The sequence below is a fragment of the Salmo salar genome, chromosome 06, assembly GCF_965601325.2.
Source record: "Salmo salar chromosome 06, fSalSal1, whole genome shotgun sequence".
Classification (NCBI taxonomy): Eukaryota; Metazoa; Chordata; class Actinopteri; order Salmoniformes; family Salmonidae; genus Salmo; species Salmo salar.
This window is the reverse complement of record NC_138296.1, coordinates 45,860,849-45,932,590: the sequence shown is the minus strand read 5'-3', so window position 1 is coordinate 45,932,590 and position 71,742 is coordinate 45,860,849. Positions and strand designations below refer to the sequence as shown.

The following is a 71,742-nucleotide window of genomic DNA, read 5'->3' as shown; positions in this document are numbered from 1 at the left end:
ATATTTAAATTCACACAGGACACCGGATAAGACAAGAGAAATACTCCAGATGTAACAGACTGACCCTAGCCCCCCGACACATAAACTACTGCAGCATAAATACTGGAGCCTGAGACAGGAGGGATCAGAAGACACTGTGGCCCCATCCGATGATACCCCCGGACAGGGCCAAAAAGGCAGGATATAACCCGACCCACTTTGCCAAAGCACAGCCCCCACACCACTAGAGGGATGTCTCCAACCACCAACTTACCGTCCTAAGACAAGACCGAGTATAGCCCACAAAGATCTCCGCCATGGCACAACCCAAGGGGGGGGGGGAGGGGGGGCGCCAACCCAGACAGGAAGACCACGTCAGTGACTCAACCCACTCAAGTGACGCACCCCTCCCATGGACGGCATGGAAGAACACCAGTAAGCCAGTGACTCAGCCCCTGTAATAGGGTTAGAGGCAGAGAATCCCAGTGGAGAGAGGGGAACCGGCAAGGCAGAGACAGCAAGGGCGGTTCGTTGCTCCAGCCTTTCCGTTCACCTTCACACTCCTGGGCAGACTATACTTAATCATAGGACCTACTGAAGAGATAAGTCTTCAGTAAAGACTTAAAGGTTGAGACTGAGTCTGCGTCTCTCACGTGGGTAGGCAGACCATTCCATAAAAATGGAGCTCTATAGGAGAAAGCCCTACCTCCAGCCATTTGCTTAGAAATTCTAGGGACAATTAGGAGGCCTGCGTCTTGTGACCGTAGCGTACGTGTAGGTATGTACGGCAGGACCAAATCGGAAAGATAGGTAGGAGCAAGCCCATGTAATGCTTTGTAGGTGTAGCAGTAAAACCTTGAAATCAGCCCTTGCCTTAACAGGAAGCCAGTGTAGGGAGGCTAGCACTGGAGTAATATGATCAAATTTTTTGGTTCTAGTCAGGATTCTAGCAGCCGTATTTAGCACTAACTGAAGTTTGTTTAGTGCTTTATCCGGGTAGCCGGAAAGTAGAGCATTGCAGTAGTCCAGCCTAGAAGTAACAAAAGCATGGATTAATTTTTCTGCATCATTTTTGGACAGAAAGTTTCTGATTTTTGCAATGTTACGTAGATGGAAAAAAGCTGTCCTTGAAACAGTCTTGATATGTTCTTCAAAAGAGAGATCAGGGTCCAGAGTAACGCCGAGGTCCTTCACAGTTTTATTTGAGACGACTGTACAACCATCCAGATTAATTGTCAGATTCAACAGAAGATCTCTTTGTTTCTTGGGACCTAGAACAAGCATCTCTGTTTTGTCCGAGTTTAAAAGTAGAAATTTTGCAGCCATCCACTTCTTTATGTCTGAAACACAGGCTTCTAGCGAGGGCAATTTTGGGGCTTCACCATGTTTCATTGAAATGTACAGCTGTGTGTCGTCCGCATAGCAGTGAAATTTAACATTATGTTTTCGAATGACATCCCCAAGAGGTAAAATATATAGTGAAAACAATAGTGGTCCTAAAACGGAACCTTGAGGAACACCGAAATTTACAATTGATTTGTCAGAGGACAAACCATTCACAGAGACAAACTGATATCTTTCCGACAGATAAGATCTAAACCAGGCCAGAACTTGTCCATGTAGACCAATTTGGGTTTCCAATCTCTCCAAAAGAATGTGGTGATCGATGGTATCAAAAGCGGCACTAAGATCTAGGAGCACGAGGACAGATGCAGAGCCTCGGTCTGACGTCATTAAAAGGTCATTTACCACCTTCACAAGTGCAGTCTCAGTGCTATGATGGGGTCTAAAACCAGACTGAAGCGTTTCGTATGTCTTCTTTGTGTTTTACTCTGTATTTATTTTGTACATACTCTCTGCCAAGAAGCTGATTCTCAACAGTCCTGTATTTACAGAGTAGCGAGACAAAGCTCTGACTAAAAGCTGAATTGGTCTGATTTTCAAGGATGCTACTGTTATGTATGGTACGACGTGCTGTACGTCATACTGTACGTTGTTATGGTTTACGACAGTGTGCTGCTTTATGGATGAATGGGTTGTCAGGATGAGTGGCACATGTCATTAAACGACAGAGTGATGTACAATGTGAAACCGTGCAGACGTGCGTTCTTCTACAGCTAGGCTAGATATAACATTGGCGACGAAGATGGCTGAATTCAGTTTACCACCGCCGGCACCATTCCTCGCCGTGCCTGGCGAACCTCCAGTCCCGTGGAATAACTGGCTTGATAGCTTTAACACTTATATCGAAGCTATGGACTTTTCTACAATTTCCGACAAGCGGAGGACAGCACTGCTCCGTCACTGCCTCGGTACAGAGGGACAAAGGATTTTCAGAGCGCTTGGATCGGCTCCTACATTCACTGCTGCAGTCAGCCTCCTATGGAACCACTTCGCCGGGAAAGAGCGAGTGCTCCTCCGACGCTACCGGCTACGGAAGAGACACCAACGGCCGGGTGAGTCCATTCAAAGCTACGTGGCTAATCTGAGGGATTTGGCTAGCTCTTGTAACTATGGGACACTTCAGGACGAGATCATCAGGGATCAGTTGATAGAGGGGACGTTATGTGAAAAGACAAGGGAGAAACTGCTTTTGGAATCGGATAATTTACAACTAGATGGAGCTATTAAAATAGCACTCCAGGTTGAAGCGGCGTTGGAATGCTCTACTATGCTAACAGACAGATCTGCAGCATACACTCGGCCCCCAGCCATTCTCACACAGCAGCTTCAGCCCGAGCAGGCGCACTACAACGATCACACGCTGTGCATGGCCTCCCACGTTGATAGCTGCATGGACACAGACACCGGCATGCCCGTGCAGCAGGCACACAGACAAACGAACAGAAGTAGCTGTGGCAACTGCGGGGCTAGCTCTCACAATTCAAGGGCTTCAAACTGCCCAGCCCGTGGGAAAATATGCAAGAACTGTTCAAAATACAATCACTTTGCAAAAGTGTGTCGTTCTGCCCCAGCTACTAGCTCCACCCAGCACAGGCCCTTAGTTTCATCTCACTCTCAACATGAACGCACGGAAATTCGAACTGTCTCCACCAACCATGTGTCATTCAGGACATGCACTGTGCAGCTGGGTGAGGTGGGTTTGCCTTTGCTGCTGGATACTGGCGCTGCGGTGTCATTGCTCAACCTTGCCACTTACTACAAGTTTTTCAGTCACCTACCACTCCAACAGCCCTCCACTGCCCTGTGTGGGTATGGTAGATCCAAGATAGACATTGTAGGCACCCTCCAGGTCCCAGTACACTACGGCACCAAGCATCTGCCATCATTCACATTTCATGTTGCAAAGCGGGGTGCCAACCTCTTGGGCCTCGACCTCTTCACAGGCTTGGGATTCACGCTGAGAGATGACAGTGGGTCAGCTATCCACCAGGTTACCTGCACATGGCAACAGAACTGGCCAACTCTTTTTGATGGACTGGGCTGCCTCACAGCCTTTACTCACAGGCCCCTAGTGAATCCGGAAGTGACCCCAGTCATGCAGCCCCTGCGGCGCATTCCCTTTGCACTGCGTGATGACGTCACAAAAGATCTCCAGGCACAGTTGGATGCAGGCATCATTGAGCCAGTCAACGCTGCCCCCTGGATTTCAAACTTAGTCATTGCAACCAAAAAGTCAGGTGGAATCCGGACCTGCGTGGATCTTCGTGCTGTGAACAAGGCCGTTGTCCCGGATAAGTACCCGTTGCCTACAGCTGAGGAGCTGACCGCACAATTCCATGGCTCCAAGATCTTCACGAAGCTTGACCTTCGTCAGGGTTATCTTCAGGTACCCCTCCATGCAGCTAGCAGAGATCTCACTACCTTTGTCACACATGCTGGCGTGTTCAGATATACACGCATGCCTTTTGGACTTAACTCCGCCCCCAGCTGCTTCCAGAAGGTGATGAGCACCATCCTCGCTGGAATACCTGGGGTGGCGGTCTATCTGGATGACATCGTGGTCCACGGTCCTGACCTCCACATCCATGATTATCGACTCCACAGAGTATTCAGCGCTCTACTGCAGAACAACCTGACCCTTAACGGTGGAAAGTGCACCTTTGCAGCTCCAGCCGTCGAGTTTGTGGGGTTCCGCCTGTCGGCCAAAGGCATTGCCCCACTCATGTCGAACATTGAAGCCGTCCACAGGATCCCGGAACCGACCTCAGCCTCTCAGGTGGCATCATTCTTGGGCATGACAGCCTACTACCTCCGGTTTCTGCCCCACTACTCCCAGACCACAGCGCCCCTTCGCCAGCTCCTCAAGAAGGATGAGCCATGGGCCTGGACGGCAGCCTGCTCAGACGCGGTCCGCTCACTGAAGAGCCAGCTCACCACAGCCCCAGTCTTGGCTCACTTTGACCCCGTCTGCCCCACCATTGTCACATGTGACGCCTCAGCTGGAGCACTAGGAGCTGTCCTCTCACAGCTGCAGAATGGCATTGAGAGGCCCGTCGCCTTCGCCTCAAGGGCCCTGAGCCCCACAGAACAACGGTACTCTGTGGGCGAACGAGAAGCACTGGCCTGTGTCTGGGCGTGTGAAAGGTGGCACCTCTACCTCTATGGCCGTCTGTTCACGCTCCGAACCGACCACCAGTCCCTCACAACGCTACTGTCGGCATCAGGAACTGGCCACAAGCCACTTCGGCTGCACAGATGGGACGACCGCCTCAGACAGTACGACTATCAGCTGAAGTTCACTCCAGGGAGGGATAACGTGGTGGCAGACCTCCTCTCACGCTCCTTTGACGCTCCTACTCCGACCGTCTTGCCAGACGACAACGAAACAGAGCTCGTACAAATGCTTTACGCTCCTCTTCAGTCAGTCGTCTCACTGGAGGAGCTGAAGCAAGCATCGGAACAGGATCCCACACTGTCTACCCTGCGCGCCTACATACGCACTGGATGGCCAGCACACGTGCCGGAAGAGCTGGCGACTTTCGCCAGGGTGAAGCACGAACTGTCGTGCTGGGAAGAAGTCTGTGTCGGAGCTGCTCGGAGCTGCTCTTCCTCCCGGGGAAGGACTGCCCGTTCCATGATCTCGCCATCACGGTTGACAACTCCATTGTGTCCTCCTCCCAGAGTGCTAAGAGCCTTGGCGTGACCCTGGACAACACCCTGTCGTTCTCCACCAACATCAAGGCGGTGACCCGATCCTGTAGGTTCATGCTCTACAACATTCGCAGAGTACGACCCTGCCTCACACAGGAAGCGGCGCAGGTCCTAATCCAGGCACTTGTCATCTCCCGTCTGGATTATTGCAACTCGCTGTTGGCTGGGCTCCCTGCCTGTGCCATTAAACCCCTACAACTCACCCAGAACGCCGCAGCCCGTCTGGTGTTCAACCTTCCCAAGTTCTCTCACGTCACCCCGCTCCTCCGCTCTCTCCACTGGCTTCCAGTCGAAGCTCGCATCCGCTACAAGACCATGGTGCTTGCCTACGGAGCTGTGAGGGGAACGGCACCTCCGTACCTTCAGGCTCTGATCAGGCCCTACACCCAAACGAGGGCACTCCGTTCATCCACCTCTGGCCTGCTCGCCTCCCTACCTCTGAGGAAGCACAGTTCCCGCTCAGCCCAGTCAAAACTGTTCGCTGCTCTGGCACCCCAATGGTGGAACAAGCTCCCTCACGACGCCAGGACAGCGGAGTCAATCACCACCTTCCGGAGACACCTGAAACCCCACCTCTTCAAGGAATACCTGGGATAGGATAAAGTAATCCTTCTAACCCCCCCCCCCCTTAAAAGATTTAGATGCACTATTGTAAAGTGGTTGTTCCACTGGATATTATAAGGTGAATGCACCAATTTGTAAGTCGCTCTGGATAAGAGCGTCTGCTAAATGACTAAAAATGTAAAATGTAAAAAATGTCTCTCGAGGGTTTTGCACTGTGGTCCCAAGTGGTCTGTGTGCGCGTGTTCTATCCATGGCGCACGAGGGGCACTTGGGCATAGTGAAGGTCAAACAGCGATGTCGAGACCTTGTGTGGTGGCCAGGCATCGACCACGACATTGAAGCCCTGGTCAGGGATTGTGCTGCATGCCTCCTCAGTGGGAAAACAGGACAGTCCGCCCCACCCCCGCTGCAGCCTCTCGCATGGCCGTCCCGCCCCTGGGAGCACATCCAACTGGACATCTGTGGCGAGATCCATGGTCACGCAGTCCCTCACCATCAGCGCTTCCTGGTGGTGGTGTATGACCTCCACTCTAAGTGGCCAGAAGTGGTTCCTGTCGGAACTGTCACAGCACAGGACATCGTGGACATCCTAGACAGCCTGTTCACAAGGTGGGGCCTGCCCCTCACCCTTACCACGGACAATGGGCCCCAGCTAATCTCTGCCGAGTTCTCCTCATATCTCAGCAACAAGGGAATCAAACACATCCGCACGGCCTACTACAACCCACAAGCTAACGGAAGGGTGGAACGCTTCAACCAAACGCTGAAGAACGGCATCAGAGCGCACCTGGTCCAGGGGTGCACGTTCCAAACTGCTTTGAATCAAACGCTAATGCACTACAGAGCAAGCAAACACACAACAACACAGGCCTCCCCGGCATCCCTCATGCTAGGTCGTGAGATGGAACTGCCACCGGACAGACTCAGAACACAGAGAGTTGCAGAACCGGCGACTAGGTGCACCCAAGAACAGCAGGCAGTGACCAGGCACCAAAGAGCAATGAAACAGCGTTTTGACAAGGCACACAGGGTGAAGAAGTCGATCATCCAAGTGTCTGACTGGGTCCGAGCCCGACGGCCTCAGCGGTGCAACAAAATGGCCTCATTCTGGTCGGAACCCCTGCAGGTCAGTCGACAACTGGGGCCCGCCACATTCATGTTGAGCAATGGATCACGCTGGCACGCCAGCCGCCTCAGGAAAGTCCCTGCTCCTCAAGGAATACGAATGCACACAGAACAGACATGAAGGCCAGAGACGCCACCGGATGGACCTCCCCCACCACTACCACCCGAGCCCCAGCCTCTACGGGCTCCCCAAGGGCCAGAGCCACAAGCGGTGGCGGTTGAAGAAAGGCCTATGCGGGCACGAACTCGCCCTGCTCATCTGGGGGACTACTTAACCTCTTTTCATTCTTAGGCTGCGGTAGGTGTCTTAGTCAACCTCCAGGTTAATGGACTGAACTGGTTAGTTTGGAGAGTCCTTCTGTTTAACCTGTTAGGGCTAGGGGGCAGTATTGACACGGCTGGATAAAAAAACATACCCGATTTAATCTGGTTACCACTCCTACCCAGTAACTAGAATATGCATATACTTATTACATATGGATAGAAAACACCCTAAATTTTCTAAAACTGTTTGAATGGTGTCTGTGAGTATAACAGAACTCATTTGGCAGGCAAAACCCTGAGACATTTTCTGACAGGAAGTGGATACCTGATGTGTTGTATTACCTTTAAACCTATCCCATTGAAAAACACAGGGGCTGAGGAATATTTTGGCACTTCCTATTGCTTCCACTAGATGTCACCAGCCTTTACAAAGTGTTTTGAGTCTTCTGGAGGGAGATCTGACCGAACAAGAGCCATGGAACGATGATGGCCCATTAGACACCTGGCGCGCGAGTTCATGTTGGGTACCCTCGTTCCAATACGTTATAAAAGAGTATGCATTCGTCCACCTTGAATATTATTCATGTTCTGGTTAAAAAAGGCCCTAATGATTTATGCTATACAACGTTTGACATGTTTGAACGAACGTAAATATATTTTTTCCCCTCGTTCATGACGAGAAGTCCGGCTGGCTTAGATCATGTGCTAACAAGACGGAGATTTTTGGACATAAATGATGAGCTTTTTTGAACAAAACTACATTCGTTATGGACCTGTGATACCTGGAAGTGACATCTGATGAAGAGAATCAAAGGTAATGGATTATTTACATAGTATTTTCGATTTTAGATCTCCCCAACATGACGTCTAGTCTGTATCGCAACGCGTATTTTTCTGGGCGCAGTGCTCAGATTATTGCAAAGTGTGATTTCCCAGTAAGGTTATTTTTAAATCTGGCAAGTTGATTGCGTTCAAGAGATGTAAATCTATAATTCTTTAAATGACAATATAATATTTTACCAATGTTTTCTAATTTTAATTATTTAATTTGTGACGCTGACTTGACTGCCGGTTATTGGAGGGAAACGATTTCCTCAACATCAATGCCATAGTAAAACGCTGTTTTTGGATATAAATATGAACTTGATAGAACTAAAAATGCATGCATTGTCTAACATAATGTCCTAGGAGTGTCATCTGATGGAGATTGTAAAAGGTTAGTGCATCATTTTAGCTGGTTTTATGGTTTTGGTGACCCTGTCTTTGAATTGACAAAACATTAGACACAACTCTTGTAAATGTACTGTCCTAACATACTCTAAATTTATGCTTTCGCCGTAAAACCTTTTTGAAATCGTAAAACGTGGTTAGATTAAGGAGATGTTTATCTTTCAAAGGGTGTAAAATAGTTGTATGTTTGAAAAATTTGAATTTTGACATTTATTTGGATTCAAATTTGCCGCTCTTGAAATGCACCTGCTGTTGATGGAGTGCACCACGGGTGGCACGCTAGCGTCCCACCTAAACCATAGAGGTTAAAGGTTAATGTTTTATTTCTTACAGGTATCACTCTAGGTTCTTGCCCTATGGAAATTTTATATATGGTACCAGTCCCTGGTTTTGGAAAGGGGGGGGAAATGTTATGTATGGTACGACGTGCTGTACGTCATACTGTACGTTGTTATGGTTTACGACAGTGTGCTGCTTTATGGATGAATGGGTTGTCAGGATGAGTGGCACATGTCATTAAACGACAGAGTGATGTACAATGTGAAACCGTGCAGACGTGCGTTCTTCTACAGCTAGGCTAGATATAACAGCTACGTGTGTCCTCTACTCTACTCATCCCCATCGGCTCTGTCTCAGTGTCGGGGAAAACTTGCCCTGCGATTCCCAGTCAGCCGCTTATGGAACGTAAAGCCATGTAAGCCGGGAGGAGCTGTAGGGATTGAAAAAGCCAGAGGGCACAGCTAGAGAAGTTCACACTAAATTCTCTTTTTCTCTTTTAATTCTAGCAGAACGGAGAAAGCGCTGGTCTGAGAGCCAAAGTCAAGTGACTTTGAGGGTCATTTTTCACAGAAAATGGGTTTTCTATAGATTTGACAAGCCAGAGAGACACATAAATGGTGCAAACACAACTGGAAGCACATACACTGACCAGACCATCATCAAAGGAAAAATGATGCTCTGTTGTTCTTTTTCCATCCCTTTCTTTTTCCTCTCTCTCTCAAACACACATTTGAATTCTGATGCGTCTCCATAAAGCTAGGTCCAGAACCTCATTAGCTCTTGACCCCTGGGAGTAGCAGAGTAACAACGAAAGGAGAGTAGGCCTTATTCTTCTCATCAACTCGGTAATCATCATCATCATCTGCTCTTCACAAGTCCTTTCACTCACAGCACCGCACAGTCATAGTACCTTACATCAAGACAAGACTCCCTCTTCTGTCCATTGTCATGTCAATGGACCAACAGATTCCAATGGGCAGCATTCTCATGGACCATTAGGTGCTTGTTATGGGCAGGGGACTCAGATGGCGTTGTCATGGTATCTCAGTGTTTCCCACCATTTGTGGGTGTTGCCCACCATTTGTGATTATGGCTACTGTTCTGACTTGGTGGTGCACATGTAGCCTATCGCCTGTTTTAGAGAAATGTCATCATCAAATATTGTAAGAGCTTTCATTTTCTGCTTATATGCTCCCTTTATTTATCCTACGGTTCTGACTTGCTGTACAGAGAGAATACTGTAAGAGCGGCCGATGTTATGAATTCTGTCACTGTACATTTCAAAAGTGCTGAACAAATAGTTATATTGATGATGTCCGTCCCAGCTTGCTCATTTATGACTTAATCAAAATTACAGATTGCCTCTTATCCGCTCGTCGTTCCCTTATGCCATAGTTTGTACATCTCAATTTTAAGTAGAAACCACATTTGTTTAAGCAAGTCAGCCATATCAGCTATGTTTCTTAAAAAGGCAGTAAATGAGACTGAATGAACTGTTTCGCTGCCAGGTGTACCAGTGGTAAGGATTCACTCCATGTTGCTGAAAAGAAAGCTCTGCTGTTGGGACAGCTTTATGTAGGCCCTACAGTTTGTGGGCACCGTTTGTCACCATTAGTGCAATTAATGTATTGTTTAATGTTGTGTTGTGTAGTGTAATGGCTTTGCTGGCATGCATAAACATTGATTGATTTATCAAGACGAGTCCCCAGGCTTGTCTCAAAGCAGCGCAAAACTGTGTGAAACTAGTTGACCACTAGCAGGTAGGCTATTGCCTCAAATGTATTATTGCTTCAAATGTATTATAACCATTGGATGATTTTGGGAGTTTCTGTAAGCAACAATTTGATGCCTTCAATTGCATTAGCCTACTTTATTCCACTATTTTCGTCATTCAGTGATATTTATTCCCACAGTAATTCTTTATGGATCCATCCTGTAGATAAGAAAACAGCGCATATGGTGGGCTATGCAAAGAGATGAGTGAAGTGGCATGCCTCGCTGCTGAGCACTTAAGAGCGTAGTGCGCATAGATATAAAGCAGTGTTCCATGTATATGGTAGTGCGTTCCAATGCCGCCTCAGCATTACGGTTACATTTCAAACTAAGCCGTATGCAGAACTTCACCGCAATCATGACTAGGTCGATTGGCGGGAAATAAAAGTAGAGGCTTTGTCGCCGGCAATACCTTTCACATATAAAGAAAAGTCTGCAAAAACATGACGGGTTGCTAAAGTTGGCGGAAAAACATATTGGTTTTAAAGGTGTATTGGAAGGCAGAAGCCATCAGAAGCTCCTGCAGATGGAAAGGAAGAGGAGGGAGGGATCCCTGACACATGAGGACCCAGATGGAGAGGGAGAGCAATCATCTGTCAAACATCTCAGGTCTCACAGATGCTGTTCATTGGCTTACTGAAATCGCAGCGTCATCTCATCTAATAAGTGATTAGAGACAGAGAAAACATCAAATTGCACGAGGGAAGCAATTATATTGTGGCATTTGACTTCTACAGAAATGAGAGAGAGAAAATGAGGGGGCACCCGGATTTGAACCAGGGACCTATTGATCTGCAGTCAATTGCTCTACCACTGAGCTATACCCCCTGTTGCACAAGAGTGGTTTTATGATTGCCTTTATGGTTTTAGGCCAGGGCCATGTGATTACTGCTACCAGACTGGGGAACCGCCCATTTTTCTCTCATTGAGTATTGGTTATTGTGTGTGTGTGTGTGTGTGTGTGTGTGTGTGTGTGTGTGTGTGTGTGTGTGTGTGTGTGTGTGTGTGCGTGTGTGTGTGCGCAGAGAGGTCAGAGAGCCACGCAACATCACACTGTAGTATGGGCCATGCACTGCTCTACTGAGCAAACAATAGAAAACAAAGGAAGCGGGGTGGTGGTCACATACAAACTGGCACTCTGATACAGTCACACAAAACACATCTTTCCATCAGGCATTCTGAATACGAACCGTTGAATCCTAACAATAACAGACACACACACAGAGACCCTGCATTGTGCCCACTGAAAACTCAATGATAAGAGTCAGCGTCAGGGCACTGTTTGGGTTCCCAGGCTCCCAGTTTATAGTGTCTCGAGACTTTTCCCGGTTAGTCTCCAATGTTGATTTTTAATCTAGAAGATATCTTGTCAATTGGTGTTATATTGTGGAGTGCCACTTCAATAAACTTTTCTAAACACTATGTTTCTGTTTTTTTTATAAAGTCAACTGAGCAGTATCCGATGTCTTCTTTGTGTTTTACTCTGTATTTATTTTGTACATACTCTCTGCCAAGAAGCTGATTCTCAACAGTCCTGTATTTACAGAGTAGCGAGACAAAGCTCTGACTAAAAGCTGAATTGGTCTGATTTTCAAGGATGCTACGTGTGTCCTCTACTCTACTCATCCCCATCAGCTCTGTCTCAGTGTCGGGGAAAACTTGCCCTGCGATTCCCACTCAGCCGCTTATGGAACGTAAAGCCATGTAAGCCGGGTGGAGCTGTAGGGATTGAAAAAGCCAGAGGGCACAGCTAGAGAAGTTCACACTAAATTCTCTTTTTCTCTTTTAATTCTAGCAGAACGGAGAAAGCGCTGGTCTGAGAGCCAAAGTCAAGTGACTTTGAGGGTCATTTTTCACAGAAAATGGGTTTTCTATAGATTTGACAAGCCAGAGAGACACATAAATGGTGCAAACACAACTGGAAGCACATACACTGACCAGACCATCATCAAAGGAAAAATGATGCTCTGTTGTTCTTTTTCCATCCCTTTCTTTTTCCTCTCTCTCTCAAACACACATTTGAATTCTGATGTGTCTCCATAAAGCTAGGTCCAGAACCTCATTAGCTCTTGACCCCTGGGAGTAGCAGAGTAACAACGAAAGGAGAGTAGGCCTTATTCTTCTCATCAACTCGGTAATCATCATCATCATCTGCTCTTCACAAGTCCTTTCACTCACAGCACCGCACAGTCATAGTACCTTACATCAAGACAAGACTCCCTCTTCTGTCCATTGTCATGTCAATGGACCAACAGATTCCAATGGGCAGCATTCTCATGGACCATTAGGTGCTTGTTATGGGCAGGGGACTCAGATGGCGTTGTCATGGTATCTCGGTGTTGCCCACCATTTGTGGGTGTTGCCCACCATTTGTGATTATGTTTGAAAACTGCAATTGATTAATTATCAGAGTGCTTTTGTGGTACCACAGCTACCCCCCTCTTCAACCTCAGCCATCTGTTGAACCCCCCACCCATACACAGGTTTTGTGTCCCAATGCAGGCAGACGCCGAGGACTACATATGCCGGGAAAAGGACAATGGAGATATTCTCAGCAGCAATTAGAGCCTGACCGATATTTCAGTTCACCAGTATTATCGGCCGACGTTGGCCTTTGAACGCCATATCGGTATCGGCCGATAACTCCACCGATAACCGATATTCAATAAATAGAATAAAAAAAGGCAATCTCATGCTGATCTGAACACTTGAGGGCATTCTCATGATATGTCATTATTGTCACAATGTACGGAATCAACATTTGAAGCATAGTTATTGGACAATTGCTCTTTTGGATGACAATTTATGAAAATTCAGTGTGGTAAAATGACACCTTAATTTCCCTGCTGTAAAACAGTACATTAGCAGATATATCGGTATTGGTAAGTTTTGCCCCCCAAAAATATTGTAATCGGTATCGGACCCCAAAAAACATATCTGTCAGGCTTTAGCAGCAATGGCTGCTTTTCTAAGAACTGAAGAAAGTCTAACTCAACGAGACTTAGCATAACTGTGACTAATCAATATCAAAATGTCTAAATAGTGTGTGATGTAGGCAAACCACGCTGAGGCAATCTAACAAACAGCGCCCAGCATCCATTTCACACTGAGCCTAGTCCTGTCCCCTGATGTGGGTCTGGCTTGTGTGACGCAGAGAGAGAGGAGATCCTGGTCAAAAGTAGTGCACTAGAGCCTCCCGAGTGGTGCAGTGGTCCAAGGCACTGCATCGCAGTGCTTGAGGCATCACTACAGACCCAGGTTCGATCCCAGGCTGAGTCACAGCTGGCCATGACTGGGAGACCCATGAGGTGGCACACAATTTGGCCAGCGTCGTCTGGGTTAGGGGAGGGGTTGCAGGCCGGGATTTCCTTGTCCCATTGCGCGCTAGTAAGCGCAAAGCCTGTAGGGTGACCTAGGTCGCCAGCTGGATGGTGTTTCCTCTGACACATTGGTGTGGCTGGCTTCTGGGTTAAGCAAGCAGTGTGGCTTGGCAAGGTCATGTTTCGGAGGACGCATGGCTCTTGACCGTCTCCTCTCCTGAGTCCATAGGGGAGACTGTAACTACCAATTGGGGAGAAAAAGGGGTAAAAGTACAACAAACAAAAAAACATTACAGTGCTACCAGTAAAAAGCAATGGCCTGTTCTGCAGCTGCTGTAAAGGGTTGGCATATCGAAAGACCATACCTGGCCATTTCTACTGCATCCTCTAGTCTCCAACAGAGCTAGCTACCAGAGAGAGATAAGTTGCACTACTCTCAACTTCCTCCATGGTCACACTCTCCTTCACCCTCAGCCTGATATTAGCTAGATATGCAGCTCTAAGTCACACTATGCAGAAAAGCTAGCCAGGCAGTGTCATTGACAGCAAAAATATAAATTACACAACAGTCAGAGCCAGGCTCTCTCTCAACTAAATTCAAGGGGCTTTATTGGCATGGGAAACATACAGTTGAAGTTGGAAGTTTACATACACTTTAGCCAAATACATTTAAACTTTTCACAATTCCTGACATTTATTCCTAGTAAAAAATTCCCTGTCTTAGGTCAGTTAGGATCACCACTTCATTTTAAGGATGTGAAATGTCAGAATAATAGTAGAGAGAATGATTTATTTCAGCTGTTATTTCTTTCATCACATTCCCAGTGGGTAGAAGTTTATATACACTCAATTAGTATTTGGTAGCATTGCCTTTAAATTGTTTAACTTGGGTCAAACGTTTCCGGTAGTCTTCCACAAGCTTCCCACAATAAGTTGGGTGAATTTTGGCCCATTCCTCCTGACAGAGCTGGTGTAACTGAGTCAGGTTTATAGGCCTTCTTGCTCGCACACACATTTTTATTTCTGCGCACATATTTTCTATAGGATTGAGGTCAGGGCTTTGTGATGGCCACTCCAATACCTTGACTTTGTTGTCCTTAAGCCATTTTGCTACAACTTTGGAAGTATGCTTGGGGTCATTGTCCATTTGGAAGACCCATTTGCGACCAAGCTTTAACTTCCTGACTGGTGTCTTGAGATGTTGCTTCAATATATCCACATAATTTTCCATCCACATGATGCCATCTATTTTGTGAAGTGCACCAGTCCCTCCTGCAACAAAGCACCCCCAAAACATGATGCTGCCACCCCCGTGCTTCACGGTTGGGATGGTGTTCTTCGGCTTGCAAGCCTCCCCCTTTTTCCTCCAAACATAACGATGGTCATTATGGCCAAACAGTTCTATTTTTGTTTCATCAGACCAGAGGACATTTCTCCAAAAAGTACGATCTTTGTCCCCATGTGCAATTGCAAACCGTAGTCTGGCTTTTTTATGGCGGTTTTGGAGCAGTGGCTTCTTCCTTGCTGAGCGGCCTTTCAGGTTATGTCGATATAGGACTCATTTTACTGTGGATATAAATACTTTTGTACCTGTTTCCTCCAGCATCTTCACAAGGTCCTTTACTGTTGTTCTGGGATTGATTTGCACTTTTCGCACCAAAGTACGTACATCTCTAGGAGAGAGAATGTGTCTCCTTCCTGAGCAGTATGACGGCTGCGTGGTCCCATGGTGTTTATACTTGCGTACTATTGTTTGTACAGATGAACACGGTACCTTCAGGCGTTTGGAAATTGCTCCCAAGGATGAACTAGACTTTTTTCTTTAGGTCTTGGCCGATTTCTTTTGATTTTCCCATGATGTCAAGCAAAGAGGCACTGAGTTTGAAGGTACACCTTCAATTGACTCAAATGAGGTCAATTAGCCTATCAGAAGCTTCTAAAGCCATGACTTCATTTTCTGGAATTTTCCAAGCTGTTTAAAGGCACAGTCAACTTAGTGTATGTAAACTTCTGACCCATTGGAATTGTGATACAGTGAATTATAAGTGAAATAATCTGTCTGTAAACAACTGTTGGAAAGATTACTTGTGTCATGCACACAGTAGATGTACTAACCGACTTACCAAAACTATTGTTTGTTAACAAGAACTTTGTGGAGTGGTTGAAAAACAACTTTTAATGACTCCAACCTAAGTGTATGTAAACTTCCGACTTCAACTGTATGTTTACATTTCCAAAGCAAGTGAAATGGATAAGAAACAAAAGTGAAATAAACAATAACAAATTAACAGTAAACACTACACTCACAAAAGTTCCAAAAGAATAGACATTTCAAATGTCATATTATGTCTATATACAGTGTTGTAACGATCTTTCTCTCTCTCTCTCTCTCAATTTCAATTAAATCCTCTCCTGCTCTCTCTCCCTCTCTCTTCTTCTCCCCCCTCTCTTTTTCTTTCTCTCCCCTCTGACTGTTATCAGGAGATTGGATCTGCTGTTATGTTCACACAGCAGCTGCTGACTGACTACTTCCTGCTATAATCACGACTACTGCTGCACAGCTCTCTGGCTGGGGATGCTATTAACACTACAGACTCTGAGGTGAGAGGTGGTCAATCTCAAAGCCTGCCCAGAGTAATACTGAACATGGGGTGATAAAGGGGAAACTTACTCTCTGGTTAGCAGAACTGTACAGGGAGGGTACACCTGTATGTAGTCTCTCATGACTCTCATTTTGAAATGTTGAAATCGAGTAGCTGGCCAACAGCACAGGAGTTCTGGGTGCCGAGATGAACCTGTATGTTACTGTTTTGAGAGTACAGTGCAGATATGCGGAGATGACTGAATGTATATGGTGAGGTTATGGGCTGTGTCCTGAGATGGATGTGTGTATTGTGGAGTGAATCATAAGATTTATATTCCCTACTAGCAACTACACCCGGCCATCATTCTGCTGGGCGTTTCCACACCAGCGGAAAATATTCTGGGTATCTCAGATTGCTGTCACGTCCTGACCATAGAGAGCTCGTATTTTTCTATGGTAGAGTAGGTCAGGGCGTGACTGGGGGGTTTTGTCTAGTTTATTTATTTCTATGTTTGGTTTTAGTTTCTTTTTTCTATGTTGGGGTTTTTGGCTAGTTTAAATGTTCTATGTTGTGTTCTAGGTTATTTTTCTATGTTGGTGTTTTTGTCTAGTTTACATTTTGTATGTTGTGTTGTATGTTCTTTTTTATAGGTTGGGGTTTTCGTCTATTTAAAATGTTCTATGTTGTGTTCTAGGTTCTTTTTTCTATGTTGGGTTTTTGTCTAGTTTACATTTTCTATGTTGTGTTCTAGGTTATTTTTCTAGGTTGGGGTTTTCGTATGATTCCCAATTAGAGGCAGCTGGTCATCGTTGTCTCTAATTGGGGATCATATTTAAGTTGTTGTTTTTCCCACTAGTGTTTGTGGGAGATTATTTTGAGTTTATTACGGTTTGTTGTTTTTGTTTATAGTTTATTGTCCGTCATGCATAGTTTCACATAGAAATAAAGATGTGGAACGATACACACGCTGCGCCTTGGTCGCTTTCATATGACAGCCGTGACAATTGTTTTGGTAATTCTCAAATAGGAACTTCATTTTTTCACAAACCATGTTTTAGAAAATCATGATGAAAGTGGCCATTTTAGGCCCTTTTAAGACCTACACATGCCTCCTGTAAGACCCTATGATCAGTGAACTGTACATAATACAGACAACTTGGTGTCATTATACTCCTTATAGTGTGCTGTAAAATATGGAGTACGTCTAGATTCTAAAATATGTAATAATAATATTAATGTTCACATTAATTTATTCAACATGAAAAATATATCTAAAACAATGCTTTTTTTATTACATATTGTTTGGAACAATAATACTCTTCAAACACATCATCTTTCAAGTGTGAGCTCTCTGGTACTTTTAATGATATGACCCATTACATAGATTTTATACAAAAATATACATTTTATATAAATGTACATTATAAGTCATTAACCAATTACAGCCCTCCTTTAGGATTGCACATTCAGCAAACACAAGCAGAGAGAATTCCCTTTAAATCCATTTTCCCATTCCCTGTGTTAGTGGTGTTCATAAAATGTATCATAACTTCAGAATTAACAGAGAGCCCACTCTGGAAATGTGATGTACTGTCTTAAAATGAACAAAATCAAAAAGGATAGTTATTAGATATTTATTTATATTAATATGTTAATGTTGAATAATTCAATGTGAACATTTGTATTTCCGAATCTAGACGTACTCCATATGTTAGAGCACACTATAAGGAGTATAACGACACCAAGATGATGTCTGTATCATGTACAGTTCACTGATCATAGGATTTTACAAGAGGCATGTATAGGTCTATAAAGAGCATAAAATGGCCACTTTCATCATGATTTTCTGAAAAATTTTGATACGAATGTAAAAAGCATTTCAAACATAATTTCTCCCAATTAAGTTTTTATGTGATAATTGCCAGAACATTCTGAGATACCCAAAATATATTACGCTCCTGCTGGCATGGAATCACCCTGTTCTTGTTACAGATATGAATCCTAACACACAACTATGTTACATTCCTGCTGAAAATACAAGGTTCTTCTATTGAACTAGTGTACCAAAACATCCTTTTGTGCCAGGGTTATTCAAACTCAAACTACATGATATGCTGGAATTGTAGTGTTCGCTTGCCTGCACACTCCTGCACTAGCTGCCACTCCACCAGAACACATTATTCTGATGGGAACAGTGGAGTAAACACTCTAACCAACCATAGTGTCTCTGCAAAGAGCACCTTACTTTATTGCAGGACACAGTCATAACAGTGTTACCTATTATTATTTTCATCACTGCTATCTGGTGTACTGGATACTGTCATTACACACTCGAGTAGGAGTAGCACAGCAGCATTAGCAGAGACAACAAACAAAAGCAACCCATAGAGATCTATCACAAGGGGCTATGTGTCTCCAATCCTGTGCCTATTCTGTGGGGTCGTAGCAAGGTTAAAATATATAAATATATGCCAGACGGTTTTATCCAAAGCAAGTTACAGTCATGTGTGCATACTGTACATTTCACGTAAGGGTGGTCCCGGGAATCGAATCTACTATCCTGGCATTGCAAGAACCATGCTCTAACACAGGGTTCCCCAACTGGCGGCCCACAGGCAAGTGATTTTATGTGGCCTGTCCAAGTTTTATGAAGAAAAAAAAAGAAACGTCTTATTTGTATTGTTTTATTGTTGTACATAAATGACTATAAAAACACCAGCAAATCAGATCCAAGTATTCCCACGCATTATAGAGAGATATATGTGATCATATACAAACGTAAGCAAGGTTTGAAATGATGCCACTCCACCATATTTTAGTCAAATATTATATCTGTTTGGGCTTCTTGCGGTCAATTTGCAGTCTACAAATTATTTGTAATTATGTTCCGGCCCACTGACCATCCACTCAAGAAAAAATCAGCCCGTGGGTGAATCTAGTTGATGATCCCTATTCATTACACTATCTTTCTTGTCTCAATGGACTTTGGGTGTAGCCACAGGAAGTAATGGGCCTGGGTGTGCTGTACATTTTTCCTCCATCGAGGCGGGGATTCATCTTTTTGCCCTAGTTGGTGCTGCAGACGATATATCATCCACTAATACAGGACTATTAAAGGCCCAGTGCACTACTAAATAAAACATTTAAAAAAAAATGTATTACCATTTTTCAGGAGGTGATGCAGCACCCTCAGCACCCCTACTTCCTGCAGCTATGCCAACTTGATACCTGAAGGCAAGGGTTTGAAGGAGTCTTCAACCATTGAGCCTATGGCTTGTATGTATTTGATTTCATAATTGATTCAGGGAGTGTGTAACCCTAGCCATAATGTTATGACTACATTGACTGACATGCTCCCCTCCATTTAGCTTCTTTTTTTATTTTACAAAAAGCTTACCTTCATGCAAAAGATGTAGGCCTCCGAGATCTGATGGACGGGCACGCCATCTAGCGGGGTTTTGAAGATCTGCTAAATGTTGAATTTTAAATCAATAGCCTATATCGGAAATGGTAAAAAAAAAAACGTATGCATTCTAGAGTTAACAAAAATGTAACCAAATATAGGAATGATATGATAATAATAGTAGATCTATCTGCTGCTAATAGGCTGCATAGCGTATTAATTGGTGTTACAAGTGAGGCCTAGTCCTGAAGGCCTTATGGTCAGAGCTACGTCAATAACGTCAAAAAGGTAGTAGGCTAACAATAAACTATAACCCTAATTATTTATCACCTCTGAAGGGCCCGTGGGTTCGATGGGAGTCTGGTTACAATGAAGTTCCATTCTATAGTTTAATCAGAATCCAAGTGAAGTTAGCCTGGCTGACGCAACTCACGTGAGTCTCCACTAAATACATCTGGGAAGGGTAGACTGTTGTCAGAATAAAAGTCCCTAATATCAAGTATCAAGTAGATGACTTGCCGCCTAAAGGTTAATAAATAAATAAAATAAAAGATGTCACATAATAAAGTCTCAGATATAAACTACATACATCTCTGATTATAAACTTTTTTTTTCTTAATACAAAACCGTGGCTACAGGATGATTTACAGGTGAAATATTGTGTATGTCTATAAACCCTGTATAAATAAACTAGGTCTATTTCATAGCCGGTTACAAACAAAGTATTTCAGCAAGCAGACCATACATTCTTGTGCGCGCGTACCCGTAATTCTTTGCTCATGCACGGCACTGTTCATTTGAGTTCACTCTTGCAAAGTTTAGGCGAACTTCCATCACTGCTCACTCACTGGCCGCCTGCTCAGTGCTGAGCCGTTCACGTATGGCCTGTGCGCGTTCCCGGTTTGGAGAGGTCCGTGCCATCTCCACCCGCATAGGGGAAAAGGTGCTTTGTTTCTCAAAGCTATAATTCAAGAAAACGGACTAAATGTATCGGTAAGTATATTATTCTCCATCACATGTATGATAGGTGTGTTTCGTTTTCTTTCCGTATTCAGAATAAGATGATTCAAGTGTGAATTATATTAGGTTGGGGGGAATTCATTGAATTCATTGTATCACTCTATGGAATGTGTACTGTTCCTCGAGGAACAATAATGATTTGGGGGGTTATTTGGAGTTCGCTGACCTAACAATTCTGCAAATATTGAAAATGCAGTTCTGATACCACAACACAACTGACAAACTAACTTTGACTAGTGAACAGAAATATATATTTATTTATCATTATTTATTTACTAATTTCAAACGTATTATTTCAAAGATTGGAGGTGAGATGAGGCACTGTTGCTTTTTTTGCAGAACATTGTTCCATGAATGATCTGTAGTTGGAAATTCAACTTGATTCAGTTAAATCCTTGTTTTTAAAGAGCTTGGTCTCTCATTGCTGGTATTCCTCAAATGACTGGATGCACCTCTGTATCACTATTCCATCATAAACATTGTTGCTGTAGTGAATTTGGGGGTGTGGGAACTGCATTCTGGGACAGAATGTGGCCCTTTGTGAGGGGGAACAGAGATGTTTACATTAAGCCTACAAAATGTCTCCAGGCTCTAGTATACTGTGTCTCACCACAAAATAATCAAAGATGGTGACCACGATACAGATGGAGTTGCATCAGGATCAAGTTGAGAAATGCCAGAGCACGCCCCCTGTGACCTAACTAAAGGGGTAAATTGACTAAATCAGTTTGATGATCAGTTTGAGGTTCTAGTGCAGGGATCATCAACTAGATTCACCCACGGGCTGATTCTTTCTTGAGTGGATGGTCAGGGGACCGGAACATAATTACAAATAATTTGAAGCCTGCAAATTGACCGCAAGAAGCCCAAACAGATATAATATTTGACTAAAATATAAAAATCTCAAACCTTGCTTACATTTGTATACAATCACATATATTCCTCTATTATGCGTGGGAATACTTTGGAACAAATTTCCAAAATAAAAATCACTTGGAGCTGATTTGATGTTTTTTTACAATCTTTTATGTCCAACAACAAAAAAATCAAAAAAGATAAAGTACCAGTTAAAAGTGTGGGCATACCTACTAATTCAAGGGTTTTTCTTTATTTGTACTATTTCTACATTGTAGAATAATAGTGATGACATCAAACTATATGGAATCATGTAGTAAACAAAAAAGTGTTAAACAAATCAAAATATATGTTATATTTAAGATTCTTCAAAGTAGCCATCCTTTGCCTTCATAACAGCTTTGCACACTCTTGGCATTCTCTCAACTAGCTTCATGAGGTAGTCACCTGGAATGCATTTCAATTAACAGGTGTGCCTTGTTAAAAGTGAATTTGTGGAATTTCTTTCCTTCTTAATGCGTTTGAGCCAATCAGCTGTGCTGTGACAAGGTAGGGGTGGTATAGAGAAGATAGCCCTATTTGGTAAAATACCAAGTCCATATTATGTCAAGAACAGCTCAAATAAGCAAAGACATGAAGCTCAGCCAATCAGGCAAATTTCAAGATCTCTGAAAAATTCTTCAAGTGCAGTTGCAAAAACCGTCAAGCGCTATGATGAAACTGGCTCTCATGAGGACCGCCACAGGAATGGAAGACCCAGAGTTACCTCTGCTGCAGAGGATAAGTTCATTAGAGTTAACTGCACCTCAGATTGCAGGCCATATAAATGCTTCACGGAGTTCAAGTAACAGACACATCTCAACATCAACTGTTCAGAGGAGACTGCGTGAATCAGGCCTTCATGGCCGAATTGCTGCAAAGAAACCACTACTAAAGGACACCAATAAGAAGAAGAGACTTGCTTGGGCCAAGAAACACGAGCAATGGACATTATACCAGTGGAAATCTGTCCTTCGGTCTGATGAGTCCAAATTTGAGATTTTTGGTTCCAACCGCTGCCTTTGTAAGACGCAGAGTGGGTGAACGAATGATCTCCGCATGTGTGGTTCCCACCGTGAAGCATGGAGGAGGAGGTGTGATGGTGTTGGGATGCTTTGCTGGTGACATTGTCTGTGATTTATTTAGAATTCAAGGCACACTTAACCAGCATGGTCACCACAGCATTCTGTAGTGATACGCCATCCCATCTGGTTTGTGGGACTTTTGTTCATTTGTTTTTCAACAGGAAAATGACCCAACACACCTCCAGGCTGTTTAAGTGTTATTTGACCAAGAAGGAGAGTGATGGAGTGCTGCATCAGATGACCTGGCCTCCACAATCACCTGACCTCAACCCAATTGAGATGGTTTGGGATGAGTTGGACCGCAGAGTGAAGGAAAAGCAGCCTACAAGTGCTCAGCATATGTGGGAACACCTTCAAGACTGTTGGAAAAGCATTCCAGGTGAAGCTGGTTGAGAGAATGCCAAGTGTGTGTAAAGCTGTCATCAAGGCAAAGGTTGGCTACTTTGAAGAATCTAAAATCTAAAATATGTTTTGTTTAACACTTTTTTGGTTACTACATGATTCCATATGTGTTATTTCATCATTTTGATATCTTCACTATTATTTTACAATGTAGAAAATAGTAAAAATACAGACAAACCTTGAAGAGTAGGTGTATCCAAACTTTTGACTGGTACTGTATATATATTTTTTGGTTCAGAAAACTTGGGGGGCCAAATAAAATCACTGGGCCACCAGTTGGGGAACCCTGTTCTAGTGGTTGTGGTTCCTTTATTTTTGTAATCTTAGGAATTATTCCAGAATATTCTTTGGTCAGATGAGTGAAGGATGTATTAAACCATTTGAAGATTGAAGTACTACAATGTTACGCATTACACACTATAGGCTGGTAGGGCTGGCCAGGTTAATGAATAGTGTTTGTGTAATGAACACGAGGGGAGACAGAGAGCTGGTTTCAAGCGCAGGGCGCAGCAGATGTTTATTGCAAAGGACCACAGGAGGAGGCAGGTAGCTGGGTCCAGGGGCAGGCAGAAGGTCATACACAGGGGGTCCAAAAGGGCAACAGTACAGGCAGGGAAAAGGCTAGTAACGTAGTCTGGGAGATCAGGCAATAGGTAGATAACAGGAAATCCGATAGGCTAGGGAACAGTACAGGCAGGGAACAGGCAAAAAGGTGTCATTAGTGAGGCAGGTAAATCACGGGAAAAACCAGAGCTCTGAAAGACGTGTCACAAAACGAACAATACCTTACAGTGATGGGGTGCAAAGAACTGAACTCAATGGTGTGTGACAATGACATACAGGTGTGTGAACAGGTGATTAGAATTCAGGTGATTGGGATCTGGAGAGTGAGCTGCGTTCAGGGGATGTAAGTGTTTGAGAGTGTGAGCTGGAAAGTGGGCTGGAAAGTGAGCTGCGTTCATGTCACGCTGGTATAAAGGATTTGGAGACAGGCGCAGGAATACACAATAGGGGTTTTTAATATACCCAAAACAAACACGTTTCCAAAACACTTGGCTGTACCCAAACAAAAGAGCAAGGGTAAACCTCGTTGAACAACACGGGACGATACCCGTAATACACAATATATGAAGCATGCAGTATAACAGCTGCACCAACGCATAGGTACTCACACGACCAACGGACATGGGAACAATAACCGACAAAGACAGAGGGCACATATATAACATACTAATCGGGGGAAATGGGAACCAGGTGTGTGTAATCAGACAAGACAGTCCGGGGTTGATGATAATGAATCCCGCTCAGTGAAGCCTAGAAAGCCGGTGACGTAGACCTCCGGAACTGGTGAACAGAGTGAGCATCAGTACTGGGGGGATCCGTGACAGTTCAGGGGATCTACTTGTTTGAGGGTGTGAGTTGGAAGCAGACGTTACAGTTTGGCCCAATGGATCTGCCCACAATTACAGAATAAAACAGTCATCTGTCTATCAAATCATCTTTTTGTAATGGAAACGTGTGGCGAAACCAGTCAAAACTCCACCCTGAGCGAGTGCCTCTGAAACCAACAGGCTTTAAAGAGACCATTGGCCTTTGAAGAGAAAAGGAGTCAGAAATGCTTGATTGAAAGAGAGGGGTGAAAGAACTGTATGATACGGCCAGTGCGCTGCAAATTAATCTGCTTAAAGAATTACAACATTCCAAATCAGAATCTCATATAATCATCTGGATCAAAATGTTGGTTGGGAATGTTGTAATTCGGTAATTCCGTTGCCCATAGTGACTGCATAAAAGCTTTCCATGGTGTCTCCACTGTATGAGTACCAACTCATTCCAAAGCTATTATGCTATACCAGAAGGAATTTTGTCTTTCTGCGCATGGCCTCTTATAGTAGTAGTGAGACTCACACACACACACACACACACACACACACACACACACACACACACACACACACACACACACACACACACACACACACACACACACACACACACACACACACACACACACACACACACACACACACACACACACACACACACACACATTGGGCTTCCAGGTAGGGCAAGGCTAGGTTAATGAGTGACTACACTCGGCAGAAGACAGGTACTGTATGTTGTGTAGTCTTGTTTTACACATCCTGTGTGAAAACTACTCACTGTGGTAAGACCATCAGATGTACATTACTGATTCACACAACTAGGACCTGAGAACCCCAAAAGGGTAAGAGGGTAGACAGCGGATATTGTTTATTTTGAAAGGATATTGTTTATTTTGCCGTGTGTATATGTGGATCCTGAACAGCTGGTCATAAAGTATGTCAGATACCAAAATCACAACACTCACATAACTCTGATTAAAAGCTCTTGAGAAACTCTGTTTTGGATCTGAAATAGGTTATAAAGCATTCACATCATTTATCATGGGTTTCATGAGTCAAAGAAGTGTGAAACAGGCAATAACATGTTAATATCTTCCTATAATGTATGATTATCTTATTTTATGTTGAGATTCAGATGTTATGATCAACTAACTGTGTTATATTAATGGACAGTATGTACTCTGCTACAGTAAACGAAACAAACACAAAGGGCTTGTCCAGCTTTCTATGAGTTCAGATAAAGATCTGAGTTTTGTGTGCCTTGGAGGTGTTTCATACTTAGTAGCCAAGTCACAGGGCGTGTTCTCTGTGGTTTGTGACGTAGGCTATGTCTAACTACGTAGTTGCACATGGTTGAAATGGAAGTTGAAGTATGTAGTCTTCAGATAGCTTCTCAGCTAAAACGTATTTTAAGATGTAACCACATGTCTATAAATCAACTGTCTGTAACCACAAAACTACAAACCACTAATGACCAACTCCTCCACAGATGAGCGATCAGCCATAAACGCCAAGCCCAGACAACAAGAACCCTGCTCTGATCAGAACCCCTTTCACTCCCCCTGTTGCCGACTGCTGACGCCCTGGGACCCATCGTCACCATGGAGACGGTGGTGATTGTGGCCATTGGGGTGCTGGCCACCATCTTCCTGGCCTCCTTCATTGCCCTGGTGGTGGTGTGTCGACACCGCTACTGCCACCCCCACCACCTGCTGCACCACTTCAACTCCAAGTCAGTGCCTAGTATACCTACTAGCTACATACAATACATCTGGGAGGGGAGGGAGGGAACAGTGGCATCTTGGGTCGCCTAGTATACCTAGCTAGCTTCATCTGGGATGGGGAGGGAGGGGGCAGTGGCATTTTGGATGGTTATGGGTAGGGCCCTGAGTTTGTCCAGAACAGGAAAACTCTTGGCCCTAGTGATGGGGTATGTGGCCTAGGCTCTATAGTGCATTAGGTGGTGGTAAGGGATCCTGGATATAGCTGATTCAACTGTATCCCACTCTTACCCAGGTCCAATGGACTGACCTGCTGGTTTGAAGCTATAAGTCTATGGATTGAACAGAGCGACTTCACAGCACTAAGGTCAAAACGATACATGAGATTAATACTAAGTCAACATACAGGGGCAAAGTTCTAGAGACCGTAATATCTCTCTGTCTCACTCTCTTGTTCTCTCGCTCTCCTTCGTGTTCCCCCTCTCTCTCATACACACACGCTTCTATTCAGAATACATTCCCTCCCTCTCACACACTTATTCAATACACATTCCCTCCTTTTCACTCTCACACACTCTCTCTCTTCCCTTCATCAGAACTTCTCTGCTTCCCCACAGACCCAATGTTGACCTGATCGGTGCCATGGAAACCCAGAGTGAGCCGTCTGAGCTGGAGCTGGACGACGTGGTCATCACCAACCCTCACATCGAGGCCATCCTGGAGAACGAGGACTGGATCGAGGACGCCTCGTACGTCTGCCATGTGACACTGACATATGCCAGGAGTAGATCATGCTAGCAGTTGTAGCTATTCGTATATATATATATATATATTTATATATATAAACCCAGAGTGAGCCGTATATATATATAGCCTTCCATGGTTACTCTTATAGCCTTCCATGGTTACAAGAGTAATAACTTCAACATGATCATAACATCATCAAGTTCAAATAGGTGATACATCTCTGACATGATCATACAAAAATTAACCCTTATTTAAAGCTATTCTCTCTTTCTTTAACAGTGGCTTGGTTTCACATTGTATATCCATCTTAAAGGTAATATCTACGTGCTGTACACCCTCCATGAATACATTGTTTTCATTAGGATCTAGCTCAATGATATTTACACGCTCTCTCCATTGGCAGATCTGCCACACCCTGACTGAAAAGCTGGTTGCCATGACAATGGGCTCAGGCGCTAAGGTGAAAGCCCCAGCCAGCCTCAGTGACATCATCACTGTGGCTAAACGCATCAGTCCGAGGTAACTGTCAGGTTATACAGCACTATCACACAGCCCTTAAATTGTCTGACCGTCCTACGTCCTTCATGACCTCCCATCGTCCTGTGCGTGTCTGTAGGGTGGATGACGTTGTGCGGTCTATGTACCCTCCACTGGACCCCATACTCCTAGATGCCAGGTAGCTAATGAAGTTTTCTTTTGTTAGATAACATCATTTATAATGGTTTGAGGGGACAAAGATAGCTGGGCAAATAGACAATATAGACCATAGATCTGCTGATGGAACTCATAGGATGGTCTGACCTGACCAACAAAGGGACTATAGGTGGGGATGGTACAATATAAGCCATGGTAATCAGACGGACTTGTGCGTCAATGTTTCTCTGTCCAGTCTTGATGGAGAAATTCTACATGCCCTTTGCCTATTTTGTCCCCTCAGGGCCACCGCCCTCCTCCTGTCAGTCAGTCACCTGGTGCTGGTGACCCGCAACGCCTGTCACATGTCTGGCAGCATGGACTGGATCGACCAATCACTGCACGCCGCTGAGGATCACATGGTGGTGCTGCGGGAGGCGGCGCTAGCGTCCGAACCGGAACGGAGTCTACCTGGAATAGACATGCAGAGAGAGCAGGCCATCTAGAACACACAGACACGTACATACACACACACGCACACATTCACATGGCAAGGCACATACACTCCTTCTCTATACATTATACACATCTCTGGCACATTCTCACACATACACAATGCTTGATAAACACACAATAAAAAAACTCAACACATTCCCACTTTCCCGCTGCTGTTCTGTGCTGATTTACATACAGATGGGTTGCCAGATAATAGAAAAGAGCTGGTTTTAGAAACTGATAGGTGCCAGATCCTTGTGCTATTTTCCTCTTGATCCTTTCACTTTTACCATGTTTCTGGTTTTGTATATAGTTATGTATAACCATAATGCATGTTATGAGTAGGATTTATATAGGTTTTATGTTACACTCTCAGATTCAGATTGTATTGTAAGTACGTGAGAGCTCACTGAGATAGGCTTGTGTGTAGTTGTTGCCATGGACGACTGGCCCCTTGATATTCATTCCTGAGTGTCTTCCATCTCCCAGCGGTGAGCTGTAATCCGCCCCGTTAGCAGTGCACAGTCACATGGAAGCTTCAATTCAGTCAACTAATCCATGTGGGGGAAAACCCTGGACACACAATAGGACCAAAGGCATGGGAAATACATGCACACCTACTCAGAGCAATCCATGCTTACTCAGAGCAATACACGCTTACTCAGAGCAATACACGCTTACTTAGAACAATACACTCTTACTCAGAACAACACTTACTTAGAGCAAAACACTCTTACTCAGAACAATACACTCTTACTCAGAACATTACACTCTTACTCAGAACAATACACTCTTACTCAGAACAATACACTCTTACTCAGAGCAAAAAGCAATACACTCTTACTCAGAGCAATACACTCTTACTCACACTCTTACTCAGAGCAATACACTCTTACTCAGAGCAATACACTCTTACTCAGAGCAAAGAGCAATACACTGCTACTTTTTATTTTAGAACCAGGAGTCAAGACAAGCCTCCGTACCAGCTGAAGGTGTTGGATGGCTTTATGCAGATACCTGTTGCGTTTGTTGGGCGGATGAACGATTTAATTGGCTGTTATCGTAAGGCAGGGTCAAATGTGTGTGTATGAGGGAAGGTTTCTTTGTTAGCCGTGTCAAATGAGGTGGAGGTGAATTTGTGTGCCTTGTGCTGACCGGTGGTGCGATGTTATTGGAGTATGGCTAGCAACCTCTCCATGCATGCCTAATACCGTAGCTAGAACTGAAACCCAAGAGCAGTAATCACAGTATAACCCAGCTTTACACACACACACACACACACACACACACACTGTCCAGCCCTAACACAGCTCACAGAGCTGCAAACACTGCACCACACACTCGAGCTTACAGAGCAACTGTAACAGCTCACACACTGCTAACCTAAGGAGCAACTGTACACAGTGATACACACACTTACGGAAAGAGAGCGTCGATACTGTAAATACACACATTAGAGTTTATAGGCAAAACTATACTGTTAAACACACGGTCAAGCTTAGAGACAAATCAGCCGTCTGTTCACGTTGTCTTTCTGAGAAGACACGCCTTTTATGCCTTTTTCCTTCTTATATTTCAAGCTCTGAAATTCAGCCTAAGAGAAGACTGCCAGTATAACCGCAGCCTACATCAGATAAGCAGAGCTCTGTGATGGAACGATATTGATTAAGATGAAACATGAAGAAAGTGGCCACTCCTTCATTTTCCTGGTTTCCGTTGTTTATTACAATTGATTGCTTTTGTACGTAAGCACTCCTGTGTTTTCTCCTCCCCACCCACCGTTCATGATGTTTCCTTATCCCTCCTCTCTTTCAACTTTCACTTTATTTCCTTCATTGAGTTGTACAGGTAAATTAAAGTTTCATAGGAAAATGTGTAATGCTGTTTCTTCTTCTTTTTAGTTAACATTTCTGAGGGAATCCATAGTCAGTAAGAAAACCACACACTCATGTAAGCTCTAGGAATAAGAAAATGGATCCAGTTGATTGATTGGGGATAAGGATGGTTGTCCTTCTGTTTGAAGGTATAGGCAGTCCTGTCTCTCTGCAAGCGAGAGCGATTGGCTGAGAACGAATGAGGCCCTAAAGCACCATACTTAAAGAAGACACACAGATACAACATAAAAACAGCTACTAAGAAAACACGGTATGCAATTGTCATCACCTGACAAGAAAATATAATTCTCTTAAAAATAGAAAATACAACAACAAAAAATCTCAGGATATGTTGACATAAATGGGATCTTTTTGTGTTTGTTTAGGTTTTCAATAGAGTCCTTTGCTTTTTTTCAGGCTGATTTGTTTCCAGTTTGGGAGGGAGTCATACTCATCTCTCTTCATCTCCAAAATAGTCTGAAACATATAAACAAACAAACCTTACTTCAGATACTGGAGAATACTGGAGAAAAGCAAGCATCCACTGGTCTTAGGGATGAACGTTTTGTGAAATATTTACATAGAAACATTTTCAGTCACATTTTCTAAACCATCTGTTTTTGTCATCTCGAGACTACCACAAGAAGACATTTCAATTGGCCATATCAGACCACAGCCATCATTAACGCGTTAGGGGTGCGCCCTAGTGGCTGTCAAGTGTAGCTGCACTCTGTTTTATATAACGTCATTATACTGTGCATAACATTCAGCAGACAAATTTATCCAAAGTGTGCATACATAGTCCGTGAATACCCTTTCATATGAGTGGCCCCAGTGGGAATCAAACCCATTATCCTGACGTTGCAAGGGTCATGCTCTACCAACTGAGCCACACAGAACTAGCGTGTTTGTGTGTCAACCTGGAAGTCGTGGTCGGAGAGGTATATCTCCAGGCGCTGGGGGTCCACTCCCTCTGGCAGAGGGGTCTGCAGCAGCTCCTCTAGGGGGTACTGGGTCTTACTGAGCTGGGCCAGGGCGTCCTGCACCAAGGTCAGCTTGACCCGCCCGGCCTCCCCCTGGACAACATCGTTCACAAGTCAGCATATCTAAATCTAAAACATACCTGACTTTGAAAGACAAAGACCGTGGCGTTTCTACGACACAGCAGTCTTTACCCAACCAGATAATACTGAACTGGGTTTACTGCTGTTGTGAAGTTATTCCCGATGATGCTGCTGATGCGTACAGATGCTATTATTGATAATGATAATGATTGTGAGGAGGAGGACGAATAGTCCTCTTTTCCTGTACCTGTGTGGTGGGTGTGGGTCTCTTCTCCCAGCGAGGGAAAACGTTGGTGAAGGTGAGGGGTTCTGCTCCGTCCTGGATGAGGTAGGCCTGAAGGGGGCGCCTCGGGTTCCTCTCTAAAACACCGCCAACACACCGCAAACCGTCAGAGAACCACAGAACAACTTAGCCCCTAACTATAGCATATCCCCAACACACTCCCGATAATGACCAACAAACATCTAAACACCTCAGATTAAAATCTGCACCTCAAAGCCACTTCCTCTGCATTTTTACTTCCTCTACTTATTCCTCCCCTCTAATCAAGGACTGATTTGGACCTAATACACCAGGTGGGTGCAATTACCAGCAGTACTCTGGACCTCATGGGGTAAGATTTATATACCCCTGATCTAAACAATAAACTATTCTATTAGCTGCCTTGCTTTGTCTACTTGCTCTCACCTTTGCAGTACTGGAGCACTGTCTGCATGGCACACCTCCTCTCGTTAGCCCAGCGGATACAGGCTGAGCCAGCGGTCTCACTGTCCTCAGGCTCACCTGCCTGCCACAGATACAGCTCCATACAGTTATCCAGCAGGAACAGGGCTGGAGAGGAATAAGAGAGAGAGGGAGAGAGAGAGAGAGAGAATGAGAGGGAGAGAGAGAGAGAGAGAATGAGAGAGAGAGAGACAGAGACAGAGACAGAGTTAGAGAGAGCTGGTCCTGGGGCTGAGTTCACAAACCTGTTCTACTAACACACTGAAGCCTCAGGACCAGAACATCCAATCCATCAGAATAAAACAAATTACAACATAGTCAAAACAAAACTACATTGCTTATTGGGAAACACAAGCACAAAGCAAAATGCAGTGCTATCTGGCACACCGTGGCTAACTATTTGACCATGGTTACTGATCAAAACCTTACAAAAACCTTGACAAAGTACAGGCTCAGTGAGCACAGCCTTGCCATTGAGAACGGTAGACACAGGAAAACCTGGCTCCCTGTAGAGAAAAGGCTGTGCAACACTGCACAACAGCAGAACCTGAGACAGAGCTGCATTTCCTGACAAAATGTAAAAAATGTAAAACAATTAGAGTGTCATTTCCCCAAATTTGAAACCTTTATTCAAGGTTTCAAAGACCTCTCTGATGAGAATAGGCTACCCGTACTGTTGGGGGAGGACGCAGAGAGCTGTGGGTTGGCAGCGCACTACATTGCTGCCTGCCATAAGATGAGGGACAGTGTCTGACAGACCAATCAATCTGCACATGTCCTCTACTGTGTGCTTATTGTTATTGTTCAATGTATGGTTATTTTGACCCTTGGTTATTGTTGTTACTGTTGTCCCGTTAACAATTTTGATTATTATTATTTTAATATTGTAAATATCCAAAATAAACTTTGGTAACATGTACATTGTTACGTCATGCCAATAAAGCAAATTTAATTGAATTGTGAGAGTGAGAGGGAGAGGGAGAGAGAGAGTTAGAGAGAGAGAGAGCGAGAGAGAGAGAGAGAGAGAGAGAGAGAGACAGAGAGTGAGAGGGCAGAGAAACAGTGAGAAAGGGAAAGAAAAGGAGGGATATTAGGTGAGTGCTTTGTACCTCAAGTCCCTGTGATAACAATGGAAGTTGTGTTTATGAGTGCCTGCGTGCATACGTGTGTGTTTGGGCATTGACACTCACCTGGCTGTGGCACAAAGTACAGGCTCTCCTGGACAAAGGGCATTGCCATGACAACCCCTGGCAACCGGGCAGGACTCAGCAGCTCCTCCCCTTGGAAGGTACTGGAACGGGTGCTCAGATGGAAGAGGCGTGGCGTGAAGTTATACTTCCCTGGATCTGAGCGATAACAACCCACAGCATCTCATCACATCAACCTCTAAACCTTCCAGCACTCAGAGAAGTTCAGCTGGTGTATACCTTCTTACATTAGTAATTTGTGTGTTCATTGTCAGAACAGAAATGGCAATATTATGTTATAATGCTGTAATTGCATCAAAGGGTTATTTAATGCAACAGAAGAAGAGGTTGTTAGAACTCTCATCTGTGTGTGTTCTACTGAGGATGGGCCTCTGGAAGATTTACGATGTCTTTGGGTGATACCGCATTCCAGAGCATGAGTTAATGTTTCTGTTCTATAAGGTACCAGGGAGAGATGACTCCAGGGCCAGACCCTGGTCTCTACATAATGAGATATTGTCTGCTGTGAATTCTAAGTATATTTCATACTAGTCTTAACCTTGTGACCAATTCCATACATCTGTTGTTTGTCATGTAGCCTGAAGGGGGTGTATCCTGGCTATAAAAAGACCTTTGTACTTTTGTCTGAGGGTGATTCGTCGACCAGTCATCATTAACGTAGAGCACTCATTCGATTCACTTTATATGTGTGTGTTGTATTGACCTGCTCCCTTATTAAAAAGTGAATAAAGATTTAGTTTAAGTATAACTCTGACTTGTGTGATAAGTTTGTCTCTCCTCATTTGATAGCAAAGAAATGAACCACCACATCATTTAAAAAGAAGACATTTGGGCTGGGATATCTGTTCAGGTTATTCTGAACTTTCAGGTATTCCGTTAAATACAGTGCCGTGAAAAAGTATTTGCCCCATTGGTAATTTTCTCTACTTTTGCATATTTTTGATACTGAATGTCTTCAGATCTTCAACCAAAACCTAATATTAGATAAAGGGAACCTGAGTTTACCAATAACAAAAAAATGGTATACTTATTGTATATATTTAATGAACAAAGTTATGCAACACCCAATTCCTTTCTGTGAATAAGTAATTGCCCCCTTACACTCAATAACTGGCTGTGCCACCTTTAGCTGCAATGACTGCAACCAAATACTTCCTGTAGTTGTTAATCAGTCTCTCACATCGCTGTGGAGGAATTTTGGCCCACTCTTCCATGCAGAACTTCTTTAACTCAGCAACATTTGTGGGTTTTCAAGCATGAACTGCTCGTTTCAAGTCCTGCCACAACATCTCAATTGGGATTAGGTCTGGACTTTGACTAGGCCATTTCAAAACTTAAAATGTGTTGCTTTTTAGCCATTTTCATGTAGACTTGATTGTGTGTTTTGGATCATTGTCTTGCTGCATGACCCAGCTGCACTTCAGCTTCAGCTCACTGATGGATGGCCTGAATGACTACATGGAACTCTATTCCGCATCAGGTAACTGATGCACGCAGTAGAATAAGATTTGAAAAGCAGGTAAAAATACACCTTATGGAACAACGGGGACTGTGAAGAGACACACACAAAAGGTACAGACACATGCATATGCACACATTGGGATATTGTTGTATGGTGGTATTGAACATTTTGTGTTGTGGATATGTGGTGGTGTAGGGATGTTATATGATGTACTGTTTTATCTTTAACTCATTCATTACAAACATAGTTCACTGTTTTATGTTTTGTATATAATGTGGATTCTTTGGTGTGTTTGGACCCCAGGAAGAGTAGCTGCTGCCTTGGCAGCAGTTAATGGGGATCCCTAATAAAATACAAAAGTCATCCAAAACGTTGACTACATTTTGCCAAAAAGCACCTGGAAGATCATCAAGACTCTTGGAAGAATGTTCTATGGACAGATGATTCAAAAGTATAACTTTTTGGACGACATGGGTTCCATTATGCCTGGCGAAATGCAAACACTGTATTCCACAGTAAGAACCTCATACCAAAGGTCATACATGGTGGTGGTAGTGTGATGGTTTGGGGATGCTTTGCTGACTCAGGTCCTGGATGACTTGCCTTAATAGAAGGAACCATGAATTCTGCTCCGTATCAGAGAATTCTACAGGAGCATCTCAGTCTCTGAGCTGAAGCTGAAGCGCAGATGAGCTATGTAGCAAGACAATGATCCAAAACACACAATCAAGTCTACATGAAAATGGCTAAAAAGCAACACATTTTACATTTTGGAATGGCCTAGTCCAGACCTAATCCCAATTGAGATGTTGTGGCAGGACTTGAAATGAGCAGTTCATGCTTGAAAACCCACAAATGTTGCTGAGTTACAGCATAGAAGAGCGGGCCAAAGTTCCTCCACAGCGATGTGAGAGACTGTTCAACAACTACAGGAAGCGTTTGGTTGGAGTCATTGTAGCTAAATGTGGCAAAACCAGTTATTGAGTGTAAGGGGGCAATTACTTTTTCACACAGTGGCATTGGGTGTTGCATAACTTTGTTTATTAAATAAATGAAATAATTATGTCATTGTGTTATTTGTTCATTCAGGTTCCCTTCATCTAATATTAGGTTTTGGTTGAAGATCTGAAGACATTCAGTATCAAAAATTTGCAAAAGTAGAGAAAATTAAAAAGGGGGCTAATACTTTTTCACGGCACTGTATGTCAAAGTGTGTTTTGTTCAGGTATGAACAGGAGCTGAGAGGTGTGTTCGGTACCTTGTAGCATGCAGTCATAGGCCTTCCTGTCCTGCTGCCCAATAGCGTTCCCAAACTCAACAGGCTCCGCCCCTTCCTCCACTTCCTGCACCCTCGAAGGGCTATCACTGCTGAGGCCCAGTTCAGGAGGGCACCTAACACAGAGACAGCAGAAAGCACACATACCCACGTATTAATACTGTTGCATTCCAACAAATGAATACATACAGAAGCACATGAACACATCCATGAAGTGAGACTTACATCTGAGTGAGTCGCTCCACAGCCCTCTTGCCTGCCTCCCGGGAGCTGGCGTGGACCTTACAGCCATGCCACAGGTAGAGCACCCCCTGTTGACTGTTGAGTAGTATGAGAGAACCTCGGGAGCGCAGGCTGCCACAGCTACAGTCCACCTCCAACAGACTGGCCTCCTCAGGCAGCTCCCCACGCACACAGAACAGACGCCAGACTCCTACAGGACACAGTGAGATTGCAGTTAGGAACACAGGTCTACACAGAACACATAGACACACAACCAGACACACACCCCACCTAAATTAGAGGAGGTAAAGCCAAGGTAATATCCCACCTGTGTTGTTGGTGGTGTCCGCTCGGCAGCCTTTGTGGATGACCAGACCTCCCTGGAAAAGCTGAAGGAAACATGGAGGCTCCTGCCCCTGCGGCACCATCACCTTCAACAGGACAACAACAACAACACAGGTAGAAACATCAGTCAACGAGCCTACTTTACTCAGCAATAACACTGGTTTAAACGCAGGCCTCTGAAATGCTATAATTTGCATGTTCTATATGTGATTCTATGGTTTTAACTGAGGCTATGGGTGGTTTAAGAGTGTAGATGGAAGAACCACCCACCTGTGTTCCCTCATGACTCGTGAGTGCAGACGCGTCTCGCCCATTGATACTGGAGTGCCGGCCCTGCCAGATGAAGACAGCAGAGCACTCCCTCCCAGGCTCCCCGCTTTGATCCGCTGGGCTGAGAGTATAGGTCCAGCGGACCAGGTATGTGTCTCCTTCATGCAGCTGCCCTGGGCTCTCCAGCTGGGCCTCGCTGTCCTCAAACTCCTGAATGTGCCAGGTATCCACGGCAACAGTGCTCAGCTCCACCTGCCGCCCGTCCTCCAGGGGTACGACCCCATGCCCCCTCTGAACGTCCACCCCCTCCAGGACTGTAGGGACCACCAAGGCCCCTGGCACCGCCACCCCCTGCCCTGCCACCAGCGCCTTGGCATCACACGCACACAGAGACACACACTCTAACTGCTGCTGGGGCTGCTGGGGCTGCTGGGGCAGGGGACTCTGCTGGGGCAACACTGGAATGGCAGTCTGCACAGAGAGACACAGTAGAGAGAGGAAGGGAGAGGAGAAATACAGTCAAAGAAGACCAGGCGTCTTTCTCACAGTCACTCTAAATCTGTACAGGAAGGGTCCTATTTGGCTTTGAGTCATGTGTTTTGCACATTGACTCGGGACCAGTACCCCCTGTATATAGCCTCGTTATTAGTATTTTATTGTTACTTTTAAAATGTTTTTTTTTTTCAACTTTATTTAGTAAATATTTTCTTAACTCTTATTTTTCTTAAAACGTCATGTTGTTTAAGGGCTTGTAAGTAAGCATTTCACGGTAAGGTCTACAGCTGTTGTATTCAGCGCATGTGACAAATACAATTTGATTTGAATTGATCTTTCTCTAACTAACCTCCACCACCATTGCAGCGGTCTCCTCCTTATCTCCAGCCCAGTCCAGAAACTTCTCCCTGAAGAGGGCTGTCTCCTTGTGCTCAGAGACACAGCCAAACAGAGCCCAGCCGGGCCGTCTTTCACCTTGCCTGTACACAAATCACACACATAATGCATCAATGAATACAACAGTATGTATTTAAATGAGGTATTTTACTATGTAAGCGCATGTGTGGTGTGTACCTACGGCTGTATGCTGGGGTTGCAGTGTGTGGGGTCCAGTGGGTTGACCCTACAGTTGCTGTAGTCGTAGGGACCACCCCACACCTGCTGGGCCAGCTGTACAGCCACACTCCTGTCGCCAGGGGCAACATCCTTCCCATGCCACAGGTACACCTCGCTGCCAAAGTCAAACACCAGGGCCTGGTAGAGAGACAGGGGAACAAACAGAGACAGAGAGAGAGAGGCAGAGACAGAGACAAAGAGAGACAGAGGCAGAGAGAGAGAACCATTCAGAGATCAGATACTATATGTAGTGTTGAAAATCACACAGAAGTTGATAGATGGCATTCCAGTTTATAATCTTTGTATTGCGTTAAAAACCCATTGATATCAATCATGTAGCACCAAGGCAGCAACAGATGAGAAGCCACAGAAACACGCAAGGGGATCCAGGGAGGGACTGACCTCAGTGGATCCCAGTAGGGAGACAGTGGGGATGGCTGCCCAGGCCTGCTCATGGGGTACCAGTCTGTTCTCCACCAGCCTGTACAAACAGTTAGACTCCACCACCCCACTCTCATATAGCTCATCCTCTTCTGGGGCTCCTGCTCCTACAGGGAACACACACATATACAATCACACATACAGTACACAAAGACAGATGCAAATGGTCACTTACTGGTTGCTTGCATACTTACTTTATGGGTTTCTTACTTACTGACTGACTTAGTTTACTGACTGACTGACTGACTTAGTTTACTGACTTGCTGACTGACTCAGTTTACTCACTGACTTACTTAATTACTTAGTTTACTTACAGACTGATTTAGTTTACTGACTTACTGACTGTCTTAGTTTACTGACTTACTGACTTACTTAGTTTACTGACTGATTGACTGACTTAGTTTACTGATTGACTGACTTACTTAGTTTACTTACTGACTGTCTGTCTGACTTACTTAATTACTTAGTTTACTGATTGACTGACTAACTTAGTTTACTGACTGACTTAGTTTACTGACGGACTTAGTTTACTGACTGACTGACTGACTTAGTTATTAACTTACTTACTGAGTTACTTACCTAAAAGGGCGTTCTGGTTGTTTTAATAGGATTATCACATCGTTTGTACAGTTCTTATGGTTTTTTTCTACTGAGTGAGTGACAGAGTGGTTGGTGACTAGTTCTAGTCCGACCTCTGTATTGTGTCTTTCCTCCCAGAAGGTTCCAGAAGTCAGAGGCCAGGCTGTTGTCAGTATTGACCCCCTCCTCTAGGTGGATGACCCCACAGGCCCGGCATCCCAGATCCCCCTGTGTCTGGATCAACGATGCCAGCTCTGACGCCTGGACAGAGACAGCAGAAGACAGGCAAACATCACCAGTTATAACTGACATGAATCAGTGGCTTCACATTGTGTTTAAATGTAGAATGTAAAATGTACTTCAATGGTTTTATTCAAAAGTCATATATGGTTTGAATTACAGATGAATAAGACGCCTAACGGGAATCCCTCATGAACAATACACGCCAGGGATCTAGTTAGCCAAGGAATAGAGAGTAGACAGTATGTGATACAATGTTGGGTGTAGTGTCGAAATCGTACCTTGGCTTTCTCTCTGGTGTTGGCGAACTCTCCGCTCCACAGGATGCAGTGAGTGGGTGTGACCAGCAGGAAGCAGTCTCCACTGTTCAGAGACCTGGCTGTGGGCTCCACCAAACGCACTTGCACATGATGCCAACCTGGCACCGTAGGAAACACACACACATGCTGATAAGAGAGTTTGTATCCGCACACACATGCACATGCACATGCACACGTACGCACTCATAAACGTAATCATATGCACGCACGCACACACACACAATCTGTACCGACCTTTGATGTGAATGAGCATGAGGTTGCTGATGGGCAGGTTGTTATTGTTCATCATTGACTCTGTGGAAGTGACATCACGCAGATCGACGTTACTGAAGTCCTCTGTACTGGCCAGACCTGCTAGAGTTGAGTCAGCCATGTTGGAATTCTTGACCACTGAGGGGTAGGACAGACATGGGACAGAGAGATCAGAGATGAGAAAGTCAAAAACAGCATATAAGCAGATTGAAAAAGAAAAGAGAGAGAGAGAGAGAGAATGAAATACAGAGATAGCGAAAGAGAGAGTGAAAAATATAGAGAGAAAGAGAGAGGGAGCAAGAGAGAGAGAAAGAGAGAGATATCTCTCTGGTATATGTTAACATCACTCACTCTTCTCCATTTGTGTCCTGTTAGTGTTCACGGTAGCCATGGTGACTCTCTCTCCCATGAAGTCCTGTCTGATGTCATCGCGGGCCGCCAGAGCACGCAGAGGGTTCCGGGAGCCCTGGGTCCTACGGGACGGACGCACCGACCGCCTGTGCTGCGCTACTTCTGATGTCAGCCTGCACACACACACACACACACACACACACACACACACACACACACACACACACACACACACACACACACACACACACACACACACACACACACACACCACACACACACACACACACACACATCACAAAGAGGCATTAAGACACAAACACATACAATGAAGACAATCATACAATTAGATAGAAGTGTACATGTAAACGCATACACACAAACACACACAACCTACTCCCACACACACACACAACCCCCCCCCCCCCCCCCCCACACACACACACACACACACACACACACACACACACACACACACACACACACACACACACACACACACACACAAACTCACATAGGTGTGTTGGTCTGGCAGAGGGCACTGAGGTCTTGTTCTGGGTCAGTTCCAGTGGCAGCACCAGCCCCAGCGAGGAGGGCAGAGGGTGAGTGGGGCGACACCTCCCTGTAGAAACCACCACACGTCTCCTGGTCATCAGGGGTCATGACCTCCTTCTCCCTCCCTGAGGTCACCTCCAGGGGCGTGTCCTGGGGAGCGGCTGGGGGAGGAGAGGGTTACAACATGAGAGAAGTTACAGGTTTTCCACTTCATTAGGATGCTCAAAGCATCACTGAGAAAAACACAGGAAGTTAAACAATAGACACTAGTGGATAGACTTCCTCTCTTAATCTGAGGTTAGGACAAATCATCCTAGAATAGATAATAAGACATACTATTCAGCCTGTCCACAATGGAATCCAGTTTGTCCAGCTTTGTGTCCTCTCCAACCTCCATCCCAGGGTGACTGGAGATCTCTGTTGAGAGGCGAACCAGAGGTCAGGGAAGAGGATCTACAAACACAAACCGGACACAAACATCTTTTCTCCTTTGTGGATGGGGTATTTTTACCTTCATATGGGCATGATGTTGCTCCTGTGGAGGGTCTCTTAGTGTGAGGTGGAGGGGTCTCGTGTATGTCCGATACAGGGGACACCAAACCTGCAATGGGACGATCCCACACAGGTCTGAGTGAGGGAAAGAAAGAGAGAACAAGAGAGAGAGAAAGAAAAAAAAAGGAGACAGAGAAAGAGGGAAACCTCACCTCTTTTCGCCAGGCGTCCGGCCACAGTGTACTGGGCTGAGTCGTTGGCGGCCCCTCTCCCTCTGGTCTTCCACTGCTCCTCACTCTCCTGTAGGGTTCTCATGCGCTCAGCCACCGACGCCTGTGGCAGCTCCTCCTCTTCTACTGGTCTAGCGTGCTGCATGGGCAGAGACAGGGATCAGCGACCGTACAGTAACACCTACCAGTGTGTGTGGGTTTGCGCGCGTGTGTGTGTGTGTGGGTCACCTTCTGTCTCCATTGGGGCTGAGAGAGGGGCTGGGTAGGAGAGGATACCTCCTGGGCCTCAAAGGAAGAGCTGGTCTGAGGAGGGAGAGAAAACAGGATATATGAAGGGGAACTACGTCAACTTGTTTCACTGCAGTATCAACACAACTCAAATCACAGCACTCCAACAAGTACATTTAAATGGAATATTGAGGGGCAATGGCATGCAATGGACACACTTCACACTCATTACCTGAACGTGTGCTTGCACAAACACTCACCTGATTGTAACACATGACATATTGAGGTGTACTGTTAGAATAGACAGAGGAAAAGACAGGATCCTGGGAGGAGGGGAGGAGGATAAAGGAATAAGCCCAGGATTGGGTAGAACAGAATATAATAGATTTGATATGACTTGGACTAGCAACATAGTCAACAAACCAGGCTAATAAGTTCGGTTGAAATAACCAAACACAGAGGTTTGTAGGCAATAGGGTGCACTATGTAGGGAATAGGGTGCCACAGAGCCAGTACTCCGCTTACCCAGCACTGAGGGTTGACAGCTGGTGCATCATGGGAGATCTCACTGTCTTCCTAGAGGGGGCAGCATTGGAGCAGAGAGGGGGTGTGGTCAGCAAAGCCAAGAAAAAAATAGGGTGAGAGGAGCGAGCATAGCATAAAAAGAGATGGCAAATAGGAGAAAGAGAGGGTGAAGAGCGATGAGAAACATCCACAAGGGTATGAAGGTCTCTCTCTCTCTCACACACACATACACACAACACAGATAAGTGTCAACACTGTCTAGCTAAGGGGGCCTAATGGGGTCAAGAGGGTGTTCATGGAAGCCTCTATCTGTTAAGTCTATCTGATAACATTCCATGTCATTCAGAGCCATTCAGCCCATTCCTGGGCCATAACACCAGTAGAAGCTGCACCCATATCTAAGTAACGCAAGGTAGCTCTCAGTGATTGAATACATAGTAAGGTATAGGGCTAGTGTAGGGCTGCTATGACATTAAACACATACCATAGTAAGATATGGGGCTGGTGTAGAGCTGCTAGGATGTTATGATGCTCCTTTGGTCTCAGTGGAATGGCAAAACTACAACAAACTCTCATATTAAGCACTCTGCTTTCTGAGAGTGTTTATCTGTTCAACCTTCATCAACAGAAAGGACAGCAAAGTAACTCCTCCTACCTGGCCACGCACTACGCACCTTTTAACGGTTTCACCTTTTTCAAAATAAATATACTATTTCGATATAATTTTGGGGCAGTGTGCGGACAGCATCCCCTCTTTTAAAATGCCTCCCAAATCGAGGCCAACTCTCCTGTGATCTGTCCCCCTGTTGACCCTCACCCTCCCCTCTTTCCCTGACTGACAGGTTACACTTAACCCACTGGTTCCAGACAGCCACCCCGAGGATTAGAGATTACAAGTGGAAGACAGGGCCTTTTCTCTGGGCTGGGCTGGCGTGGAGTGTTACAGTGGGGCCAAGCCATAGTATCACAGACCCTGGGGACTAGGGATTGTCTGGGAGCCTCCTGTGGTGGATCTATCTATCTATCTGACTGAGAAGGATGTGTCCACAGCTGTCCGCTGCTCTGCTTTCCAGGCTAAGACTGGATTTGCCCCAGTGGGATTCTGAGCCTACATATTCAAGATGCTAAACACAAGTGCAGACCCAAATCAACTATAAACACCCAACCAACTGGCTCCAAAACACATGAGCTCAGTCCGTGTGAGATTTCCAATGCAAATCAGTGATGTCAGCATCTATCCACTGCCCACCATTCCCAGTAGCTGCCTGCTCTGACTGAGGTCTGAGGTCCAGTAAGATGGCCGCTGGTCTTACCTTCCTCTGGTCCGCCAAGGTCACCTGGACGTGTTGTCTGGGAGGGGTGTCTCTCCTCACCCTGCTCCCCCTCTCCTCCTCCTCTTCCTCCTCCCTGGAAGCATCTGACAACCTGCACAGAGACAGAGGGGAGGTCTAAGAAATAGCAATGCAAATCTCTCTCTTGTGCTCAAGCTCGCTCACACACATGCTCGCTCGCTCGCACACACACACACACGCGGCGTGCGCACACACCTAAAAACACAAAGACAAACCTTCCATGACACTCAGCAATAGAGATCCCTCCTGCAGCCCACAAATTTCAATACACGCTCAGGGTTACAACATTCCATCAACGTTCACGCACAAACACATAATTTAAAAGGCCTGTATGTTGGCTTTTGTGTTAATTGTGTACCTGTCTCTCCCAGAGGTGTTCCCAGGGGGGTCCATCTGCCTCTCCTCCTGGGGGTGACCCTGCTCTGAGGAGGGCCTGTCTGGGGCACACACGGCCACCGTCTCCCTCCTGTTCCTGTTCCTCTGTCTCCAGGGGGCAGAGGAGGCTGGTCTCTCTCTACGAGGCACTGGTACATTATCATGTCTCTCTGCCCTCCTCTCCTCCACCCCATTCCCCCTCTCCCCTCCTCCATTCTGGTCCTGCTGTCTGCCCTCCCACATAGTGTCTCTGTCTCGGTCCCATTCTGGTCCTCCAGAGGGGCTCTTCCTCAGGATGCCTCTGATCTCTCCTGGCTCAGAGCCCCTGCGCTGCTGCAGGCCCTGCTGGGATGGGTCAGGTCCTGTGTTAGGCTCCACGTCGGCCCCGGGTCGAGGCTGGGCCTGACGCACCTCACTGGGCCTCAGGTTGATGGACTGCTCCTGCTGCCGGTCGGAGAGGGTGGGGGACAGGCGAAGCGGGGGCAGCTGGATGGGGCCTTTCTGGAGCTGAGGGAGGACAAAGCGAGGAGAATACTGTCAGAGACATGGAGATCATAGATTCTACTCATCACAATAGTGTAAATTAGTATGAAAACTATAAGAAGAGGTTACTACATATTTCTGAGTTATCATTTTGGACCTGTCTAATTTTAGTGTGATTGAATTGGGCGCTGGTGTAGTGTTACCCTCTGGACAGAGTTATGGTCGACATTGGTTTGATACTGATCAAATAAAACTATTGATCAATCCAGTGCTCAGAACAGTTAGAGGCACAGAGTGTGACATTCAATATGGTGTACATACACTTACTCACCCACTCATGCTCACGTCAACATCCAGTATACACACACACACACACACACACACACACACACACACACACACACACACACACACACACACACACACACACACACACACACACACACACACACACACACACACACACACACACACACACACACACACTGAATCACCTGTGTCACAATCCGTATTTCTCAGTTAAAGAAAGACACACGCACACAATTGCCAATGTCATCTCTAATATTCCCTTTTCCATTCCTCTGAGGATGTCTTTCTTGGTCCCACACCCACTCTCACCAGGCTGACCTCCTCCACGGTGATGGGCTGTGTGCGGTAGCGTGCCCCCTTCTGCCTGCGTCTCTCTGGGGGGGCATGGGGAGCGGCGTCCCCCTGGTTCCCTGGCAGGGACAGCTTGTTGAACAGAGCCAGCTTCTCACTCATAGTCAGCTTACTGTTCTCATCGTCCTCCACCGCCTCTGCCTCGGCCTGCACAGCCTGGGCCTCGCCTGACTCTGCTGGCTGGGGGGTGCTGCTGGGGTAGATAGGTAGGAGAAGAAGGATGGTGAATGGAAGTCATGGAAGAATAGTTAAAATAGAGAAACACCCCTGTTAATTAAAATGCGGACTGACGGGAACTGTGGAACACAATGTGAGATATTTGCAACATTAAACCTGTTAAATGTAATGGCAAAATGTAGATTTCTGCCTAAATAGACATACCTAAAATTGTATTTTATCATGAGAAGGCCAATAAACAATACCTAGTAATGTTTAGACTGCGAGAAAGATTAAAATCTCACCTTACTGGTAAAAATAGGTATAAATTCCTGAGGAGCAGTCACTTTTGAGGACACACGCCCAAGTACACAGTCAAAAAAAATAAAAACATGAAATATTTTATATGATGTATTTTCTATTCAACAAATCTGTATGAATAGGGCTTGAAAATATTATATGCTTTCTAAATATAGTACAATCAAATTACAAAATGACTAACTGTAAGATTTCACCTTCCTTGTATTTGTATGTTTAGTGTTAGAAAAATGATGCATATTTTCTTAAGGTCTCTCTTGATTAAAACTTCTGAACATCACACAGGGTTCTAGCTTGGCATCCTGAACTCGTTAGGAAATCACCTTTCATCTCATATTAATATTGTCCATCTATCGCAAACAGAAAGTGTTTTTTGATTATAATCTATGAACTATTTCCGATTACTTTGATAAAATTGGCTATAAATTGATATCCGAATGTGCTAGAGCGATGAACCCACGCTCTCCTGCTGCACTAGGATCTAAAGGATTGCAGGCATGTGCTTTGTCAGTGGCTGTGATGCGTTCAGCCAGGAGTTGATGGACAGTCGTAAGAGCGAATTAAATGGTAGGCGGGACATCCCAGCTTCAAGTGGTATTAAGATGTCACAGCCTGAGTTACACAAGCGGAAGAGGACTAGGGCTACTGCTGAATGCAAGCCATTTCGACCTACGGTGTCCACACATCGAATTTATAAGCACAAATGTTGGTCGGAACCGGTACCAAAAGCACGCTAGTCCCCTCTTTAGGGGAGTTTACATCTAAGCGGTACCATACCGAAAGCTCTTAATATAACCTGCCTTCCATATGGATTCCACAACCCACTGGGCAAGGAATTTTAATGTGTGAGAGGCCAATGTTTTTTTGCATACGGTCTGCCAACACCTCACTGCCAACAGATGCAATATATCCTTGTCCATTGACCACCGAGGTGTGACCCTTGACCCTGCTCACCTGGTGGCCACCACCATCTCCTCACAGGTAATTGGCTGAGTGAGTGAGCGGTGCTCGTTGCCGCGGCGTCCTCTGCGTTCATACGTGGCGCTGCCAGAGCGAGGCTTCAGAAAGGAGGAGGCCTCAGGGGCTGCTGTCTTCTCTAGCTCCTGCAACAGAGAGAAATAGGGAGAAGTGAAACAGAAAGCGAGAGAAATAGTCATTCATAACATTTATGTTGATAATTGATACGTAATATCTGACCATTACATGTTACACAATCATGCCTTTCCACAGGTGTATAATCAACATTTAGATCAAACAGAGCATATAATGGTTGAAATTACTGAGAAATTACAAAAATGTCCTCTCCTTTTTCATCTCTTTCACTGAAAGTCTCTCTCTTTCCTAGCATGTGAATGGAGGTGTAGTACTGTAGGCAGCGGACGTGGGTGGGATAGCTGGTGAATAAACCAGGGATCTGTAAGGTGCTGTGGGTGGCCTATGTAAGAAGGTAGAGGAGAGGGATAGAATGCCAGGCCTGCAGGTCACACTGTAACCAGAGCTCCCTCAGTAGTGTACCTTTACCTCCCTGTCCCTCCCCTTAGTCCCCTCCCTCCTGGCCCTGCCTCCCTCCTCCACCAGCCAGCCTGACAGGAGATAGCTACAGGCTAATTACAACCACCTGTTAATGCCTGTTCATGGCTTGATAGTCCCTGGCTACTTTTCACCTAGGTTTCGACAGATGCTACGTGACTAAAACCCACCAGGAAGTGAAATATTGGTTAACAAGACAGGCTGCCAACGGCTACATAAACAATAACACATTGGCCAATGGGAGTAAACTAAGAACAGAAGGGTCCTTCTGCATGCACTCTGTGGTCTGGCTTCCTATATGTCCTATACTACACTCTGTCTGCATACCTGGTCTTATTTAGGCACCATGTAGCGATATATAGTACAGTACTATTATACAAGGCCCTGTCAGAGAGCAGCACCTGTTTGGCCATTCATATTCCTCAACATTCGTTCGGTGTGTTCAGCTCTGCATGCTCAGCTCAGCCTGCTGGCTCATCATGCGTTGCTCCGTGACTGTAAGGTGAGCAGCCGCCAGGACTGCTACATGAGATCTCTCTCTCTCTCCCCCTCTCTCACTCTCGCTCTCTCTCTATCCCTCTCTCAACATGGACTCTGTTGTGTCTGTTTATGTGCAGTTGTGAGACATAAGCCCTGTGTAGCCCCCCTGGTCTCCATGGTGATGACCTTTTGTGATCAGGCATGGAGACGGACAACATGGTACAAGGGAACAGGAGGGGGTTCCTGGGACAGGGTCCTGTTTCACAGCAAAGGCTGAGCTAGATGGGCGTGCTTACTTTAAACAGAGACATCTTGGCCGCCACACTCATCTTGGCTCTGTCGTCTGTCTTCACATCAGCTGGGGGGGGGGGGGATTCATGACATTAAATATATACATCCAGTCAGGCAAACAGAGGTAAATACATTAGAGTTAAATACATGCACACTCAAAGACACACCATGTTAAAATGCTAAATCCCTGTCAGTCTGTCTGTGTCATCAGCAGGGATATAATTTTGGCATCACTGAGTCTGTCAAACACATTAACCCTTTAAATAAAAATAGGCAAACAAAAAAAATGTAACAGCACCCAACACGCCTTTTGATCATACAGCAAACTCACAGTCCCTGTCATACAGCAAAAAAAACAGTTAACCTGCTCATAGTAGCAGTCAAGCCTGTCAGTCCACCGCGACACAACGCGACAGACAGATCTCTGTGACTGATCCCTTCGTGCGAGGCCCCCGCCCTGCACCTGGCCCTTACTACACTGTCACATGGCACCACCACCACTATCTCTCAGCTGGCACCGCTAGCTGCCTACTTCTTCTCTCACCTGGCTTGAACTTAGTGACCCCACAGCTCATCCTTTTGACCAGGCAGTTGGACAGCAACGCTGATGGAGTGAGTGTCAACTGTCTCTGTTGTTTCTAACACCGCTCTCAATGGCCATTTAATCATGCATTTTAGGTGGACAGCCAAATCAATGCATCAGTGAGAACTTATTGGACAGCTACTGTGTACAAGTGGGGACTATTTTTTTTTTTTTTATAGTGGCGGTGTGGTGCTCAGGCATGCTTTTATGGCTCATAAATCCATCCCCACCGAGGAACTTCAACATTCTACCGTCACTCTGTTCCCATCTGGGTCTGGTGGAGTGTTTAAAAATAAAATCCCTTGATTTATTTGATGTTCTGTTTATTATAGATGTTCTAGAAAGGCATCTCTGGAGCTGGGGTTGAGTGTAAGTAGAGATCAGAGTATATTCATCAGGTGTGCTGTTATGAACGTACTGTTATACAGTAACTATTAGTTGATATAGGTTTGTGTTTTTGTATTATCTGTTGTTTTTGAGTGAAAATAGAAGGGAAAAAACTGTTATTCCTTCTGACCCTGTGTTGTCCACCCCATTTTTATCTTTCTCTCTGTCTGTCTGTCTCTCTCTCTCGCTCAGCTACAGTGTGATGACAAACGCCTATTACAGTAGCCTGCTGAGCCATTTTATCACACGCTACTTGTAGAGACAAGTGCTGATCAGAGCGCTTTGCCACCTCCTATCTCCCATGTCGGCATTTCTGTGATCGAGAGAGAGAGTGGAGAGAGAAAGAGAGGGGGGAGAGAGAGAGAACAAGAGAGAAAGAGAGAGAGCACCTGCTCTTCTTTGTCACTGTGTTAAACATTATCTCTGGCAAGCCACACAGCACTATGCCTGTTACCCTCTCTCTATCTCTCTCTCTCGCTCTCTCTCTCTATTTTTCTCTCTTCTCTGTCCCTCTCTGTTTCTCTCTCTGTCTCCCTCTCTCTGTCCCTCTCTCCCCCCACTCAGTTAACACAGAGGCAGTACAGAGGCTGTACAATAGGCAATGGATCAGCCGTTTGTGTGTGGCAAAATAAAACAGGCCATGTGAGAGCCAGGTGGGCAGGGGTTCGTTACCTTTCGCGTTCTCCTCTTCCTCTGCTTCTAGCAGTCTGTGGGGCACAGAGAGAGAGAGTGAGAGAGAGAGAGAGAGAGAGAGAGAGAGAGAGAGAGAGAGAGAGAGAGAGAGAGAGAGAGAGAGAGAGAGAGAGAGAGAGAATCAACACGATGTCATTGGCTGAAACATGCACACAAGACAAAAGATGAAAGGAGTTTGACCATGCTCATTCCTGCCTGGTGTAAATCTCTCTTTTCACTCTCTCTCTAATGTCTGTGCGGGTTACTGTATCTCACACACAGACCCAGGCTCCTGGGTCATATCTGCATGCTTAACAAAGCAACACTGTTCATATCATGGTTGCTATGAAGCGCCATGAACAGATGCAAACATCCACGCAAATCATGCCGCTTGCCAGTGTACCAAGGCCAAACTATTTCAATACATAACCACAAGGACCACCAAAAGAGATGCTCCTCTATGAGAGGACAGTAAATATCTGGAAAGCATTTACATGCATGCAAACCATTATCACACACTATCAAAACAATCGGAAAAGAAGAAAAAGCAATGGCACAAAACACTGCAAACCTCTCCACCTGAAGAGTAACCAAACTAGGGCAGAGTCTTCCAGATGAGCCCCAGGCTTGACCTGCATGCTCTGATATGACATGGTTGATATGGCTGGCCGAAGCACACAGTCCCTACCCGCCGCTCTCCTGCACCTCACAGGCTGTGATCGGCTGTGTCCTGAAGCGCTCGTTGGTTTTGCGGCACCCGCCCGACACCCCAGGGTGGTAGCGACGGGTGCACCGCCGTCCCCCCTCCGAGCCCGGCTTTACAGCCAGGTCAAGGGAAGAGGCGGCACGGCCACTGTCAGGACTATTATCCCCAACCACAGAGGAACAGGGTGAGCATCAGGAGAGAAGGGGAGAGAGAGATAGTGAGAAACTGGAAGCAGTGGGACTGACGCCCACACATATTCAGAATAACAACACACACACAGGCCGTTTCATGCAGCAGACCCTACACTTTCTCAGGCTGTGTTCCAGTCCCGGTCTGCTGCAGCAGGGCACTCCTCAACTGGCCCACCGACACCCGCGTTTGCAGCTGGGCCGCGTCGGGTCCAGGGGGGCCTGGGGGAGCTAGGGACTCCCCCCTACTCAACATGCCGGCAGAGCCAGAAGAACACTGCCTGGAGGCAGGGGAGGAGGTGGGGAGGAGGGAGGTGGGAGAGAGGTGGCGTAAGGAAAGTGGCAAACTCCCACAACTACGCCAATTCCTAAAGAGCACCCCTGACAAAGTATTGTACCTCTTAAAGGAAAGGGAGTCCAGGTCAGGAGGATATAAAACACGCATGGAGGAATCAATGTGATCTCTGCTGTACTAGTACTGCATGACGCTGGGAGTCGGGTTTAGCTCGCTCCGTTTGAATTAGCAACAAAGGCCATAAAGCACAGGTGAACTCTGACAACTGTTTTACGAGGCTGAAAGGTCACAGGAAAGAATTTTCACTGGAGAAGGAGTTTGGTGACTGGTGGGGGGTTGTTTTAGGAGGTGGTTACACATAATATGGTTGTTTCTATTCATCAGTCTGTTGTTAGGGAACAGGGAAAAGGCCAGTCTGTTGTTAGGGAACAGGGAAAAGGCCAGTCTGTTGTTAGGGAACAGGGAAAAGGCCAGTCTGTTGTTAGGGAACAGGGAAAAGGCCAGTCTGTTGTTAGGGAACAGGGAAAAGGCCAGTCTGTTGTTAGGGAACAGGGAAAAGGCCAGTCTGTTGTTAGGGAACAGGGAAAAGGCCAGTCTGTTGGGGCTGTTACGCTACGTGTACATGGCCTGATACTGTATAAGACAGCAATTCACTGATGGCCAGCAGGCATTACCTGCATACCTTCAGCATATCTAGGTTCAGTGGTCTGAGTCAGCATGTGGGGTGACATCACAGTCAGTGTATGCAATCTGTCTGCTGCATCACTCTTTGTCTTCTTGGTGGGGGTTGAGAAGGATCTCCACTACTGGCTAATGGCTACACATGGAAGGGACTCACCTTCGGATGTATGTTGGGTCTGCAGCAGTGTCTGCCTCAAAGCCGTTGGAGACTCTCCTCGGTTCTGACTCCAGAGGGGTGTTGCTCTCCCTCCTGCCCCCCTCCGGCCCCCCCGCTCTGCCGTTCACCCCCCCAGAGAGGATCCTGTCTGTGGAGGGAGGTGCGCCGTCTGAGTTCATGAGAGTCCCATCCCTCCTCACCCACTTGGATGGGAGCTCCTCCATGTTGCCATAGCGTTCTTGTAGCTCCCGCCTCCTTTCGGCCTTGTAGCGGGCAATCCGCTCCGATCTGGGCTCCAAGGCGGGGTTCTCTATAGTGTCCATGCTGCCTGTTCCTCTTCCTGTCTGTTCCTCTCCCTGTCTGTCTCAGTAGGCCTCCTATAACAATGACATGGGCATTGATGACTCAAACCTCAAGAGATTCCCTCCTATGTCACTTCTCATCTAACAGACACCAAATGATAAATGGTCAAAAAGGTCCAAAGTTGGCAGGTAGAACCAATCAGCACCTCCGTTGTTGGCATTGGGAATGTCTTCTTCCAATCAGCAGGCTGTCAGACAGACAAATCATTCCTTTGAGCTCATTGCACTGCTGAGACAGAGGTAGCAATAGAAACATCAGATAACTGCGCCATCTCACTTTCTCAATCAGTTAGCCACACATTCATTCACTACCAGTTGAATAATTCATTCATTGTTTGTTTCACATCCGTATGTTCTTGGTTAAGTCAATCATTACGACATAAACATACCACCAGCCTACAAGTGCACTATTACATCAAATAACATGACGCTATGATGAAACAAAAACCTAAAGAATTTACAGTCGCCCGATTTTACACAAATCTCTCTCACACTCACATAGCACTGAACCAAAACAAACCATACCTAGCTGACATGTCCCTTATAAAATCAGCATCTTGCTTCATCTCATTTTATAGCAGCATGCCATCTGTAGGCAACAGGCTACAATATGATTGCCGCCTCTTTTTTTCCCTTCCTTCCCATGTCGCCCGTCTCTCTCTCTCTTCCTCCCTCCTCTTTCCTGCTGAAGCCCTGTAAGACAACCTGTTGTAGGCTGCTCTGCAAAGCAGGAATCTCCCCTTGCACTGAAACCCTATACCACTGCCAGCCAGTCAGCCAGCCAGTCAGCTCCACTTCAGTCCTACAGTACATGGCTGACTGTCTGCAGGTTTCCCAGTAGAATTCCACTGGTGATCATTAAGACTGGACAAGATCAGTGCCTCTTGCTTTCAACGTTAGTTAGTTAGTTAGTTAGTTAGTGCCTTCCTACGTTAGCGAGCTGAACATTTGGAGACGCTGTCCGGCAAGTGATAAGTTCACTAACAAAACAAAAGATTACATTTATAAAGTATTTTGAATAGGCCTACCCAGAGTTGGTATAGTTCGCTGGTTGTTCAAACCCAGTCATAGATTATGTAGGCTACAGCATTCATTCTGATCCTCTACCAATAACATGGCACTAAACATCTCATTGGGAATGCATGTCCCTAGAAATGTCCCTGAACAGGACTGTCCATACCCACTCATCTGACAAGTCTAATGTCTCTCTCAACAAGCACACACATGCAAAACCCACATCCTGGTTACTAGGTTACCTGGCTGTTTGAACACAAACAAGGATCTGAACCACTAATCAAATATAAATAATGACATCACCACATTTGTATTCTCAATCAGTAGGGACTTGAGCCATTTGATAGGCCGCCAAAAATTGGTGTGCGAGTGGTGTTCTGAAATGGCTAAATGTTAGCGTCAGCATTCCTGTCCCTTTCTCACCACAGCTGAAACACAATGGGGCCTATGGAACAATGAGCAGAGAGAGCTATGGGACTCATAGGACTTAGCACAGCAGAGCTACTGTAGGCTTAAGGGCACTGTACTCTGTGGTGGTCTGTAACAGTCATGGTTTCACCATAAACAGATAAACACAGACATCAATTAGACTGTAGATACACCGCTTGCTCTGGGTGTATTGGGAATGGTGTGAGACAGAGTGTCTTCCAGATTGCAAGCTTATATACGGAAGACATGATTGACTTTTAAATTGATTTTGCATTCCCTCCTCACTCTTTGACTGCAGCTCTCAGACAGTGTGAGCAAGCGACTAACATAGAGCCAGGTGAATCTCCAAATCTGACGATGCCGCAGACGACGGCAAAAGGCCGTGCCACCGAAAGCTGAGCTGTCAGACGCAGTGATCCCCATGGGACATCAAGATCCGAAGGGCAGCTGTGTTTGTGTGCTCATGTGTGTATGCTCACGTGTGTATGTGAGGTCAAGTTCAACACAACCACAAAATTGACTACCATAAGAATAGAGACAGCTTGGTAAGTGTAGCCCTACCTTCTCAAGAGTAAGAGAGGGCAAGATGAGAAACGTCCCAATACCAAGTAATTGAGTGTGAGTAAGACAATGAAGACGGAGACAGAGAGTGTCCATCTTTTGGGCAGACCGGTGCAGAGGTCATGTGACGGGCTAGGCAGGGCTGGATTGGGCGAGAGAGGTTGGTTGCCATTGGAGCTCAGCATGGATCATCAGCCCCTAATCCAGTAACACTAGTTGACAAGCTTGTTCTAAAGCACCTCGATGAACAGACTTGTTAGTACTCGCTAGGAATACACAGAGAAATGAGACTGTATACACTATTTTCCAAGATAAATTTGAATCAACATGCAAAAGAAAGTTCATAGAGAGGTTTTAATGAGGCAAAACGGCAGTTGAGTATCGTATCTCCCCGCATGTCATTGTAAACAGAGCTGAGGTGAAGTAGTCACGGACACTATGTTTTATGTCCCTCTTTTACCCTGGTCCCACACTGACCCTGAGGACACACAGGGCATTGAGGAACTGCTATGAACAGCATTAATGTACGCTATATATACAAAAGTATGTGGACACCCATTCAAATGAGTGGATTTGGCTATTTCAGCCACACACGTTGCTGACAGGTGTATAAAATCGAGCACACAGCCATGCAATCTCTATAGACAAACATTGGCAGTAGAATGGCCTTACTGAAGAGCTCAGTGACATTCAACGTCATAGGATGCCACCTTTCCAACAAGTCAGTTCATCAAATTTCTGCCCTGCTAGAGCTATTGTGAAGTGGAAACGTCGAGGAGCAACAACGGCTCAGCCACGAAGTGGTAGGCCACACAAGCTCACAGAACGGGACCGCCGAGTGCTGAAACGCGTAGCGCATAAAAATTGTCTCTCCTCAGTTGCAACATTCACTACCAAGTTCCAAACTTGAAGCAAGTCAGCACAAAAACTGTTCATCTGGAACTTCATGAAATGGGTTTCCATGTCCGAGCAACCACACAAGATCACCATGTGCAAAGCCAAGCGACGGCTGGAGTGGTGTAAAGCTCGCCACCATTGGACTCTGGAGCAGTGGAAACACGTTCTCTGGAGTGATGAATTAAGCTTCACCATCTGGCAGTCTGATGGACGAATCTGGGTTTGGCGGATGCCAGGAGAACGCTACCTGCCCGAATGCATAGAGCCAACTGTAAAGTTTGGTGGAGGAAGAATAATGGTCTGAGGCTGTTTTTCATGGTTCGGGCTAGGCCCCTTTGTTCCAGTGTTGGGAAATCTTAACACTACACCCTACAATGACATTCTAGATGTTTCTGTGCTTTCAACTTTGTGGCAACAGTTTGGGAAAGGCCCTTTCCTGTTTCAGCATAACAATGCCCGCGTGCACAAAGCGAGGCCCATACAGAAATGGTCTGTCGAGATCGGTGTGGAATAACTTGACTGGCCTGCACAGAGCCCTGACCTCAACCCCATCGAAAAACCTTTGGGATGAATTGGAACGCCGACTGCGAGCCAGGTCTAATCGCCCAACATCAGTGCCCGACTTCACTAATGCTCTTGTGGCTGAATGGAAGCAAGTCCCCGCAGAAATCTTCCAACATTTAGCGGAAAGGCTTCCTAGAAGAGTAGAGGCTGTTTTAGCAGCAAAGGGGGACCAACTCCATATTAATGTCCATGGTTTTGGAATGAGATGTTCGATGAGCAGGTGTCCACATACTTTTGGTCATGTAGTGCAGGACAGTGGCGGCTCCTGAAGGGAGGATGGCTCATAATAATGGCTGGAACGGAGCAAATGGAATGGCATCAAACACATAGAAACCATGTGTTTGATACCATTCCACTTACACAGCTCCAGCCATTGCAACAAGCCCGTCCTCCCCAATTAAGTTGCCACCAACCTTCTGTGATGTAGGAGGTATTACCTCTCTGATTCAGAAGGGTTGGGTGAAATGCGGAAGACACATTTCGGTTGAATGCATTCAGTTGTACAACTGGCTAGGTATCCCCTTGCCAGCGGCGACATGTCATTCAAGGCAGGTGGGGCAACAAATAAAAAGTCAAATAAAAAAACATTTGGGGGGATTGCCTGTTTTGCATGTTATTTTGGCATTAATACGTGTCACATATCAGTTTAAAAACAATGTAAAAAAAAAAGATATATATCATTGAGTTAATAAAGCTGCATACAAACATGGTGCCTTTTTTTCTTCAGTAAGGCAGCTCCAAAATGCAGGTGTTTCAGCCTAGCTCAGTGCTCTCTGTGGTGGTGCGGCAAGCCAGCAGAAAATATGGAGCGTTGCGCCGTGATTGGCTCAGTGTTCTGTCACTCATGGGGACACTACTTCACCGCCAAGTCTAAGGATAGAGCTACAACATTCAAGCCCCTTGGGTGCTGCCATAGAGTTATATTAGAAGTGCCTATCCAAGAAGGCTCAAGGTCATTGGCCACAGATAAAATGACATCAAATTAAGTTATATCTACAATAGCCTTGATTGGACTGATCATGTCAACATCATACTTTCAAAATCTTAACCTGCAGTCATCATCATGAATCAAGTCAACAATATACTGGCAAATAATTTTTTACCTTGTCATATGAAGATAAATATGAACAGAAATTATAGATAAAACGTATTGACTATTGGACATAAACATTGCAAAACAAGTTGGAAATCGCAAATTCAACAATGAGTGGTTTAGAAGGAATCAGTGGCTAACTGCAAGCATTGCAAAGCAATCATTAGCCTGCTATTCAGTGGAGTGGCTGTGGTTGTGTGGTCCCAAGTCTAAAATTAAGGGTCTCTTTTCCTAGTTTAAAATGATAAACATTCAACATTGGTCATGCTGTCAATGAAGCATGATTTGTGCCGCGCTCAAAACAACAGTTAACTCGGAAGTGCAAAATCTGACTTTAGTGAGTTCAAGACCACCGGGAACTCAGGGAAAAATGAGCTACAACTGGGAAAATACGTTTTGAACTTTCATCTCACTCAGAATTGTAAAAATCCTAAACTCTGACCTCTTTCTAGAGCTATGACCTGAAGATCACTGACATCATCATGATTCAACCTTTTACTTCTTCTCATGTTCCAGTTGTCTTGAAAGCACCATAAATCCAGAGAATGGCAGACTGATGACAGAATTTGCCCACGATGTACCGCCGCATCACCTTCCTGTTCAAGTGAGCACAGCACAACAAGGTGAGTCCAAAAATGTCTCATATGCTGCTGCATAAAACATATGTAATATGCCAGGGAGATATGTATACTGTAGCTAAGAAAGTAATACTAAGTGTATATTGTGTAGTAAGCAGTTAGTAGCCCATGTGCCTCACCCTAATAATTTGGTCTATTTTCACCTCTTAATTTCACCTACTGTTCTGACTTGGTGGTGCACATGTAGCCTATAACCTGTTTTTGAGAAATGTAATCATTGAATATTGTAAGAGCTTTCATTGCCTGCTTATATGCCCCCTTTATTTATCCTATGGTTCTGACTTCGTGCACAGGGAGAACACTGTAAGAACGGCCTATGTTCTGAATTCTGTCACTGTACATTTCAAAAGTGCTGAACATATAGTTAGTTATATTGACTACGTCCATTCTAGCTCGCTCATTATTGTCTTATTCTAAATTATGGATTGCCTCTTATCCGTTTGTCGTCCCCTTATGACAGTTTGTACATCTCAATTGTCAGTAGAAACCACATTTGTTTAAGCAAGTCAGCTATATCAGCTATGTTATTTTAGTAAATGAGGCTGAATGAACAGCCTCATTTACTCATTTACATTTACTTAGAACTTCCAGAACAATTGCAATGGATTTTTCCCAACCATGGGGTCTCTGATCTAACATCTTCCCCCATTCAAGTTAAATGGGTGATATGTTAAATCAGATGATGTCACCAAATTCAGGACAGGAGCAGACTGTGAAGTCCAGATTAAAGAGATAGAGAGGAATTACACACGATTAGAACAGTAGCCCCCCCACTGGGCAACAGAGTCATTTAAGAGCAAATGAGTGGTGGCTTCCCATCCACTCTTCCCATTCTAAGGCGTCCGCATGCTTCCCAGCTGAAACAGTTCTGAAGAGTTTGTGCATGTATTATGCCAACTTTTTGTTCGTTCTGGTCTTCGGCAAGGGGTTTTTCGGCTGTTTGTGCACATTCCATTTTTTCTCGAGGCAAGCCAAAGTCGGTAGCCAAAGTCGGTAGCCGAAGTCTACACCCCTTCTTCAGTGATTGGTCAATAGTAAGGATTCTTCAATTAAGTGTTTATCATTCAATGAGAGTCTAATCGTTTCCATGCACATTTTTTTAACTTGAGAAATACTGCACCAAACATCTTAGTTCGATGTAAAAAGATCTCGGCAGAAAATGTCTAAATTAATGACAGATTTCTTGAGTTATCTTAGATTAATTCTGACTATTTTGAGGAAGTGTATAATGGCTTCGGCTTCTCAAGATGGACAACCAGTACTATTGCCACTTTTTTCTCGCTTTTCAAGCGAAGGTCTATTAAGGGAGTATGCGAGCGGTCGGCTAGGCGCTAGCTGAACCGAAGCATGCGTAAGGCTTAAGGGGTGTTACCTCTCTGTACCCATGTTCTGGATAATCACTGGACACAATGGACATGTGATGCAGGTGAATTAGGGATAGATTTAACCAGAGCCTTCTATTTAAAATAAAATGCTCTGGGTTTAAATAGCTCAGAATGCTGCTACCACTGGGGCAATGGCAGAGTTTTGCAGAGCCTATACAAATACACTCTAATTGAGTTTAGAAATGATAACAACTGCAGCTTCTAGGACTTGTGTACACTATGGAACATAATGCCTCTAGAGCAGCTGTAGCTCTCCTCCTCCGCCCCTCATACTGTAACCCACCCCTCCGCCCCTCATACTGTAACCCACCCCTCCGCCCCTGGAGTGATGTGACACGTTAACAGTTGTTTACTGTGTGATATCCAAGTGTGAACAATTGGGAATATTTTTGCTTCACCAATGCCGATGGCATCCAAACTATCTAGCCTAAATCACATGAATTGCATGTGAGTGTGAATGATGACATGACATCACTGTCCCTTTCTGTACATATAGTTCAGTCCTAGTTGATATGCCAGCCCCCTCTAACTTCCACCCTCTACATCAGCCAAAATGCAGTCAGTAGCTCACCACTTCAAGAAAGCACAATGGCAACAAACATCATCACCACCAAATATTTATCCAAAAATAGGATCTCACAGTATAGTACGAAATAACTCGGAAGAAGAAAAAAAATGATGACAAAACAAGACATGAGCCATGGACACGAATGAGAGCAATTTTCCTACTCAAACAAATCTCAAGTCAAATGTTTGGTAAGATAAAGAAATTAGGCCGAACAAGTCGCTCTGCAGTTTGATATTACAGATCTATTAACAGACTATAATCACTATTTGATACCACATGTTAATTAATAAAAAACTGGGGGAAGACCTTGCATTCGGGACACAATTCCTTGTCAGTAACTGACGCGTAATGGACACAATTCGAGGGTCTATTTTCCTTGCCACTCGTGCGCACTGGAGAGGTTTTTCTAACTAACTGTGTAGCTATACGATTAATAGATCAAATTGGACTTTAAATGCAAATTCATTAAATTAACCATGTCCTTAAATGTGTCAGTTTGAGTCGAATCAATCGAGTTGTGTCAAAAGCGCACTAAAACTCAACGGTGTCATTTACAATGAACGAAAAGCTAAACAATGCCCATTGTAAGTTGGCTTTCAACATGTTTTGTTTTAGAAGCCAATATAAAGGAATTTTGCTAGGGTACTTACATGTACTCGAATCGTAGGGGACCGGCTATGGTCGCTAACAGCAGTGACTGGACATTTGTGCGCCGCTGCAACATAGAGAGTGGAAGCCCATTTACGGCGAGCGCAGAGCGCAGCATGTTCCTGTTAAAAATATAACCCCCTCCCTTCGCCCGGGCGCTGCGGCTTGCCACATGCAGGGGCCAAGGCTGGGAGAGCTATAGACAGCAATTGACAGAACCAGTAAAATGTCAGCACACTGTCTTTTAAGCTATGATTGGAATTGTTTTATTTCTTTGCTACAGCATAGGCTACATCAATGTCAAGTCTGGCCATTTCATGGATCAAGATACGCTTGAATAAAGATAACATGAACCCTAAAGACACTTGTATTTATCCAAATTGGACCAATGAATAAAATTCCCCTGTTTGAAAGTTAGCACTAAATACCGTAAGGCAAAGAAATTGGAGAAGTACCCTACCACCTCTAAGTATAGAACACTGCCTCCAGTGCCCAAACAGGCACTTTTCCATTTCACTTAAAGGTAGTCACCGAAATGACTTTGCACAAACAGCAATGCAAACATTGCAATGAGTGAGATGCAAGATGAGCCTGATGCAAAACTTTGCTCTCAAATAGTATCTGCGATTGCGCACAGGCTCGCATCACACTCTTACAACGTGGTAGCCACGGGGCCAAAACAGTGAAGTTTATCATTGCGCTCCAATGCTCCTAGTTGTTGCGGAAATTAACCCACTGTGCTGTTTACTTTGTGCATCTACTGTCATATCGCTGACTCTGCCTATGAACAGGGTACAAGGACCAGAATACATTGAAAGGGGGATCAGATCAGAGGGCTAGGACAGAGGCCCTTGCACAAATTAGGCAACAAGTGAAGGATGCAGCACTGGCAGTCCCACATCTGAAGAGGCCAAAGAATTTGTAAAATAACACCAAGTCACAGGATAACTAGCTTGGGCCACTTCACGTCTTGAACAATAAGAATATATCTGACCTTATATACATCACTGCACTTGAGCCTGTGTGGCCATACTAAGGTCAATGGTCATGAAAGGGTAAACAGCACTGTGGCTTGTGACCACTTAAGGTCGTGGAGGTGGGATAAACATATAGCCATGTCTCTTATACAAAATAGTAAAACAGACATTTGGAAACATGATATTGTGAAAATATCTTCATTAAAATACATGTAAGATGAGGGTGAAATCAAACCAATTCCAATAACAGTTAACAGGTGCTGCTCAATTGAATGAATGAAATGAAAACAGTAACATTGTGAAAAGTACTAACAATGAAATTAATTTACATTTGCTCAATTAAAACAAGATCACAGAATGTTCTCCGTCCTGAAAAAATGCCCCTAACATTAAAATTGTACCTCAACACTTCAAAAGAAAATCTATGTACAGGTATGACCTTTCCAAGTATCTAAACAGAGAATATATATATATGAAATAAAAAGGGCCATAAAGAACCAAATGTGCAGTTGGAACAATATAAAGAATAATGCATTCACTTATATGCTCATACAGCAGTGTCATTCCCTTGCAGCAACTTGATATTAATAATATCACTTGTAACAACAGCAATATCCCTCAGTAATAAATTAAAGCACACACATTCTGAATTATTAAGATTTTGTTCTCCTGCAAAATGTTCTAGCAGCTCGTTTCTGCATTCTGACTGCCTGGTATCAAATACAGAGCGGAAAACAAATCAATCAACAATGCATTTTTTAATTGAAACAATAACAAAGTGGACACCCTGACTCTGTTTTGGTTAAAAGTTGAGGGATGGGCCTGGGGAAATGTAACCACTCTCAAATTCAAAAGATGGATGAAAAGACTGACTATCTCTGATATAAAAATTATAGTTTACCCATGTTTTGAGGTTATACAGTGATTTACATCGTTCACAAACATTTAAATCGTTCACAAACATTGGAGTAAAATAAGCTTATATTTTGGTTTCTGATGGGGTACAACAGCTGAACTAAGCTCATGAGGCATTTATAAGTTATATTCTTCAAAAATGAATGGTTATATATTATTCATTTATAAGTAAAAAAAAATGGATGTAGCAACTAAGGATTCTAGCGATAAACTAATTTGTTGTAGTAAAGCAATATATTTGTTGTAATTTAATTCACTGTCAACTTTCCTTTTCCTTCCACTTTGGGTTTTCATGCCATAAGAACTGCAGTTTCTACATCGCTTGATATACATGTGTTTTTTCATAACACGAAACTAGTCTTCAGAAATGCAATTCAGATAAAACCAATCAAGATTTGGAAATTCATGTTGAACAAATTACCTTTAAAGGGGCAATGCTACATAAATGTTTTGACTTTTAAATTGATGATATATACCCATTGATTGTTGAAGAATATAACTTAGAAATACCTAATTAGCTTAGTTCAACTGTCGTACCCCATCGGAGCCCCACTTATAAGCCAGTTTTACTTCATTGTTTGTAAATAATGTAATTGTAAACAAACACTATATAGCTTTAAAACATGGTTAAATCTATCATTTTGATATCATGCATGGTCAGTCTTTGCATCCTTAGCTCTGTCTATGAATTTGTCTATAAACTTGAGATTCAATTTCTCCACCCCTCAACTTTTTACCAAAACAGTGGCAGGGTGGCCACTTTATTGCTTAACCTGCAGATTTACCTTTTAAATACTTTCACTTACTTTTATTTCCATTCCAAAATTCTACATTTCGATTTAGGTACATCAGATCTTACGGCACGGGAACCCTCAGTGTTCTATAGGCTAGGTAAGAGGACTCCAAGAAGAATGAACCTCCGTCCCAGCTCTCCCCTCTTCTCTCCACATCCTGCCTGGTTGTGAGTACTCAGGCGCACGCCAGGAAAGGGTGGGAGAGGGCTCTGGAAGCTGAGATGCGATTGGCCGGGCTGAACTCTAGACATTGCTGCCGGCAGAGAACAAGAGTGTGCTTTAAAAGAACAATAGAATTTCAATGATTCATTAACTCGGAAAATGCCTTGTAACAGAAACACGGTTCAAAATGTGTATATTGTACATACAAGGAGCAGGTTGTTCTCCTCCTGGCCCAGGTTGGATAAGAGCTGGGTGCAGGGGTCTCTGAGGCACCAACTACAGGTGTAGGAGATGGGGCTCTCCCTGGGCCAGTCCTCCTCGCTGGACAAGCCAATCACCCTGTGGGACATGGGGAAGAGCACAGACACACCACCAACACAAGGCACTGGTAAAAACACACATCATACATTATTCAAATGCTTTTATCATAAACGACCGATCAAAAGTAGGGCACGGTTGAAGAAAAAACTAAAAGATTTTCTGGAGCTGCTGAGCCTCAGCGTATCCACGGAGCAATGGTCTCAAAAGGAACAGTTTGGTAAAAATCCACGGAGGACATATAACCAGTGGAGCAGCACCTCAGGGGCCCCTGTACCACAGTGTCACCACCTGAAGAGAGAAAGAGAGAGGAAGGGAGAGGGTGTGAGGCGTTGGATAGGACATAGAGAGAAAGATACTTTTTACTTTTATGCATAGTTCCTTTACCTTAGTTAGGCTGAGGGACAATGGCACTGACAATTGAACAGTTTGTGCATTCAAAGGAGGATGTTCTACTCTGTAGGCTTACACAGGGTGTAAGGGCGATGCGATAGGTGTAGATGCACGCCAGCCCAATGTCAGCAATCTTCACTTCTCCACGGCTCCTAACCAGTACATTCTCCGGCTTCAGATCGCGGTGCACCAGCATGTTGGTGTGCAGGAAGTCCAGCCCATGCAGCAGCTGCATCACCACATACTGTACAGACAGGAAGCAGTATGACAGCATTGCTCAACCACTTTCTCCTTCTGTGGCTTATTCTGACAAGATATGAGGACACCTGGCATGAAAAGTTCAAAAGAGAGTACACTAAAATGTTATACTAACTGTTAATGGAGTGCTTTAGAGTCATTGAGGGTTTTTTCAGATGCAGGTATGGGGGCTAAGTCACACCTTAATTTTGTCAAGACTCAGTCCAGTGCTGGGGACCATGGTGAGGAAGGTAGACAGGTCCTGGTCTCTGTACTCAAACACCAGCGTCAGGTCCAAACTCCTGTTCTTCAGACCAGCAGATACGTCCAACAACATTTCAGTAAGATCAGCAATTAAGGTCAATCATTGTGAAGCATTTCTGCTAATGAAATGGCATGACACCATGGTATACAATTATATAACACCATCACAGTGATTTTAACCCCAAAGATCATTATGTATAATTCAAAGGCAATGCAAAAATGTTCAGATATAATTAAATAACAGAAAAATTTAATTACTTTACAATGTTGGGATGGTTGAAATACCCGATCTTACGCAAGAGCGCCACCTCCCGGATCATGAAAGCAGGAAGGCCACTCTCCGTGTCTGTTCACCTTCTTCACTGCTACAAGTCGCTGTTGATCGCAGACCTCTCTGGCCCTGTACACTTTGCCATATGCGCCTTCACCTCTCTCTGCAAGTATTTCCTAACTACGATGATCATCGCACCCATTGACTTCCATGACCGGCCGATTTCGTAGTTGGATGCAACTAGGATGGAACAGACCGTGCCGTAAATGCCTGTAAACAAGCGGTCAAGTAATAAACTGGACAGTGATGTGAACAACTGCTACCACCAGCCTACGCCTTTTACTGGTAGCCAGAGGCTTATGACTTCATGTGGGGGGGTCAAGACGTTCACTAGACTTATTTAGCTAGCCAGCTAAATGAACTACTTATGCAAGCGTGAATTTAAAGCGTTTAGTAAGCTTTGCACAAGACACCGATTTTATGCATTGCCGCTGGCTAGCTAACTAAGTAGCCAGCAATCTTCATCCAGCTCCACCTAGCAACCACTTGCTAGCTAACCAAAGGGAATCTCAAAGCTGCTTTCTGCAATGTGTGGTTAGCTACACTTAGCTAATATTTAATGAATTGTGATTAACTTACCTTCTCACATCATAAACTGCAGAGATATACATTTTCAAGACGCTCATAAATTATGGCACAACATTCTAGTAAGATCCCTTATTCTCAACTAAATCAGACCTCTCATCACTGCCGACAGACGTGGTCATGGAGAAGACCTCTGTGCATGTGCCATCATGTCTTGCACATTATGGACAATTTCTATATACACACGTTTATCCATGGGATATTGACGAAAGAATGGTAAATGCATTTTGATTTATCATAATAATCAAACAATATTCCAGGCCAGCCATGATAACAGTATCAATAGAATCCTAAGAGATGATGATAATGACGTAAAGGTTAGGAAACAAATCTATTCAATCTCTGATGAATCCTTCATTATCACAGTTTGTATTATTGTTACAAAGTCCCCCCATACATTTACAGAGTGGAATAATTCATTTTTACAATGATCCACATGAAGATATTTTTGTATTCAATGTTTAATAACTCAAGGCATGTTCATTCAAAACAGTCCAGTCTTTACATCTGTCTTCAAATGGAGGCATAAGGCGTTTACAGTGGTTACTGTTACAGCAAAGAGCTTTTAAACCTGGTTCACAATTTTGTTGTTACACGGCTTTCTTGCAACAGTAGAGGGAGGTTCAGTTTCACCCTACATTATTGCATAGGTGAATTTAGCATAGCTGGTTGGAAGACCGTCTGACAACTCAGACAGAAGCCTCTGTTATCCATCCACAGTATATTGTGTAATGATAAATTATTAACATGTTTGCAGTAGTTATTGGTATCAAAATTATTGGTAACTTAATCTACTCCACCCAACACTTTTGTTTTCAATATATTAAAGAGTTAAAATATTTAGTGTTAAATCACATCCATCTGCACACTTGATTTATGAAAACACAATGGAGGGGAAAAAAAGCTATCTATCCCTGGGCAATCATTTCCAAAGGTCGACTGGTTGTAAACTCAATTTCACAGATCTGGTGCAGGTAGCATCCACAGAAAGATTCCTAGACTTTCAAATGTGTTTTCCCTCAACAGTGAGACAGAGCAGAGTTCTCTTCACTCATTGATTAAAATAGTCACGCCCTCAAACACACAGTAACCAACTTGAGGCATCTTTTCACTGCGTTGACTGTAGGACCAGAGATTGAAGCCTGTCCCCTGGGCTTGTGTTAATGAAGCTTTCAGTGAGCTGGGTGAAGTTGCCCCTAGATAGTGATCTTGGGTCAGTTTAGCATTTTCCCCATTAATGTGGATTGGGAGAGGGGAAGTTTATCCTAAATCTGTACTAAGGGAAACTTCACCCGAAGCCACAACGGGTTGAGGGAGCTGGTCAGTCTTGTGTTACTCCAACTTCTTAGTGTTGACACGTTTGGTCTTCTTGGCCAGAGCAATGGCATCCAGGTGCAGGTTACGGTTAAGGATGACAGAACCACAGGTGAGAGCCCCAGCCAACGCACCAGCAAAGCCACACACAAACACGTCCTGACCTGCACACAGAACACAAACATCAACACGCAGTAGAAACCAGAGCCGATATAGACCTTTAGTAATACTGAAGTCAAACTTACGACTTATCCAAATGCAAAGACGTGTTAGTCTATCAAAAACATAGACATATAGCTTCTCTCTGATATATCCATGGACCCCATCAGCCGTATAAGATACTGACCTGTGAGGTAGAGGTTCTTCAGGGGTGTCTGGGGCCTCATGGTGACACTGCACTCAGCGCTGAAACGAGCTATGCCATGGTCTGCTCCGTAGATCTCCCCTTTAGGGGCTCCAATGTAGTGTGTGTTTGTTATGGGTGTTCCAGCCTCGATGAACTCAACCTAAAGACAGAGAGAGAAATGGGAGATGTATGCATTGTGAACAGGGTATCTACTACTTTCCATCAAGGTATCAAGTTACATCATTTGTCAAATTTTAAAAGGAAACTTGTCTATGTTACAGCTTACTAGTGCATCCACCATAGAGATGTTAGTTTCCTGGAAAAGGCAGTCTACCAGAGTTTAGTATGAACGGGCTAAATGCTCTACCTTGTCCCTGGTAATCTTGGGGAAGACGCTCATCACCACCTCCAGAATCGAGTCACAGAATGTCTGTTTCAGCTCCTTGTAATCAGTCCCTCTGTTGGTCACCTTGTCATCCTTCCACTCCTCAAACCATTCATAGTTAGCAAAGCTCACCAGACTCAGGGTGGACTTGCCTGTGAAGAATTGGAAAAGAAAAAAGGGGTTGAAACATGGCTGTTCAGCCTTCATTCTGATGGCATCAGATATTGTAGTTGTGTGCATTTCCAATCATCTAAATTATTAAATGTTTTGGTATGGTGTAGATCAGAGACCAGCAGGCTGGTTCCAGGAACAAATTGCAACACTAATGCATCAACATTGGACAGGCAATAGAATGGAGAAAACTACAGAATCCTGTAGTATTTTGTCTTTAGTATTTTGTGTTAACTGTTGTCTTGTCTGTGTTACCATGAAGTAAATATATATATATTTTTAAATGTATCACTAAAAACAGTCTCACATCAGGAATAAAACTAGAACGAGGCCTAACATTCAACACTGCGACCCTCGGGAAAAGAAAGGATCAACCCAGAAACACCTGGAGGAGAGATGCCCAGGCCGATATGGCGAGAGCAGCCTCAACCGGTACAACTTGCCTCGAACCGATGTAGGACACTAGCCAATGGATTGTACTCCTTATAAGAGCGAAGGGTTTAAATAAGTAAAGTAAATCAGTGGATGATGCATTTCCAAGGATAGAAATAAATAATTTAGTATGGTGAAAATCAGTGCCAGCATTAGTCTTGTTTCTGTACCTGGTGATCGTTCCTCCCAGGTGGGATCTTTGGCTGATGGAGAGGCCGCAAAGAGGAGGGGCACACTTTTCGCTGACTCCTCCCTGTTTCCCTTCAGATAGGTGACAACCCTGTAACATCCAGTTAATGGGATTAGTAAAATACTGTAGGCTCTTTAACACTACCGTAAAGAACACTTCACCCTTCTCAGATTCTGGCACAGACATAAAAACACATACAGTGCATTTGGAAAGTATTCAGACCCCTTAATTTTGTTACATTACAGCCGTATTCTAAAAAGGATTCAAATTGTCATCCCCCCCAATCTACACACAATAGCCCATAATGACAAAGCAAAATGAATTATTATTTATTTTTTTATGTTGGCAAATGTACATACACAAATAATCATACATAAATACATAAGTACACTGCTCAAAAAAATAAAGGGAACACTTAAACAACACAATGTAACTCCAAGTCAATCACACTTCTGTGAAATCAAACTGTCCACTTAGGAAGCAACACTGATTGACAATACATTTCACATGCTGTTGTGCAAATGGAATAGACAACAGGTGGAAATTATAGGCAATTAGCAAGACACCCCCAATAAAGGAGTGGTTCTGCAGGTGGTAACCACAGACCACTTCTCAGTTCCTATGCTTCCTGGCTGATGTTTTGGTCACTTTTGAATGCTGGCGGTGCTTTCACTCTAGTGGTAGCATGAGACGGAGTCTACAACCCACACAAGTGGCTCAGGTAGTGCAGCTCATCCAGGATGGCACATCAATGCGAGCTGTGGCAAGAAGGTTTGCTGTGTCTGTCAGCGTAGTGTCCAGAGCATGGAGGCGCTACCAGGAGACATGCCAGTACATCAGGAGACGTGGAGGAGGCCGTAGGAGGGCAACAACCCAGCAGCAGGACCGCTACCTCCGCCTTTGTGCAAGGAGGAACAGGAGAAGCACTGCCAGAGCCCTGCAAAATGACCTCCAGCAGGCCACAAATGTGCATGTGTCTGCGCAAACGGTCAGAAACAGACTCCATGATGGTGGTATGAGGGCCCGACGTCCACAGGTGGGGGTTGTGCTTACAGCCCAACACCGTGCAGGACGTTTGGCATTTGCCAGAGAACACCAAGATTGGCAAATTCGCCACTGGCGCCCTGTGCTCTTCACAAATGAAAGCAGGTTCACACTGAGCACGTGACAGAGTCTGGAGACGCCGTGGAGAACGTTCTGCTGCCTGCAACATGACCAGTTTGGTGGTGGGTCAGTCATGGTGTGGGATGGCATTTCTTTGGGGGGCCGCACAGCCCTCCATGTGCTCGTCAGAGGTAGCCTGACTGCCATTAGGTACCGAGATGAGATCCTCAGACCCCTTGTGAGACCATATGCTGGTGCAGTTGGCCCTGGGTTCCTCCTAATGCAAGACAATGCTAGACCTCATGTGGCTGGAGTGTGTCAGCAGTTCCTGCAAGAGGAAGGCATTGATGCTATGGACTGGCCCGCCCGTTCCCCAGACCTGAATCTAATTGAGCACATCTGGGACATCATGTCTCGCTCCATCCACCAAACGCCACGTTGCACCACAGACTGTCCAGGAGTTGGCGGATGCTTTAGTCCAGGTCTGGGAGGAGATCCCTTAGGAGACCATCCGCCACCTCATCAGGAGCATGCCCAGGCGTTGTAGGGAGGTCATACAGGCACGTGGAGGCCACACACACACTACTGAGCCTCATTTTGACTTGTTTTAATGACATTACATCAAAGTTGGATCAGCATGTAGTGTGGTTTTCCACTTTAATTTTGAGTGCGACTCCAAATCCAGACCTCCATGGGTTGATAAATTGGATTTCCATTGATTATTTGTGTGATTTTGTTGTCAGCACATTCAACTATGTAAAGAAAAAAGTATTTAATAAGATTATTTCTTTCATTCAGATCTAGGATGTGTTGTTTAAGTGTTCCCTTTATTTTTTTTAGCAGTATATTTAGACCCTTTACTCAGTACTTTGTGGAAGCATCTTTGGCAGCGATTACAGCGTTGAGTCTTCTTGGGTATGACGCTACAAGCTCGGCACACCTGTATTTGGAGCGTTTCTCCCATTCTTCTCTGCAGATCCTCTCAAGCGCTGTCAGGTTGGATGTGGAGCTTCGCTGCACAGCCATTTCCAGGTCTCTCCAGAGATGTTAGATCGGGTTCAAGTCCGGGCTCTGGCTGGGCCACTCAAGGATCTTCAGGGACTTGTCCCGAAACCACTCCTGCATTGTCTTGGCTGTGTGCTTAGGGTCGTTGTCCTGGAAGGGGAACCTTCGCCCCAGTGTGAGGTCCTGAGCAGGTTGTCATCAAGGATCTCTTTGTACTTTGCTCCATTCATATTTCCCTCTATCCTGACTAGTCTTCCAGTCCCCACAGCATGATGCTGCCACCACACTTCACCGTAGGGATGGTATTGGCCAGGTGATGAGCGGTGCCTGGTTTGCTCCAGACGTGACGCTTCACATTCAGGCCAAAGAGTTCAATCTTGGTTTCATCAGACTAGAGAATCTTGTTTCTCATTGTGTGAGAGTCCTTTATGTGCCTTTTGGCAAACTCCAAGCGGGCTGTCATGTGCCTTTTACTGAGGAGTGGCTGTAATGCTGCAGAGATGGTTGTGTTTCTGGAAGGTTCTCCCATATCCACAGAGGAACTCTGGAGCTCTGTCAGAGTGACCATCGGGTTTTTGGTCACCTCCCTGACAAAGGCCCTTCTCCCCTGGATTGCTGAGTTTGGCTGGGCAGCCAGTTCTAGGAAGAGTCTGTTGTTCCAAACTTCTTCCATTTAAGAATGATGGAGGCCTCCGTGTTCTTTGGGACCTTCAATACTACAGACATTTTTTGGTAGCCTTCCCCAAATCTGTGCCTCGACACAATCCTGTCGTCTCGGAGCTCAACGGACAATTCCTTCGACATCATGGCTTGGTTTTTGCTCTGACATGCAGTGTCAACTATGGCACCTTACATAGACAGGTGTGCCTTTCCAAATCACATCCAAGCAATTGAATCTACCATAGGTGAATTCCAATCAAGTTGTAGAAACATCTTAAGGATGATCAATGGAAACAGGATGCACCTGAGCTCAATTTTGAGTCTCATAGCAAAGGGTCTGAATACTTATGTAAATAAGGTATTGTTTTTAATTTGTATTAATTTGCAAAAAATTCTAAAAACCTGTTTTTTTGCTTTGTCATTATGGGGTACTGTGTGTAGATTGATGAGGAAAAAATGCAATTTAATACGTTTTAGAATAAGGCTCTAACGTAACAAAATGTGAAAAAAGTGATCGGGTCTAAATACTTTCAAAATGCACTGTAGACCATGCTTGTTAAACAGTGTGAATATCTATAGAGGTTCCAAACATGTTGTGAAATAAGTATAATGATGAGTGGTGAGTGTGAACTGATACTGTCTGGTAACAACTAAAATGCAGTGTCGTCAAAACAGACAGATTACTGTAAACAGCACAATCTTTGATGCACACAGTAAAAGGGAGTGAAATACATGAATACACGCACTATCAGTCTCATGTACCGTAGGTTATGTAATGTAACAGTAACACACTTCTCTCTCAAAGTCCACACCACAAGACCTTACACAATGTCCGTCTATGCAACACATCAGATATACAGTTGAAGTCAGAAGTTTACACACAGTCAATTAGAATTTGGTAGCATTGCCTTTAAATTGTTTAACTTGGGTCAAATGTTTCAGGTAGCCTTCCACAAGCTTCCCACAATAAGTTGTGTGAATTTTGGCCCATTCCTCCTGACAGAGCTGGTGTAACAGAGTCAGGTTTGTAGGCCTCCTTGCTCGCACACGCTTTTTCAGTTCTGCCCACACATTTTCTGTAGGATTGAGGTCAGGGCTTTGTGATGGCCACTCCAATACCTTGACTTTGTTGTCCTTAAGCCATTTTGCCACAACTTTGGAAGTATGCTTGGGGTCATTGTCCATTTGGAAGACCCATTTGTGAATAAGCTTTAACTTCCTGACTGATGTCTTGAGATGTTGCTTCAATATAACCACATAATTTTCCATCCACATGATGCCATCTATTTTGTCAAGTGCACCAGTCCCTCCTGCAGCAAAGCACCCCCACAACATGATGCTGCCACCCCCGTGCTTCACGGTTGAGATGGTGGTCTTCGGCTTGCAAGCCTCCCGATTTTTACTTAAAACATAATGATGGCCATTTCGGCCAAGCAGTTCCATTTTTGTTTAATCAGACCAGAGGACATTTCTCCAAAAAGTACGATCTTTGTCCCCATGTGCAGTTGCAAACCGTAGTCTGGCTTTTTTTAATGGCGGTTTTGGAGCAGTGGCTTCTTCCTTGCTGAGTGGCCTTTCAGGTTATGTCGATATAGGACTCGTTTTACTGTGGATGTAGATACTTTTGTACCCGTTTCCTCCAGCATCTTCACAAGGTCCTTTGCTTTTGTTCTGGGATTGATTTGCACTTTTCGCACCAAAGTACATTCATCTCTAGGAGACAGAACGCGTCTCCTTCCTGAGCGGTATGACGGCGGTGTGGTCCCATGGTGTTTATACTTGCGTACTATTGTTTGTACAGGTGAACGTGGTACCTTCAGGCGTTTGGAAATTTCTCACAAGGATGATCCAGACTTGTAGAGGGCTACAATTTTTCTTCTGAGGTCTTGGCTGATTTCT

General features: G+C 44.8%; 3 protein-coding genes and 1 non-coding gene across 22 annotated transcripts in view; 1 reads left to right on the top strand and 3 right to left on the bottom strand.

The window, feature by feature from the left end:
• Positions 1–11,085: 11,085 nt before the first annotated feature.
• trnac-gca (transfer RNA cysteine (anticodon GCA)) lies at positions 11,086–11,157 on the bottom strand. The gene has a single exon. It is a non-coding gene; the product is annotated as a tRNA-Cys (tRNA).
• A 9,310-nt stretch (positions 11,158–20,467) lies between these two features.
• On the top strand, positions 20,468–29,898 carry LOC106607240 (transmembrane protein 98). 4 transcript variants are annotated; one of them, XM_014204008.3, is made up of 8 exons: positions 20,468–20,630; positions 25,913–26,155; positions 26,440–26,511; positions 26,762–26,893; positions 27,171–27,204; positions 27,295–27,410; positions 27,508–27,567; positions 27,829–29,898. In XM_014204008.3, exons 2-8 carry the CDS (start codon positions 26,025–26,027, stop codon positions 28,028–28,030), a joined length of 747 nt encoding a protein of 248 aa, XP_014059483.1. In that variant the 5' UTR covers positions 20,468–20,630; positions 25,913–26,024; the 3' UTR covers positions 28,031–29,898. The 4 variants fall into 4 exon arrangements, with proteins under 4 accessions (XP_014059483.1, XP_014059484.1, XP_045576571.1 ...); XM_045720615.2 differs by lacking the exon at positions 20,468–20,630 and adding an exon at positions 25,133–25,265; XM_014204009.3 differs by lacking the exon at positions 26,440–26,511 and having other exon boundaries at positions 20,469–20,630.
• LOC106607239 (supervillin) lies at positions 29,717–59,393 on the bottom strand. 16 transcript variants are annotated; one of them, XM_014203991.3, is made up of 34 exons: positions 59,263–59,385; positions 51,610–51,692; positions 51,102–51,478; positions 50,085–50,249; positions 49,763–49,936; positions 49,075–49,109; positions 47,438–47,499; positions 46,086–46,234; positions 44,616–44,850; positions 43,498–44,021; positions 43,101–43,212; positions 41,788–41,838; positions 41,523–41,585; positions 41,263–41,337; positions 41,017–41,173; positions 40,824–40,913; positions 40,649–40,729; positions 40,272–40,473; positions 39,758–39,930; positions 39,389–39,544; positions 39,116–39,252; positions 38,708–38,855; positions 37,977–38,122; positions 37,537–37,712; positions 37,309–37,438; positions 36,465–36,935; positions 36,178–36,280; positions 35,853–36,060; positions 35,610–35,743; positions 32,872–33,027; positions 31,646–31,789; positions 31,205–31,317; positions 30,814–30,969; positions 29,717–30,370 (listed from the first exon to the last, which is right to left on the bottom strand). In XM_014203991.3, exons 3-34 carry the CDS (start codon positions 51,422–51,424, stop codon positions 30,284–30,286), a joined length of 5,136 nt encoding a protein of 1,711 aa, XP_014059466.3. In that variant the 5' UTR covers positions 51,425–51,478; positions 51,610–51,692; positions 59,263–59,385; the 3' UTR covers positions 29,717–30,283. The 16 variants fall into 16 exon arrangements, with proteins under 16 accessions (XP_014059466.3, XP_045576559.2, XP_014059473.3 ...); XM_045720603.2 differs by having other exon boundaries at positions 51,610–51,689; positions 59,263–59,376; XM_014203998.3 differs by lacking the exon at positions 59,263–59,385 and adding an exon at positions 52,492–52,656.
• A 5,286-nt stretch (positions 59,394–64,679) lies between these two features.
• The window catches only part of LOC100196171 (all-trans-retinol 13,14-reductase), an 11,857-nt gene continuing 4,794 nt past the window's right edge, over positions 64,680–71,742 (bottom strand). The window contains exons 8-11 of the mRNA XM_014204006.3: positions 67,055–67,164; positions 66,264–66,433; positions 65,897–66,056; positions 64,680–65,714 (exon numbers count right to left, since the gene is read on the bottom strand). Of these exons, the coding sequence (XP_014059481.3) occupies positions 65,569–65,714; positions 65,897–66,056; positions 66,264–66,433; positions 67,055–67,164 (586 nt within the window). The 3' untranslated portion in view covers positions 64,680–65,568. The remainder of the gene's footprint in view (positions 65,715–65,896; positions 66,057–66,263; positions 66,434–67,054; positions 67,165–71,742) is intronic.

What these genes read in the sequence shown, in the direction of transcription:
- LOC106607239 (XM_082976647.1), bottom strand. Translation starts at nt 51,424, where the DNA reads ATGGACACTATAGAGAACCCCGCCTTGGAGCCCAGATCGGAGCGGATT. An exon ending in GACCCAACATACATCCGAAG is followed by an intron (nt 50,250 to 51,101) that starts GTGAGTCCCTTC and finishes CCCTGCCTCCAG; the next exon opens with GCAGTGTTCTTCTGGCTCTG. An exon ending in CGGACGCCTGGCGAAAAGAG is followed by an intron (nt 40,914 to 41,016) that starts GTGAGGTTTCCC and finishes GTCCCATTGCAG; the next exon opens with GTTTGGTGTCCCCTGTATCG.
- LOC106607240 (XM_014204008.3), top strand. Translation starts at nt 26,025, where the DNA reads ATGGAGACGGTGGTGATTGTGGCCATTGGGGTGCTGGCCACCATCTTC. An exon ending in GCTAAACGCATCAGTCCGAG is followed by an intron (nt 27,411 to 27,507) that starts GTAACTGTCAGG and finishes GCGTGTCTGTAG; the next exon opens with GGTGGATGACGTTGTGCGGT. An exon ending in CCCATACTCCTAGATGCCAG is followed by an intron (nt 27,568 to 27,828) that starts GTAGCTAATGAA and finishes TTGTCCCCTCAG; the next exon opens with GGCCACCGCCCTCCTCCTGT.